The 72,089-nt window shown below is 39.4% G+C and overlaps 3 protein-coding genes across 5 annotated transcripts in view; all 3 read right to left on the minus strand.

Annotated features, from left to right (window-relative positions):
* Positions 1–467, minus strand: part of FBXO5 (F-box protein 5) — a gene marked incomplete at its 3' end in the record, with an annotated part of 8,965 nt that extends 8,498 nt beyond the window's left edge. Inside the window, exon 1 of the mRNA XM_082305967.1 lies at positions 399–467. The remainder of the gene's footprint in view (positions 1–398) is intronic.
* Positions 1–15,090, minus strand: part of MTRF1L (mitochondrial translation release factor 1 like) — a gene marked incomplete at its 5' end in the record, with an annotated part of 15,328 nt that extends 238 nt beyond the window's left edge. The window contains 7 exons of one of the 2 annotated variants that reach the window (XM_082305968.1): positions 1–907; positions 1,366–1,502; positions 3,287–3,404; positions 4,366–4,529; positions 10,599–10,782; positions 12,011–12,090; positions 14,787–15,090. The exon at positions 1–907 is cut by the window's left edge and continues 238 nt beyond it. In XM_082305968.1, the coding sequence (XP_082162094.1) occupies positions 692–907; positions 1,366–1,502; positions 3,287–3,404; positions 4,366–4,529; positions 10,599–10,782; positions 12,011–12,090; positions 14,787–15,090 (1,203 nt within the window). In that variant the 3' untranslated portion in view covers positions 1–691. Of the gene's footprint in view, positions 908–1,365; positions 1,503–3,286; positions 3,405–4,365; positions 4,530–10,598; positions 10,783–12,010; positions 12,091–14,786 lie in introns of those variants that run through there. The other variant, XM_082305969.1, reaches the window with a different exon arrangement.
* A 6,675-nt stretch (positions 15,091–21,765) lies between these two features.
* On the minus strand, positions 21,766–50,091 carry RGS17 (regulator of G protein signaling 17; the record flags this gene model as incomplete). 2 transcript variants are annotated; one of them, XM_082305443.1, is made up of 4 exons in its annotated part: positions 21,766–21,954; positions 25,471–25,705; positions 27,629–27,706; positions 49,973–50,091. In XM_082305443.1, the coding sequence occupies 4 exons, from the start codon at positions 50,089–50,091 to the stop codon at positions 21,766–21,768; spliced, it is 621 nt and encodes a 206-aa protein (XP_082161569.1). The 2 variants fall into 2 exon arrangements, with proteins under 2 accessions (XP_082161569.1, XP_082161568.1); XM_082305442.1 differs by having other exon boundaries at positions 27,629–27,718.
* Positions 50,092–72,089: the final 21,998 nt, after the last annotated feature.

The raw sequence follows: 72,089 nt of genomic DNA on the forward strand, positions 1-72,089 counted from the left end.
CAAATGGAGACTGAAATATCAGTCAAACAATATTGCAATGATTCATTTCGTTTTTGACTCAAGAACAGAAACATGCTTTTCAAAAACAATTCATACAACTTGTCACTTGGCTTCCACAGCTTTTTTTTTTTTGGAACAGGGGATATTGCTGAACAACTTTTTGTGTTTATTAATAAGGGCCAGAAGGCCATGAAAACATGAAGGAGATCCCATGCCACGTGTAAGTGACTAACAAATATGCAGATTAGTAGTGGGGTCATTTATCACTTTCTTCCAATCACTCAAACAAAATAGGATTTTTTTGTTCTCTCAAGTAAGCTGTTTGACACTGTACTGATGTTTAAACCATTGTTTAAATGAAAACTGGAACTAGAAATAGCTCATTTTTTAATGCGTACCTTTCGAGAGTGGTGTATCAGTATCTTCTCAGTGGAGAAAGTTAAAAACTGCAGTTACTTCTGGCCCAGTCAAATTTACTTTTTAAGTGGACTGCTGCAGCAATAATGTCTCATATGAAGGTAATAAGGTCTTTTACTCAGCAAGTCAGAAAACTGTTTATCAGTCATGAGGAAACAAGTTGTGGTGTCTTTCATGATCTGAAAAGCAGTTGCATTTTCTGTGTGGTGCTCCAAGAAGCTCCTTTGCAGACAAATGTCTACATCTGCTGTAATGGGCTGACAAAGAGCAACGTTCAGGATAGATTCTTTTTTTCATTTTCTGAAATAATTTCCATTAAAGATTCATAATCAGCATATTCTCTCAGAGTTTGTATCATTTCATCTAGCATTTCTTCCCCTAGCATGAAACACTCAATATGATGCACTGATCTGCTTATCCTGTGGTCAGTAATCCGGTCCTGTGGGAAGTTGTATGTTCTGATCTTCTCCGATCTTCCTTTAGTCCCAATCTATCAAACAAGAAGAATCAGTTTATCATCATCGTCTTTTTATAAAAAGGATGAAATATTGGTTAAGCATCTATAGCGAAAGCTTTCTCTTCCTCCCATCATTATCCAGAATTTGTTATAGTTACATAGTACTCAGACCAGTTCAGTAGTCGCAGTAATTGTCCTCAAACATGTAAAAGAACAATTTTACTGTATCTTTTTCTAATACTATTCTGGCTCTTCATGCTGTAATCCAGTTTGTTTCACTAGACCTCTAGAATTTACACACTACTGAAATTTTAAGTCTGGCTAATATACGACCTTTATTGCTGAAGTAGAATGTATTTTTTTTGCCTGGTATATGTCCTTCCTAGGCTCCTGTTCCTCTATATTTCCATTTACTATTTGCAGTTCAACACAGGAGTTACCCCAAGAACACATGCTTGTACAGAATTATATCTTTACTAAGTGAAACTTACTTGAATCTTTCGAGCACTGTTTCTCTTTTTGGTTTCTTCTTCCAGTTTGGCGTTGTATAGTTTAGCACATAGCATTTGCATAGCCTTCTCTTTGTTTCTAATTTGAGATCTTTCTTGCTGACATTCAGACACGATCCCTGCCAAAAATATCATGACATTTAATATTTAACAGTAACACATACTAAAAGGGTTTTGCAATTTCTAGAAGATTTTTATTATGTTACAACAAGCTGTTTCTTTCTTCAATACATAATTTGGACTGGGAACGTAAAGTCCAGGCTTATTAATGTTTAATGATACATTCTGGGAGAGAAGCGCAGGCTGAGTTGTACAGGTGCTTTAAGCCATAAGACAAGAAATTTAATTCGATATGTTGGACAACAGGTAGGTAATGAAATAAAAGATACATGATGTGTAATTTTTGGCCACAGTTCCAGGAAATTCAGGATTTAAGGAGCAGTAAAATACATGAGATAGTGTGTATGAAGAATATGATCAAAATAAACAACAGTGGGCAGTATTTTCTTAAAAAAAAGGTGTGGTTTCTCTCCCCAAAACATACAATTCAAGATGAGAAGTGAACAGCCTAAGAAAGGAGTAGGGAGAAGAAATACAGGAAGAAGACAGCACAAGCTAAGTTGTTATTTGGATTTATTTCAAGTAACTCTGGTAAGATTACAGTATGCTTTTATAAGATTACATAGCATTATTTTATGAAAGACTTGTTTACAAACAACTTTTTGGATCACAAGGAATGTTTATAAACAGAGTTAGGATACGAGAAACAGCAGAAGTAACAGGACAATTCTAAAGGAAGAGAGAACAAGAGGAATGAAGAAGGGAAAGGTGGAACAGAAAAAAGTCAGGAGATAAGGTGAGATATAAAACCCCTTATGAACCATCTCTAATGCATAACCACAAAAAAATTTGCAATACATTTTAAGGTTTCTATAACAAACACTAATAACTGCCTTCAGCAAACACTAAGATCATTTGCTCATTTTAGTTTGTGGGTTTTTTTCCAGACATGCAGGCAGGCCATCCAAAACTTTTTGAATCTGGAATACCTTTTTGTCACCGTGTCTTGAATAGAATTCTATCCTCTCCACTGTTTACCTTCTGCTTTACTGAGGTGATGCAACAAGCACAGAATGGATTAATGTCTTCAATAAATATGAAGAAATGGGTAGCAAAAATCTGGATACGTTAAGATAAAGAGCACTCGGGATTACCCTGTGGCTGTAAAGTGTGACTAATGTTTGTGGTAGAGAAGAGGAAAAGTTAAAAAGCAATGAAAGTCAAGGCAGCTGTTGTGGATTGCTCAAAGGGAAGTAAAAAGCTTAGGAATGGCAATAAAAAAAAGATATAACAGCTAAAATCAGGTAGCATTTGAGGGTGTGTCTTATCCCTCCTACATTTCCTAACCTGAGCCCTGGGGATGGGCCTCCTAATTAAGTGTGTGATCAATGGAAAAGCAGCCAGCAGACAAATGGAAGCTGGTATCCTGAGTAGACTCTGCAATTAAAAGCAGCATTTTAATACGGAAATAGAGCAATCTCTCTTTCGGAGACTAGTCAAGAAAAGACAAATCATCAGATTTTAACGTACTCTGTTTTTCAGTTTCTTTTCCCTTATTTGAAAGCTTAAATATAACTTTTTCATAGAAACTGATCTGGGCGCTTTTAGGGTGTTATGCTCAATGGCAAAATGGATAGCTTACCTACTGAAGGCAGTAGTCTTCACTATTACAAATTGGAGTGGGCACAAGATGGTGCATTTAGAGTACTACAAACGCACATGAAAACGCTATGAAAACTCTGCTCTACTGTTGTCAAGGTTTGAAAATAAAACCAGTGTTTCAAAAGAAATTCTGACAGCGGTTTTGCAATATAGATCTTGTACTAAGGAAAAAATGAAGCACCTGTTGGAATATGAACTATCCGTACAGCACTGTCTGTGGTATTGACATGCTGGCCTCCAGCTCCACTAGCTCGCTTTGTTTCTATCCGTAGATCTTTTGGATTAATTTGCAGCCTCATCTGTCATGAGAGACAGAAAAAAAAAAAAAACAAAAAAAGAACACATTTATGTTGTTTCTTTCTAGACAGATGTGAAATACGCATAGTTGGTTTATTTTATAAGGCACATTCAGGCAAGATCAAACTTTAAATTTAAAGTTTATGGGTGGTAGCTCAAATCAACTTATAAATATATTAACAAATCCTTGTAGCCAGATTGGAACGTGACATGAAGCCAGGAAATCAGACAAATGCGTAAGGCATAACTATCCCTTAGTACTAATCTTCCCCCTCTTCTGAAAGCTCTGCACCCTCTTCCAGACGAGTTAACCACTATTTGAACTTGATCAGATGTTTTTTAGATGAAATGGAACATATTCCCTTTGCTGGCTCTGGAATGGGGCGATGGTCTCTGGGAGGAAGGAGCGAGACAACTTCGGGAGAGAATAGGAAGAAGTAACACCTTTGACAATTTGCTAGGTCAACATGAAACAAAGACCAAAACAATGCTTTAATTCTTAGCCAGTTGTTTTTAACCAAGCAAATATGGCGAGAATGAATTATCAGCTGTACACTTTGGAAGGCGGAAGTGAGGACACTACAAAAATGGGGAAGAGAAGGTGCTAAAAGAAATCTCTATAAGCTCTGGAAACTAATTCAGTCTTTTGTTACTTTGTAAAAAATGTAAAGCTTTCCACAAAACGTGCAAGACAGTCACAGTGAATTTTCAAGTTTTAGTGAGGTAAACTGCCAGTGACTGTCTTGAGATTACAATTATGAGGAAATCCAGAAATTCTTTATTTCACCCCCCTAGACAAAAATAAAAATAAACAAACAAATATGACTTAGTTTAAAACTAATATTAAAAAAAAGTCATTAAGAGAGAATAACAAGAGAGACAGAAAACACTTGGGTATCAGCAATACGGCATGTAAAAACATTGCTCATGGTAAAGTCTGTTATACTAAAAGATATATATTACCTCGGTGGGTTGGGGTAATATTGCAACAGTCATTGTGCTGGTGTGAATGCGTCCTTGTTTTTCTGTCTTTGGCACCCGCTGAACACGATGCACTCCTCCTTCAAATTTCATGTACTTGTAAGCCTCAAGACCTGCTATACTGGCAACTGCATGTCTTAGGCCACCTTAAATACAGAAGAAAAACAGTTGTAAAGCTGTATGAAAAACTGTTGGTACTATGCTGTTATGTTTCAAACTGCATTTAGACATCATTGTCACTTGTTTCTTAAAATTATAAGTTTACCATTTAAATATTTAGGCAGAATTATACCAAAAATGCAAGAAAACTCTTCAAAACAAAGCCAGACGTACATACTCACACACTACCTCAAGTAAAGGACTTTCAAATTCTTTTTTATAGAGTCCAATTTAATTTTTTTATATACATAAACAGATTGTCTATGAACCGTGTACATACATGTACCCATACAATCATAAACCATAGCAGAACTCTTAACACCAGTACAGTAGTAAGTTTACATAAAGATCAAATTTTGAAAGCCACCTTCAGAAACTACCTCAATTTTTTCATTGTTAGTTCAGAACCTTACCATTCAATGGGGAAAAAAACAACTCTTAACTAAAGGATGAGTATTACTCATACTCCTCTTCTTATCCATTCTCTTCTATGCATCCTACCCATGTCTCATCTTTGCTCTTTCATTTCATTTTAATCTTTCACACCCTTGGAGTGAACAGAACTCCAGCTCCTGCCCCTCTTACCAATACACCCAGCAAAACGCTTGACAGCAATGTATTAAAAACTAGCATTGAACAGCTTGGAACTTGGAAGTAAAGCCCAATACAATCACGGTTTCGTGACAGAAAGAGTTTGTTGCAATACTAGTTTACGGCATTCTTGCTCTTCCTTGTCTGCTAGTGTGCAAACCCTTCAGTTGTGCCAGTAAAACTGAAGGATCAGAGAAGTAATGGCACTATAAATGAATGCAATTTTTCACCCATTTTGCTTTTCAATCCAGCTCAGTTCCCAGACCCCATTCTCAGCACAGTGGATGCTGTGCCAGGGGAATGATTAAAGAGGAGATAGGCAGCCTTGAAAGAGTATCGCTGTTGAAGTCTGGCAACATGAAACCACAGCCAAGGAAAAGAAGAGGCACATGGTTCTCAGAAATACTGTTTTAGGCTATCTCTAGACTAAGGAAATCAACCACAGGGACAAGATAGCAGCTTTTTAAAAAAGGAAAATGAAGACAACGTAGAATCTGAAAATGCCCCAGAGAGCAGGAAAAAATCGTCAGCCAGAATGTAGGCCAGGTTTTTCACCTCCATGGAGAAGGTTTGCAAATGTTTTTATTCTACAGAAATTTAACATTCCCTCATAACTTTCCTAAAACATATTTCCTTTTACAGTCATGTTTGTGGAAAATATCCTAAACTGCCTCTTCCTTTCATCTCATTTTTGTCCTTCTGACTTTTAAAATTTTTCTCCTACTTACACAAATCTGTACCACTTTGATTCAAATGCACTGTTCAACATACCCAGTGCTTCACTGATTTAATTTATAGCCATTATCTACTACCAATTCTGTAAGATAGATCTGTCATGTTTAGAATAAACCTGACCATAAAGCATGTCATTTAAGAAATAAGAATATCTGTCAAAATCTTCAGTTTAGATGAGTAAGTTTCATTCTAACAGGTAGTGTGAAATCTTTCTACTGTTATGCAAACGCTATTCAAATGAACAAAAGATTTCTTCTTTACTCTAAAAGAACCTTATATAACCTAAAATAATTAATTTAGTTGAGTAATAAAACTTACTTACTCCTTTACATACAGAAGCAAGTACTAAAAAAGTCATAAGCAACACCTGTGCATGAGGAAGAAGCCAGGCTATGTCAGGAGCAAAAATAATGTGAATGTCCACAAGGCTATGGCACTACTGACAAGTATTAATTACGTGATAAGCAGTTCATTGCAAAAGCTGATGTTCTGTCTTTTCTCCCTCACTTCTCCTGGCATTAATATATGTACCACGGGTACAGTCTGTCTATTTGAGCTGCAACCACATCTGTGACACGTTCAGGAGAGTTTAAGTTTGTAGAGATAACAGTGTGCCTGCAGCACCGGAGTGCTTAGCATGAGGTGACCAAGAAAGTGGTTCAAAAGACAGGTATTTAGGTCATACTGCTTCAAATCAACTACTACCAACACAGGTTTAATATGAAATGCAGGCAAATGCAATGAAATTTCCACAAACCCTTTATGCCGACAGACGTGTCGTAGGCCTGTCAAATATAGTTAGCTCTTACTATGTGCTTGCCCCTTTCAATTAAAATGTCCCTCTCTATCCTGAAAGCTGATGTGCACAGAAAAAGGGTGTGAGTTTGCACTCATTTTTTATGTGGCATCTTATACCCAGATCGAGAGAAAGTCCCATATCTGTGTCTCTGCCTGCCACTACAGGGTGAGAGGCAGTAGGTAAAAAATGACAGGTGGATTTGTCCTTTAATGTGCACGTTAAATCTTGAACATATTATTTTTGCACAGTGGCATCCCTTGGGGTAGGTCAATAAAGTCAGTTAAGAGTGGACTGAAACCAATTCTTAATTGCAGCTTTGTTAAACGTTCACCGTGTTCACACAGGCTCACATTCAGATTTCAGCCAAATTCTGGAGCTCTCTGAAATGAGGGAGTTTGATGTTTTAATGCAGCACCTTGCTTTTGCTCATGCAGTCCATAAAAATGGAGCGTGGATGTGATGCAACAGCCTCGTGCCACCAGCAAGCATCCTTAACTCCATTCTTACTCAGCACAGCACAGACACTTCGAACCTGAGAATTCAAATGTGCCTTTCAGTGGCAGTGCCATCTATAGTGCCCCTACCTCCCAATTTATTTCTAGCTCCTCAGTTTTGATAATATGTGCTCATGCAAATAAGATCAGAAAAATATACTGCAAGAGGCTGACAAAGGCCTTCCTAAACATTCATTTCAGTGCACCGGCAAGCCCTCAGCAAGGCAAGAGAGTTTAAAATAAATACACATCCATTAAAAACCTAGCAGTTTCAAAGAGAAAATAGGGCTAGATATATACTAGAATGTATTACTTCAATTTCCCATTTAAGGCATTAAAGAGAATGCCTCTGAGGCCTCCTTGTCTAAGGACTGAGCTTTCACCAAAAGGGTAATCAAGCACAACTCCCTTTCTCTTCCAATCACAGGTCTGCAAGTTGAGTCAGACCTGACTTAAAACTATCCAATAACAGAGAGTTTTTAAGCCAAATCAGTAGATTGATCCAATTAGCAGTGTGGCGTCAAAATTGCTAGAGCTGAGAGAGAGAAGGAACATATGGCTGGCAGCTGGCTGCTGGCTGGAACATGGGACAGCCCTTGTTTAAGCTGACTGTGAAACTGTGCTCTGAAGGTGAAGTTGTACGTGACTTGCTGGGGTTAACCCCATCTAAGTCTCGCCTCAATGGAAAGGGCAACTCTCCTCTTCCCTTAGCGTACGAAATAAAAGAGACGCAGACCCTTCCTCCATTCTGTTTACACCCATCTAACCTACACCATTTTTTTTTTAAAGCAAGTGGAATAAACAAGTTAATAGATTTCTGTCGGCTTTGAAGGCTGAACTGGCTCAGCTCCTGGCAAAGTGTTTGCCTGGTCATGAATGGGGATAAACATGACTTTCCTCTTCAGCAACAAGCTGTGCTGTAACATGAAGCTGCTTCTTGTCCCTACCTTCACTTGAATTGTGCAAACAGTTTGCTTGACAAATGACCTCTTGACCATAAAAAAAAAAGTTTATTAATAGTAACAAATCTAGATAATAGACAATACTGAATTCAAGTGTCATTAAATTAAAAAAATGTGTATTTATTGAATCGACAGCAGACACTCTAGAAGGAGATTCTGATACAGTGAAAACATGAGTTCAGTTCATCAACTTGAAATAAGTCATCTTCTAAGAACTCTAAAGAAAGTGATTAGAATATTTTACAGATATAACACTTTTTAAAATAAAATTCAAATAAAGATTTTAAGAACCCAGAAGTGTAAGGGAAACCTATAGTAAGTTAAATTGTATCTGCATATCTGAAAGGTGAAGACATGGGCCTCCCTTTTTTGAAGTATGAATACAGACAATAAATCAAGCCTGTACCCAGATTTTCAAGTTCCCAGTTTGTAATGTCTGACGGTAGTTCTTCCATGGAGTCCAATTTTTGAACCTTCTTTCAATCCCTCAATATGTAACAGTGAATCAAAGCCTGTACTTACACAAGAAAAGTCTTAGGGCACAGAAAGACCCTCATTAGCAGGGGAGAGTAGCTTATTGACATGAGAAGCTCAATTAGGAGAATTGTGGATATTTATTTTTTTGTGAATTTCTACACAGTTGAAACAGAAAGGGTTCAAGACACTTGAAAATAGAGTCCAAAATATGGTGTAAGTAAACAGAAGAAGTGTTAGAAGATGCTTCACATTTCTCAAAGTTTGCTAAAAATCTCTCCGCAATTACATTAAGTGTTGACTGAAAAAAGATTAGAGTTTTTCTGACAGATCCTAGCTTTTCTCATTTCTTCTTCAAAGTTTCACTAAAAAAGAAAAAAATGCTGATAAAAGTATAAATACAGGTAAAGTTTCACAACCAATCCAAGCTCGGAGCAATAAGCTGCACAAATGCTCGTCTACTGATCCATACCCACTACGATATATATATTACCTCCACAGCAACGTGTAAGCAAAATGTGCTAGCTTTACTCACAGCAGCATGGATAACAGTAAGCCTGCACATCTTAACACAGACAGACTTAGCAAACCTAGCCTGCTGAGAAATGTGGCTAGCAATCTGTCAATGAAAACCCGAAATCCCTGCCACTGGTTGGGCATGTTTTGGATTGCAGTTTCACAGTTGGCTTAAGCTGACTGAACCTCTTGCTGCTGGAAGGAGGTCCTGGTTTTCTCACTGCCACCACCAGTAGCCACACACTTTGGCTTCCACCACCCCCATGAGCATGTCTCCTCTTCTCTTGTAATGGATTACCTGAAAACTAATCGAAGGGAGGTTTTGTGCTATTTTTCAGCTGGATTGAGTTGGTGATGAGACTCCACAAAGACACATAATCACAAGTGCCAATGCAAAGAAGTCAGCAGCAACACAGAGACAGCAGCCTGATCTTTGTGAAACAGCTTTACACGCTAACTGGATTAAGCTAAAATTAACTAATATGCGCCACTGCCCCAATTTGTTGTATAAACCTACCAATCTCCACCTTTGCAAAGACACTGTTTTTCCCCCTCCTTGCATTTAGCCCCATGTTGCTGCTTATCTTATGCTAGCTCTAAGGCTCATGAGAACTGACTTAACATCCTAACTAGGCAAAAAACCATCCCAGTTGTAAAAAGCAAAGTCTTTGTCAGTTTAAGTGAAAGGACATCAAAACTGACCAAAAAAAAAAGTAGGACTGCTCAGACAGGCAGAGAAGCAGTAAGAAAGAGGGGAGAAAGGAGAAACATCTCCTTTTACTGGCATCAAGCCGTTAAACTGATTACCTGTGAAATTTTAGTTGAAGGCTTTCATAAACAATTAGATCTCTTATCTCTCCTCTCAAAAAGTCTCAACAATTCCCCCACTTTGCTCATCCATTAGCTGTTACAGATGAGCTATATCCAAACATCCTATTTCCTTATATAAATCCTCAGGTGACATTATTTCAGATAAGTTCAAAATGTTTTAGATTAAACCTCAAGAATAGTTTTAATTATACTGATCCCTCTCTGCTAAGGGATCCATAATAATAAACAGATTTTCAACCTGCCACCAAACTGATCTAGAAACACTACAAACATTAAGTAACTAAGTAAAACATCATATCCAAATACAAAGTATATGTAATCTGTATTTGTAAAAAAAAATAAAGCTAAACCAACATATCTGCATCACTTGCCAAATTTTCTTCTGCCAAGCACTGTTTCATTTCTACTTTTTGAAACTACTGAAAGGCAAGTTTAATGTTTTAGCACTTCAGTATTTTAATAGTACTTCTGAAATGGAATTTCATTCTCAAATACAGAAGCTGAGCAAAATTGTACTCAGACATTCAAACAATCTTCTGCTTCTAAAATTAAGTTAGCGCAAATTAGCTTCCTGTAGTCAGGAAATTCAAGTGTCATATGAACGTTTCAACTTAAATTAAAAAGTTACAAAGATTAAGTATTTTCATTACTGACCTATTTCACTGGGAAAGTATTCTAATATTTCAAATTTCCACTTTTTATAGGCAGCATATCGTTGATACATATCAAACATCTCCGAGGTGAACAGCATGGCTTCCTGCCCTCCAACTCCAGCGGTTACTTCCATGACAAGATCGCTCTTGTCTGTTTCTTCTGAAGGAATCAAAAGCAACACTATCTGTGAATACAAAAACACCCAGCTAAGACTTCCCTCTGACACTGCTGTCCACAACTGAGACAGTATAAAGGGCTAGACAAGTCTGTAATCGATCTAGGCTGCGTTCTCCTGCACTAACTCGTTGGTTGCCCAGAGGACAGGCTTCTCAGGCCTCTTGCAGTGAAGAAGCAGAGGTCAGGAAGAGGTGAGGGGGGATACTGCACTGCAGGAAGGCTCCCTGTGTCTGTTCACAGTCACAGGAGCTACATAGGTCTCTCTCAAGACCTACAAAACTTCACAGAAGTTTTCACCCATCAGGAGCACTGCGACGTTTGGACACCGCAGGACACACCCTGGTTCTTGCAAGACAACTAAGCATCTCCCTTCCCTTCGGATTCCCTTTTAACCTGGTCCCAACTGCAGAGCTCAGAAGGTATGGATGTTCAGGAGGACAGTCCTTCAACAACAACTCAGCTGTTTTATTAATTTATTCATTTAAAAAGGCAGAGCCAGCCTTATATTGATCTGTAGAAGAAAGATACCCTAAAACCAAAAACTGTATTCACAATTTTGCAGGCTGGATCAAAACTCTGGATGATTTGCAAATGCTTTTCAATCATCTTCCTTTACTAGCATTAGCTGATGTTTCTTTTCACAGACAACTTCTTCTTCTTTTGGCAAACTCATAAGTATTTACAAAAAAAATTATAAAGTGACTGTTGTATTGCCAAAGGAATAAAGAATGTGACAATACCAGCTTCTACTTCACCAGTAACATTAAGAATATGTAACAGTTTCTTTATGTGAAGATCATTTTTTTATGTTAAATAACATAGATACTACGTAGAATGTATGTAAGGTAGTAGTCTAAAGTAGTTACATAGTATTAAACTATTTTTTTCAAAACCTCTAGTGTGTGTGATACTATACAAGTTTAATGTTTCCAACAGACAAAAAGCTGGACATCCATAAAGGTACACCCAGACAAGACAAACCACAGCACCTACTTATAAAGACGTATTGATTCAAACAATTTCAGATACAAGTAGGTACTTACTTACAGGCTGTCTCTATACCATCCGCATTTTTCATTTTCCTTAGATAACAGACACTAGTTGAGGAGTATAATTGGCAGGGAGGGGAAAAGGAGAAGAGCTTATCATATACATCTTATTTTTGGTGAGAAGACAATATGGCCTTGTTAATTTAAGAATGGCAAGAAAATAGAGGCATTTAAAGGGGATCTAACCTGTTGTTTCAGTTCAGCTATCTCTTCTTCACAGGATGAGATTTCCCTTTCTGCAAGCTTCTGGAAATCTTCGCCCTCATCTGGAATATTTGAGTATGGTTAATCCTCAGACTTATATCAGTGCCACTCTCAGAAAACCTTCTGAAAAATAACCACACGAAGAACTTATTCTACAAAAAAAACCCCAAAACACCACACAAAACCTGCTCAACAGACTAAACCTGTCAGAAAATGAGATTAATAATACAATCTGTAACAAAGATACACAGTACATATTAAGACTGTTTTCTGATATTGTTGAAGTATGAGACATGGGAAAATCTGAAATACAAGAAATTCCACCTCAACGTAAAACAAACAAACAAAAACCCAACCCAAACAAAAAAAAAAACCAACAATTGGTGTGCTGGTGGTCAAACAGTGGCCCAGGTTACCCAGAGAGGTTGCGGAGTCTCCATCCTTGGAGATATTCAAACCCCAACTCAACACAACCCTGAGCAACCTGCTGTAGGTGACCCTGCTTGAGCAGCGCGTTGGACTAGATGATCTCCAGACGTCCCTTCCCACCTCAGCCATTCTGTGATTCCAAGAAATTACTTTCTGTATTTCAATGTGACAGGAACATCAAGGATTTGAAGAGCACAGCAGCCCCAAAACTGACACTTTTCATTAAAAGGACTATTACACCTATCATTGGATGCAAAAATCTGAAGATAGCAGTAGTAATTTCAAGTATTTTATCTCTCTCAATTTATTCCCGAATAGCTGCAGAACTTCTAACACATCACTAAAAACAAAAGTATGGAAGAACTCTTGCATTATAAGAGGAACTTGTAAGTTTAAAGTGTTGCTTGACTGATCAACACTAATGCCTTATAATTAAGACTTGTTTTTCTGTACTACAGTTTCGGTATTTTAAAATGTTCCTTTTTTTTTTTCTGGTCAATAACAAACTTCACACACACACACAAAAAATTAAAAAAACTCAACATCTTCAGCAGCCTCTGCTCCACACTGATTCAGCTCACTCACCCAGAAGAAAAAATATCACCCCAAAAAGCAGAAAATGGTACACACAATCAAAAAGGGGGAACTGGGGTGGGCACAGGGACACATAACTGCACAGTCAGCAGCAAGAGAAGAAAAAGAAAGATGCCAGACTTCTTTTTTTCTGTGTACAGCAAGCTTTTAAATGTGTTCAGCTGAGATGGGAGGTGCACTCTTACAATAAAGCCACACCTTTACAACACTGTAACTGCATTTAGTCACTAGCACAATTTTAAATTAAACTTTTTGACTTTACAATTTAGGTTTAATATTGGTGAAATACCCCCCCCATCACTTCTGTAAGAAGGAAATTAAAAAGATAATCATGCGTAAACTGGTTTAAACAACAAGCATGCTTTACCTACAGCTGGCTAAGAGCATGCATGGTTGACTCCCTGACTAACTGTAACTCTTTAAACACATAAACTTGATCATCTCCAGCTATCTAAATTTCTTTACAATAACTACTGACTGATCAAAGGCTAGTCATTAAGGCCAACAGAAGGAAGAATAAGAATTAAGGAATCACAAATCTATTAGTCAAATCAGCTATTGATAATGCAATTATTATGCAATTAAGAAATAATCTAATATAACAATTAATAGCAGTTGCATACTTTAAGATGCAAATGTAATATAGGCTCTAAAATCAGTTTAAAATAATATATACAAATATTTTCAAGGATGCACTACAGAAGTGCTCAAAGTTACTGAGTAAGCCCTTGTGATCACTTCACTTTGCTGAAGTTCTAAGCCTGGATTTGACGACAGTGGCTTCTTCAGCAGGTTCTGAAAGGTGGAAAAAAAAATCTTCCATTTCATTCAGTTAGTTTAGGTCAATGATTAGTTTGTTCAAAGGAACCATTTCTCCTTTTTCAGTCTGAGGTGGGAGAGAACCGATAGAAAAAAAAAAAACCACATTTGCTTTAGTGTTTGCCATCTCCGTTAGTCAGAATAACTGACTACAGCTAACACTTTTGATTAATCAGTATTTAGCAAAGTATTAAGTATTAAACGATCTAGGGAACATTTTATGATCAAGTGAATGTTTACTGATCTTAAAGTACTCCTTTTCTGCATTTTGGTTTCTAACTGCTATCAAAATTAAGTTCGATTCAGGGCAAAAAGTATTCACTATCTGACAACGCTAAAAGTGCGCAGCTACCAGCACAACACAAAGCTGAGTCACAGCGTGGAGGCAGCACAAGCAGATGCCGAGCTCTGTGACTGCTGAAATGGATGCAGGCAGGCTGGTCTGTCTTGACAGCAAGATAAAAATCCACAAAAAAGATTTAAAAAGTTTTCTATCCCTGATTTATTGGCTTTAACTTATATGAAATAGATGCTACCACGCTGCTCTTCCTTCAAATATCAGCGGCTGCCGCTTCCCAGCTCCCCCGGCCGGGGATGAGCCTTTCCCGCTCACCCCAGCGGACACCCCCTTGGAACCTGACCCCTGCGCAGGAGGTTTGTTTGCCTTCGGCAACGGGAGGCCGGAGGACACCCCCGGCCCCCCGCAGCCGAGAGGTATTTAACCCTCCCCGCCTTCCGCCGCTCTCCCGCCACCGCCCCGCGCGCGCCTCCCGCACGCGCAGCCGGCACCCGCACAGGTGCGCGGCGCCACGTGGCCGCCTCCGCCCGCCCCCTTGGGGCGCTCCCCCAATCGCGTCGGCATATGCAAATCGCCCCCGCCGCCGCCCCGCCCCCGGCGGCCCCGGCCGCCCCGCACCTTGCCGCGCCAGCTCCCGCGTCTCGCGCAGCTCCTGCTCCTTCTCGCGCAGCCGCTGGACCCGCGCCGCCAGCTCCAGCCCCGCCCCGCCCCCGCCCTGCGCCCGCGCCTCCAGCAGGCGGCGTAAGGGGGGGGCGGCGAACAGCTCCTCCAGGCCGGGCCGGGCGCTCAGCCCGCGGCGCGGCTGCGGCGGGCATCTCCCCGCCGCGCTGCCCCCGACCGGCGCCGCTGGGCGGCTCCGAGGGGGCAGCGCGGCGGCCCGGAAGCCTTGCGCCGCGCGGAGGGCTCGCGAGAGCAGCCGCATGCCTGGCCGGGGCGGGAGCTCGGGCGCCCTTCCTCCGCCAGCCCTGCCCCTGCCGGAGACACCCGAACGCGCTCGGCTGCCTCCCTTCCGGGTTTCCGGAGGCTGCCGAAGAGGCTCGGCGCTGATTTCGGGCTCAGTCGGAAATTACTGGGGCTGCGCTGGCGGAAAGGGACGAAGGGCTTCGGCGCCCTTCGGGTGGCGGGGCGGTGCCCTGGGGCGGGCGCGCTCTGATTGGTCGGCGCTGGCAGGGCGGGCCGGGGGGTGGGGCCGGCGGTGACAGGGCTCCAGCCCCGTGCCGCAGGCGCGTGGCGGCGGGCTGCGCCTGTTACCACGCGGCCGCGCGCTCTCGCGCGCCTCCCTGCAGGCCCAGGAGCTGACGTTTGGGTGGTTTTCTTATTCAGTCTGGCAAAAAAAAGCGCCCCAAACCCCCAAACTTCGCCAAATGCTCCGTACCACAAGTGTAAAGCAGGGCTCCTAGGGCAAGAGCCCGGGGGGGTGCAGAGGGTTTCACTGGGCCGGTTTGGTGTCCTCCTATGCTGCGGCCAACCTCCAAGGTGGCTTGTGTGGAAGGGGACAGGGGAAGTTTCACTTGGTGATCTGGATATCCAGGTTACTCTTACAGGTCTTTTCCTGTTGCTCCAGAAGAAGTTTTCAGAATTAAAATACCCTGATGAGGAGGGGGAAGCTGCAAATACTTGTGGGAGGATACCCCCACAGTAAAAGCAGGTGCAAAATTAAACATCTAGAGGAAAAGAAAGGCATTGTCAGAAAAAGGAAAAAGGGCAATTGAGAAAGCTTTTACATCAGAGATTAGTGGTGAGACTGAAAGACTACCCGTTTATAAAACACAGATCTGAGTACAATGTCTTACATCAAAGTTTCAAACTGGAAGGCAGTGAAGATGCAGTCATTTAGTACATGTGACGTGATGGATGTTGTGGGATGGTCTTGACAAATCCCCTCTGGTATGCAGACAGGGTGGCATAGTAACCTTGCTTTAGAAAACACCATTAATGAGATTCTTGGCTAAACTCAAAACAGTTTGAAGAATATACTTTATTATAAAAATGTGCAACTACCCATAAAACTGTATTAGGCAGTATTTTATATTACAGTCATTGGAGGAGTTAAAGTCGGGTCTTTGCTGCTCTTCTTTCCTTGTTCATGTCATAACAGAACTAGGTAATCATACTTTACAACGAAATTACACTGGTGGAATAACAGTAACTTCCATATAATACATTAGTAAATTGTTATTTTCATGAATGTAGTATCAAAAGCAAGAGTAATGCTTGCACACCTAAGTAGTTTTGGTAGTCAGAAATGAAAATTTGGAAGTTTTGTTCCATTGTGGAAATCCAAAGGCAATAGTCAACGTGAGAATTTGTTATTCGGAATATTAAACATTAAAATGAACAGTTGCATAAAAATGTTTTCCTGTGATTGTAAATGCACCACTTTCAATAAGGTTTATTGGCAAAATACACTGTAGCAATAATTTATAAGTAAAATCACACTTGAAGAGCTTTGTGGAGAATGCACAGTCCGTGCAGCTATTCTGGTGCTGATCAACAGCCCAGGCCATTGCTTATGAAATCTCACCCACCAAAAGCTTCCCTTGCACTCACTGCTGCCTGCCTATGAAGCTCCCTGAAGCCTTCTTTCAGAAGAGTAAAGGAAAAATGATCAAATTTATGCATTTAATCGACGAAATATTTTGGTGTTCTGTAACAATGAAAGGAATTATGAGATTCTTAATGGCTTGTGTGAACCGTGCTTGTGAGAGAAGTACGCAGAACTCAGGAAATTTAGAGTAAAGGGTGATTTGATGTAAAGCTTCTGAGAAGCAAAAAAGGTAATGTGAGTCAATGACTAATAGTCAGCCTTTGAATCACCTGAATTGTATCCCTGTTTTAAACTGGAAGGACGGATTTCCACAGAGTGAGTTTATGGATAAAGGAAGGGGCAAAATCTGGCTTTTGGTACAGTGTTAAAGTAATATGCAGACAATGTTTATGTCAGGTTTTTTCCAGCTGGTTTTGGCACCATTATTGCTTTGTTCTTTCATCCCACAAACGTCACTTCTACTGCTGGCAGAAGTATTCAGGACCTATGTGAATGGGGCTGATGTTTTGTCACTGCAAACATACTCAGGGTATTGGTGAACAGGACTGGACCTTTGTCGCTGCAGCCATGTCCCAGGATGTGCTACAGTGCTACTCCTCGGTCTCTCCAAAAATAACAGCATTATGGGCTGAGAAAAGGCCTGTTTTGAAGTTGGTAATTAGACATGGTTCAAATAAACCTGGAGCAGACATTGCAACCTTAATTTTTTGCTTTGTTGGATTTGATAAGGACTCAGACTGTTATTGGCTGGGTTAATGCTTCTGGGAGCAGGCTCACAGGCATTGTAGAGGTGTGAGCTTTACTCCTGGTGGTGCTGGGAGTCACTGAAGTTAAGAGACTTTGATTGCTTTTGAACTGGCATTGTGGAATACCTATGCTAAATGGCTTTTGCAAGCACTTACTGCATACAGAAGCTGCTGGTTCCTGAGCAGGCTCATGGCGTGGTCAGTCCAGCAAGCTGCTCTCACCGAAAGAGCCCCCCACCTTTGTTAGATACCGGTTCCACAGGCAGATGCTCCTTGTGATCGAATTTGCTGCCTAGGGGAGTGAGTTTGGCACCAGGTGACAGCTTAAACCCTGCCTGTTTAAGGTAGAATGTAGGTCTCCTCTATTTGCTTGGTTTAGACCACAGCCTAGCAGGCACTTTAGCATGCTTTTAATTTAAAATAGAGCTATTACTAGCTTAAGTCTGGTTTGTGTCCACTCTCTCTTGTTCTGCAAATGGATCATGTGGACTCCAGAGGTGCTCAAGTGAGTTGTGGACGGGCTGTGGACCTGGAAGTGCTATGGCCACATTTCCACGGTACCGTGCTGCCTGGACTCAGCTGGTTAACGTGCAGCCCAGCCACCTGTGTCACTGACCTGTCTTTTCTCCATCATACCTCTAGTCTCCTTCATACCATATGTGCCCTCAGTCTCATTTAAATACTCTTGATACTGTCTGCGGGTTTTGTTTTATCCTGGGTATCCCAAACTACTTTCAGCTCAGCTGTGTGAAAGTTAACTGTAAACAGCTAAGTTGAACACATGCATAATACAATATATATTCAGCTTCTTTGAAACCTAAAGGTCAGGAGTGTACACAAGTACTCTGCTTATTTGTGGCTATTTGGCATTAGGCTCTATTTGACAGAAAAGATTAAACACTGGGCAAAAGTGACAAAAACGAAACTCACTTTCTGTAGTGCACTTGCTATATACATTCTCATGAAAAACTGAAATACAAGTTAAATACATACTTATTTTATTCCAGGCTATAGAATAAGTGTATCTAGGCAATTCTTCAAAGTGTATTGTACGCTGCATGCACAATAAATCAGTTTAATAGCTTGACTGTTTTACAATTTGTGTTCAAAGAATTGTATGATAGGCAATGAGATCATGTTTCGGCATGACTTGTTGTCCATTTGGACCATATCCATTTTTTCATAAAAAAAATTTGGGAAACCCAAACTGATAGATGAAACGTATATTAAACATCTTAATATGAGCATTTGCTCCAAGAAAGAAACTTCACGTTATGTTCAATTTTTAAATCCCTCCAAATAGAGGATTTAAGACAAGAAATTTTGAACGTGATTTCATTGCAGTATTACACTGAAGACTGGTGTAATATTTTTCAAAATGATGTAACAGTTTCCAAATACAGATTTTGGAATCTTATGCTAGAAACCAAGATAATATTTTAGGGCCCGCACGTTTAGCTTTAAAACTGTCCTTGAAAGGATGACTTGTCTATGTTGACAAGAATGTCTACCTGTGTGAAATATCTTATAAAGATGGCTTATGACTAGCACGTCACCATCAAATAGTAACATTAAGAATATTCAAGTCGACATTTGTAAAGACTTATGCATGCAGTTTTGTCTCTTACACATTGTTTAGATGTGTGGACTAAATGTATTGTGCCTCAAACACCAACAAACTTGAAATTACACTATGTAAATATATACATATATGATGCTGTATATGTTTAGTACCACAGTAAATATAACTGTAATCAAATGATACTAGACATATGTAGGACCATAGTTAAATTCCAATTAAGAAAAAAAGCCAGAAAAAAAACATTTTTTCTAACAGTATTTCACAGTAGAAGGAGGCAGTCCTTTCTCACTGAATTTTCCCCCCTCAGGATTTGTAAACATCATAGCTATTGTTCTATCAGCATAATAATTGAATATTTTATTCATAATGGTAAGTAGCTAACCAACATGAATAAAGTTGTCATAACACAATAACACTTTCAGACAAAACAGGTATTTATTAAAAGAAACATTTATAAATATTTTGTCTTGCATTTTAAACTACATTTTCATAAATAACAATATTTAAAAGTGCTGAATATGGTAGGATAGTCAGCAACGCCACTGTAAACAGATTTGTTTTCCACTTTGCAGATTTTTTTTTTAGATCCCATTTTGTCAAACACTACAACAGTTAAAATATTTGCATAGGGAATAGAGAATAGCCCTTTTAATCATCTCCTGAATTCTATATAAATTACAAAACCAAATGAGTTTAAGAAACAGTTCGTTAAATTGTTCGTATATATATCCAGAAAAAGCACACAGGTTTCAAGTAAAAAGAATGATTAAAAAATTCCCCAGACTTGCTATTTGAAGCATGTTCAATAAATTAAAAAAATGAGAGGTAGTAAAACAAAGGAAAAAAATAAGCCCCAGAAGATAAACTAAGACCTGCATCCTACCAGTTACTGTATAGCAGCAGACCCGCCTCGGCAGCAGCAGCTCCAGCAAGCGGCGGCACCGGAGGCTGCCTGCAAGGAGTAACTGGGTGGTTGGAGCCACGTATGTCGGGGCTAGATTCCACTCAAGGACACGACTGCCAGACCTTTCAGTCCCATCGAAAGCAACGGGCTTATGCCATGTTTCGTCCTCTGTAAGTGAGTGAGAAGAACCTTGCCTCTTAAGTCTTAGTATAAGACCAGAGTTGTCAGTGTTAAATATATATACGCATACATACATATATATATTTAACAAGTATTCAGAGCCATTTCTTGGTATATCTTTAGCAGTTTGTGAGGGATGCTAATGCTCATTTTGCTTGTATATGGTAGGTATGAAGATGGGTTTTTTTAAGTTCTGAGTCACTGTCTCTTTAAACATCAAAATGCATTCTAAAATTGGACATTTTTTGATAAAAAGGCCAAGCAAACACCTATTAAAAACACCATGGCAGCCAAGTGATGGGAGTACCGTGGTGCCTTAGCTCTGATTAAGGGCTCAGTACAGGATTCTTTACCCAGGAAAGACACCTGTTGTGTTTCCGTAGGCATTTTGCTTGGGTAAGGACTGTAGGTCTAGGAGCCCTTGAAGTTTGGTTTAAACCAAACCCCTTGTTTTCAAGGAGTTACTCAAAATCAATGAGGCTAGAAGCTAAGAGAAGTCGTCTTTAACCCACCACCTCATAAAACATTACTTTGTTTAAAAACATTTTTTACTGGATTTAGCTTTCAAAAAAAATAATCTTACAGGACAGATGCAATTCATCAAAATGTTCTAAAATGCTCTAAAATGCTACATGTAGGCAATCTTTTATTAAATTTCTTTATTCAAAAAACTAAATTATCAAGCTTTTTTTTGTTTTTTTGTTTGTTTGTTTTTTTGTTTTTGTTGTTTTTTTTTTTTTGCTGAAGTACATAACATTATACAACAGTGTTAGAACTGGATAGCCAGTCTTTAATAAATCAATTACAGTATCTGACATCTGAAATGTACATTGAAAATCTTTGTTCTTTTAACAATTAAACAATATCAGCGCATAGATTGTGTCACCCAGATACGGATCCCTTTAAGTGGTTTGTGCTTTTTTTTTTCTTTTTTTTTTTTTTCTTTTTTTGACATTGCAAACTCTGTAATGAAAATGCCACAGTTTTGGCAGTGAACAACCAGAGGAATCCTCCGCTTGATTTATTTTAAATAAACAGTGATAAATAGCTCTTTTTTTTTCTGTACAGAAATATTGGCTTCAAAAAGTCAGTGTATTGTACTCAGTAGAGCATGTTGAGTAATGCTACACCTTAAAAATTGGCTTTTTTCAGTTAGTGATGTTAAAAAATGCAAGCCTCTTTCTGGTTTGCTGCAATTGTTTCTATGTACCATAAGACTGTATTGCACAAAAAAAGTTCTTAAATACAGATATAATTTATGTTATTGGATTAAATATTGCAACAACTAAGTGGTAAGTGAAGCAGTTTTACCTTGCACATGCAGTGTGAGGATACACAAGGAGACTGTTCATAAAACTACAAATACATCATTGCAATCTTGACTGCAGTAGGGTGAAAGGAGTGTGAAACAAATGTATTTTGGCAAATCCATTGTTCCCCTCCCATGCCATCTCGAGCAAGGAGGACCTTGGTAAAAATGTAGACAGAGACCATAATATATATTTGTTTTCTTCACAGTAGCCTGAGTAGTGCTAAACTGTAGTTCTCCAGGAACCCAGCTCCAGATGTTATTAAACTACTTTTCTTCCATCCCACCCACCCCAAAAAAATCAAGTTATTTTGTTTGAAAATTAAAACTAAGTTTCAGAAGTAGAGCCTGTAATACTTTCAACAAGAGACTTATAAATCTGAGAGTTCAAAAACCTTGGAAAAGAGTCTCTGTGCATTAGGGTGTATATCTGGAGTTGGGCATCTTCATACATGTGAGGGCTGGGATCCAACAAGTTTCTGTTGATCACTTCTCTCACCCGGGAATCAAGACTAACCTGAAGAGGATGAGAACAGACTAATATTAAAACAGTAACATCAGAAAGGCTGTTACACGTATCTTTATTTCTCAGGGCTCCATTGAACATGCCCAGTTTATGCTTCTTTCAGAGCCACCACACAATCACAGACTGAGACCATCGACTCTGTTTCAGTTTTGACTTGGTCTTTGCATCCATCTTAAGATCTGTGAGATGAAATGCAGCTGTATAACAGAATAAATACAGTGCAACTAAATAAAGCTCTGCAGTAACCTGGATTTCTCAAAATATGTTATTTTACCTTAAAAAAAATAACTTTTACAGGTTTAAAATTATTTCTCTGAAATGAATGTTGAATGACTCTCATTCTGAGAGCTGAAATGTTTTTTTCCTGACCATTTGCGGTTAAATCTTTAGAAGCTTTCTATTCAGCATTCTCATCTGGCTGCCCTACAGATTTTTTTTCCCATTTTTTTCAGGCACTACACTGGTTACTCACAAATTACCCAGAGTTTTTTTCGTTTTTATTGTGCTAATCTCCCCATTAATATTAACTATTTCAGATTTGTTCTTCTTTTCAAGACTCTTTAACATCTGGTAATTTATACTTTCAGGATATCATACATCCATATTGAACTTGTTAGCAAGTTTCAATTTTAGCTTCTCATTTACTTTCCATTTGTAATGAACTCCTGTGCCTAGGCAGAAAAGGGCATATTATGCTTGGGATGAATGCACAGATGATTTTAGAATATCATTTAGAAATTTGAGTGAATGTACAGCTTATCCACAAAATGCTCTAAAAACAGTAAAATTAAAGCCTTCTGGATTAAATGAAATGGCAGTAGCAGGAAAGCCCACTGGGGCCAGCAGAGGTTTACTCAGCTAAGAAGAAAAAGGCTAAAACACTGAGTAGAGAAATACCAAGCATAGATCAGTTAAGCCACTGTGATTTACACCAGGTTGCAGTCTGACCCTACTACTCTGCAACCATATAAATAGATATTCATATTGTCTAAAGGACTGAATTCAACCCTGGAAAGCTCCACGTATGAAGATACCTTGATATGTGAAGGATGCTAACTGAGATGGAAACTCAGAACATGTGTGGATGTGTAAGATTGTCTATTTTTATATGTGGGGAAGCAAAGCCTGAAACACAGTGGCATGGTATGGTACTGAGGAGTAAATATACATTTTCTTTATATCTTCAGTACCAACTGTAGAATCTGGTGTTGTTGGTTTGTGGCATATTGGAGTATGTTACTGCCACAGCAGGCAAGCTTTTTCTCCTCCAATATTTGCTGTTACCCGGTTATTGGCCACGAGGCACACCTATGATGCAGCCTAACTGTGAGTAAACTGTTGCCTATTCATGCTAGCAAACCGTACCTATTACTGAAGTATGCTATCTCTGCAGAACATCCATTACACCTGCTTAATGCACGCTCTCCATCTAAGCGCTCGTTGCTACACCTGCACGCAGCACCCCGGGGCGCAGCAGCCGTCCCTGCTGTACGCCTCCCGTACGGATGGGTGGCGGGGCTGCGTCAGCTGCATGAACAGCCGCCCCTCTTTCCCACCCTGGCACTTCCCCTCCCTTGTGCTGGCACGGCTGTCTGGGCAGCCCCACAGCTAGCTGAGTTAAGGAATCGATCCATCTGAAAGTGGCATTTCTTTTCTGGGCTGTTTTTCAACGCAGGCATTTTTCTGGTTGAATTCATTGTCTAACTAATGTAGCTGCAGCAGGAATGAACAGACCAATGGGGCTGCTAAGCCAGTGACTACCTGCTTTTAGACACAACAGCACGCAGGGGTGTAGCGTTATGGTAGTTTTGAGAAGCAGCGTTGCAGTCATCTGTCTTCGGAATTGCTTTGAATAGATTTCAGTCCTAGACCGTTGCATTTCTGTAGCACAGAAATGACACACTAAGGTGTAAGCAGTTCTCCCCCTAACAGACATGCACACGCACATATCTTACCAAAAACAGTTTGTGCAGCTAGTTAATTGGTTCTTTGTTATCACATATAATAGCTGGGATAAAAAGCTCAAATTTCTCACGATGGTGGGGTTTTGTGCCATTGAATATATTAAAAGTTAATGGCACTTATAGAATGAAAAAAAATTAAGTATGGAGCTATTAATTTACATTGTAGTTTTTCAGTGACCCACTAAAGCCAGATGGCAAAACTAGTTGGAATTACTAAAAGTATTTCCTTGCTGAACAGATGAATACAAGGTGTCTGTTTAGAACACAAAGACCTTCTGCCTCAATAACTTTATCCCTGAACAAGTGATGCTAAATATTTCAGCTCTTACGCCAAAAGATAACAAACATCTGGAATGGGATGTCTGGATGAACAAGAACTTTTCAGCTCCCGTGCTGATCTAAAGCGTTGCAAACCGTTCTCGTTTGCCTCATAAGATTTCCAGTAGGGGCAGAAGCAACTGGAGTGATGACATCCGCCCATGTCCAGTGCATCAACTTTGTGAGTAGTTTTGTTAAATCCTAAGTCAAACAACACTTACTTAGTGTTTGAATTTTAACTGCTGGCTGATCTTAGCTTAAAAAGACAACTGAGCATTCAGCACATGTATATGTACTAGAGATACTATGTTATAAGAAAAACTCATTATTAGCTTGCTGTACTAGCAGTTATCTCACTCCAAAGCAAAAGTATACGCTATGGCACAAGAAAAGATAATGGAGCTATAAATTGCTGTTGGCTTCATTCATATGAATGAAGTTGCAAATTATTACTGAATGCAGTGCAGAAGTAAAACGTAGGAAGCAGGGTCCAGAGTGAGCATAAATTAGCATAATGCCATTAAGTAGAAAGTCAGATGCAATGCACAGAGACAAGGCAAAGGAGCCAAACGTACATGACGTGGCCTAAGCAAGACTCTTCTATAGTGCTTATATATTTATATATCTCTGTATATCAAAACACGGTTTGATAGGGAATGCTTTTTCTTTACTCCAGGTGCAGACCATTTCAGAATTTGTCTATTTCAGTTTAATGGTTGAAGAAAATCTTATGTAATTTCCTAGATATTATCATACTCTTCATTAGAGAAAATATGTGGTCTCCATTCCTGGACTCTCACGTAGGAATAACCAGTGCAAATTTGGATTTTCTCCCAGACAGCTGTTGCACCAGATAAATATATAATGATTCTGATTTAAATTCCTTAATTTTGGTGCCTTTTCTCCAGAAATCCATTTACATTATTTACTTCCTCTCTCTGGCAGGCATGTGGCATTACTAAAGAAGCATACCTGTTTCTCAGCCTTCTCTTATTGGGGTGTCTTGTGTCTTATAGAGACTTTGAGGTGTTGTGGCCAGTGATACTAAATGGCCTGGCACCTGTGTCTCTACTTTTTCTGTCCCTTCCTTTCCTGATTTAATGTCCATACTAAGATTGTTGTCTGACAGATCAGGTAGACTTTCAGACACCCATTTGGCAATCCAGGGTATAACATTTCTGCTCTGGAAGAACAGAAAATGCAAATGTAACATTTACAGCTTTACCTCTTTTGGTGATAGTATAGAAATGTAATCTTCATATATAAGTCTTGCTTTTTCTTCAATAACTTTCTTGTTCTGTTCCTTCTTTAGATCTTCACATGCAAGCCAGAAAAGCAGGTTCTCCTCACTATATTCTGTTCGAAGAAACTCTCTGAAAAGGTTCCTTCCAGCTGGTGTTTTCATCATCTTGTCAAAATTCTGAGCCCAAGACAAAATTTCATCTGCAGTAGGGTTTTGGCTGCAAAAGCAAAGTATCATTACAAATATGCTTCTATTTTCGTAACAGTGTTTTCATACATTCGTCCAAAAATTCTCCTTTCAACTGCACTTCAGTCCAGAGTGAAAACTGGAAGCAACAAGGCTTCAGCAGTGACAGGGGAATTTTGTTCACTCTTCACTTGTGCATTCATTATCTCAATAGCCCACTAAATGTGTTTAATGTTACGAGACATGCACTTGGCTTTCTACAAGTTTTCTACTAGTGTTGTTAGCCATCAGGCTCAAAGACAAAATCCCACAACAGCATTGAATTCCTGCCTCTGCAGTTAAAGGAGATGTGATTTCAGGGACCTAGCAATAGACTCTCTTTCATGAGGGGTTTAGATGACACCTGATGTCCCTGCCTGCTTCTGATGGTGTTTGGCCAGTCACTGTCTGCCACAAGATTTGGTTCAGGAAGGACAAGAAACACAAAAGGCTCTTGGCAGCCAAGAGCATACTAATGAGGCCCAACAAAATAGTAATTCAGAGAGCTTTTAAATTAGCATATTTCTCTGTGCTGGTACCTAAGGGTTGCTAAGCTTCCCTCTGTTTGGTGCTATTGACCTGAATGATGATCTATTGGCACAAGATGTGATGGATGCTGCTGGCAAAACTGGAGAGAGAAGAAATGGGAAAAAGTCCTTATTCGCATTTTCTGAAGGAAACTATTCATGGCTTGTAACGGTGGACACGCTGGATAAGTGATCAGAAGACTAACTTGCAGCACTAATCCATTAATGTACCAATGAATAGCTTAAGAAGGTAATACTCCAAGTTACTTAGCAACAATTAAATATGGTTTCAAACTTAATTCTGAGCGTTCACCCGCCCCTTCCTGATAGGATCCAACACAAGAGGTTTACTAGCTGTTGTTTATAGCTTCTGTGTAATCATGTTGCACAATAAGTGACATTTGTGTATATTATTTGTCTTCAAGTCCATTTTTTGACTCCTACTCTGCATGCAAGGCAGACTGGATGATGGGAAGCTATTTGTGATAGCTTTTCAGCAGTCCAAAAGATTAATAAATGAGTAAGTGTTTAACATTTAAACCATCCAGCAAAATAATTGTAATCTGAACCAAAAAGTATAAATATACAGATTTGAAGGTGAAAAGTCCTCTCTCTGAGGAGAGTGAAAAGAACCTGCTGAGGTGGATGGAGCTGACAAGCAACCTGTGCTCCCTCATCTGTTGGGAAGCCCTCTTCACTACAGTATTTTGTGGAAATTTCTGACATTGTCACCTCATAAATGACCATGAGTAGCAATGAAGACGATGAGTTGTTTGGGTTGCTTTTACCATCAATCATATCCTCCAGAGTTAAGTTTTAATTTACTTTTTATGGGATTAGAGAACTCAAGGCCACTGATAGGTTAGCATTTTTCCCAACACAATAAACATGGGCCCAAGCTTTAGACAGAAATAGAAGCGCAGACTTTCAGTGCATATTAGCCTGTTTTTCAAGGTATGTGTTTCCTTGGTTAATTCCAGTGAAACCATAGTCCAACCTGTTTTATGAAAGGTAGCCCTGTTAAAAATCTGACTGTGAAGTATACTTGTGCCTGTTAGTTTTTCTTCTCGTCTGGACAAAGAGAAGAAAATGATCCCACAGGTAGCAGAGGCTTCCTATAGAGACCCACAGGTCTATGGAACCATCCATGCACCTCCCATTCCTCCCCACAGTTCTTCCCCACAAATAAGAAACTGTAAGTAAGCCTGACTTATGAATGTCTCTGCTGGCATTTCATTGTCAGGACAGAGTTTGCTTCCTTTTGTATAGAAGTTTTTGGAGGAAAAGTAATTAAAAGGACATTCCCAAAGCATAAAAACCAAGGCAATTCTGATATTAATTACAGGCAAATTAAAAACATTTACTAGACAACAGTTTGACCAACTTACCATTCTTCTATGACTTGGATACTCTCCATTTTCGTCGTATGTGTTGGCCTTCCTGCATTGTCTCCTCTATCTTCATTCCTAACAGTGAGGCTGCAATGTAGTACAACACTTTATTTTGTCTAGAGAAAGTTAATTTAAAACAACTATAGTAATGCAAACTTTTAAAAGACATAAACCTATGTAAAGTGTCATTTTTCACTCTTGCCTCTAAAATTTTGGAGAGAAATTTTTGATAACGACTTTTCCCTTAATTCTGATGAATATTAATTAACAGGTGCTATTAGCATGTGTAATTTTTTATAAGCTCACAGTTTATCCACTGAAAGATGGACACAAACTTAGAGGTCACTTTTGGAGTGATTTCACGTAGTAAATTGAGAATATTAGTAAGAGTAAGGGTAGGGGGGATAAGAATATCTGAATTGGACACTGATGAGGCTTTGGTGCCCCACCAGTTCTGGATGGTTGTTCATTTTTTATGAACGTTCCCTTTTTTCTCTCCAGGATACGGTGGCAGTAGATGGCTCAGGTACAGAACGTAGCATGTGGCAGCTCCTTGTGATTTCCTCCTCTGACCTAAATTTGTTTTTCATTCCAAAAAGTAAAATTTACTGGCCTCTCGACAGAAAGGCATCCATTACCCTCATATTACCACAAGCAAGGAAAAGAAAGACTTCCTTTATATAAGGATGTTTGAATTTTTTTTTTCTTCTTTTTTAAGCTGGTAACTAGCATCACTTTTCTGTAAATATCTTTTTAATTGGATTTGCTTTAGTGGTAGCGACTTCCTCTGTGTGTGCTCTCTATGAATGTTCTGGAACAGAACATTGCCAGCAAAACCACAATTCCTGATAACTACTGAAATAAAGCATGTTTTGAATGGCATTAGTATTCATGTAGGAAACCTGGTTCCAATAATTAAGCTTAAGAAGTGGAATGTAGTAAGGAGATGGAGATTTCCCTTTATCAGGTGTTCCCTACGTGTCCAACTGAGAGAAAACAAGCAACCAAGAAAAAAATCTCCCCTCTCAATCCCAAGAGAGCTCATATTTTGAATATTGAGTATTCACCATACAATGATGCTCTCAGTCATCCTAAGTGGCGATATACAAAAATATGTTGGTAGCATAAAGCTTCTCCCTCCCCCACTAATTTGAATAATTTCTGCTCAAGCTCTAAGAAGAAATCCCATCTTTGAGACATTTTTAGCACAAATAACCTCTCTTTCTAGCCCCTCTGCATTTATGAGTTTCTTCAACATTTTTTCAAGCATTTGGCAGACTTAATAGGTGATCTCAAATATTCTTCTGAAAATTGGAAGTTTAAGCTCCCAGGTAAAGCAGAGCACATATTAAGACTTAAACATTACAAAGACGTACACTTTCAAACGAAGCTGTTTGATACTGGTTGCTCCTTCACTTACCTGCCAAGACCTTAGTTCAGGCCCTTGGTCCTGCTTCCCCTGTTACAGCGTAGGAATGCAGCTCCAGTGCTGCTAAGGTGTTAGGGTGTCATCAACTGCTGCAGGAGAAACAACACATCCTGAACTCTGGGGTTGGCAGGTAAAAAGCCTTTCTGTCTCCTCTGACCTGTTGCTCATCAGTCTATAGAGGGAGCACTCAGGAAAGCCAATGGGAGTTCCGTATACAGGAGGAGAAAAAAAAGGGACCATCCACTTTCTGTCTTGTAATTTTTAAGTCCACACATGTAACTGCTTAGGGTCACCTTGCATCTGGCCGGAGCACAAAGTTGGGGTGAGGGAGAAGCAGGGAAGGCACAAAGCTTCTCTCTTTCCCTCCTTCTCTCCCTCCTTTGCAGTCCGTAGGTAGAGCAGCATTTGTCTTCTCTGCTGGGTGCAGAGAACTGAGTGTGCTTTGGTTCCATGGAAGAGTAACACCATGGAAGGAGGAAACAGCTTGTGTAGGTTGGGAATGTAACAGGGTGTTCGCCCGAATCCATCCAAAAGAGAATGAAGCTGCCTTTTCTTTCCTCCATCACGTAAGCAGCAGCTAAGCTGTACTCAGATAATTTACTTGTCGGGCAGTAGACATCCAAGATTTGGATGCAGAGGCTTACTGGAAGTAGAAGGTGACTCATCTGAAAGCAGTTAATCTACACTGCTAATTTAATTTGATGTCTGGGATCAAATACTGTTTGTTTTGCTCTTGTAAAATCTCTGCTAAACTTAGGAAAACCAACATGGGCTCATGAAGGTGGAGTACAAGAGGTGAGTGGTGAGTAAGAAAGAGAAACAGGGAAACGGACAAGAAAGCCATGTTGACTTCATTGCACTTTTTTTAATTAAAGGAGTAATGGATAGGCCCTATGCATTTTGATTTTCTACAAGACTACCCCTCAGTAAAAAGTTCAGATGGTGGGCCTATAATGTAGCATGCAGTTTTCTGGTATCTATACCAGAGAGACAATGCGAGGTACACACTTGGCCCTAATTCCTTCATCTCACCATTCATAGCTGGATTTCAATGGCTGAAGTTAGTCAGAGTTGCAAAACAGGGCAGACTTTAAAGAAAGAAGTGTTATACTTGGTTGGAATAATTTCTCAAGTTTGGGTATTGTATTTTAAACTGTGCTAAATTTATAATACCTCTTGGCCTAAATTCTGCATTATGTTTCCAGTGACAAACACTAGCACTACATTTCAACTTTTATTTATCTACATCTGTCAAGGCTGGAGGTCCATCGGATACATTACTTTTGGTATGTTTTTCCTGTGAAAGAAACCATAATTTTTATACAGAAGTACATTCAATTCAGACATGTTCTGTTTTCACTCAAGGAACTGGTTCACGTTCGCTTAGAAAAAAATTAAATATTTACACATTTGTGACTGCAAAGCTAATTTGAAAGCAGCCTTTAAATAACTCTGATCACAATAACAGATTGCTACCTTTTACCTCAAAATGACAACACTGCATTGCTATTTGCTATGTTGCCATCTTCAGTTGAAAATACCCTATCTGTTCACATTTCTCTGTGGAATTCAAGCAGTCCTCAGCAGCAAAGGCACCCTGCATACCTGAAGCTGGTGTCCTTGATACATTATTCCATCATGGAAGCTCGTTGATTATGTCAGAACAATTATTCTGCATAGTGTAAAACTAAGCAGAGTAAAAGTAACAGGATAAAGAGTAACAAAATGATCTTACTTAGTTAAGGTTTCAAGAAGAGGAAATTGCTGATAAGCCGTATCAAAAAGTAGTTAAATGAAAGGGAGGTGTTCTAGAGAGACATCTGATGTAAATTAACATATATGGTGCCATTATTTTTTATTAGTTGGAGTCATCCAGCAGATATCTTTAAAATTTAGAGACATAAATTACCCATGATAAAGGCACAACAAAATTTTGGGGTGTCTAAAGGCAGAGTTTAAGTGGAAAGCACAAGCACTGGTTTGTTTTCTGTTCCTATGGAAGGTTGGTTCTGCCCACATTTATGCTGATTTTATTGCTCTGGAGAGTATGGTAAAAAGTACTTCAGTAAACGCAAGTGGCCTGAGCTCAATGCACCTTTCAAATATTTCTTGGGTTCCTGACTTCTACAAAAACTATAGTTTCTTTAACTACTGCAACAATATTATTATGAGTAATATCTGTTTGGAGTGAGTGCATTTCCATTTTACAACTTCACAGACTTTATAAGTAAAAATGTTAATGACCAGGGACTACTTGAAGAAGTATTCAAACTGAACAAATTACCACATATAAGGTTAAACTGGTCCAGGTTCCTAGCTGATGTGTTTTTGGAGGAACTACTGGGATTCAGAAAACCAATCTTTATTTATTTAGCTACTATTATTCAGCTGTTAATATTCATGTTCAGCACTTAAATAATTGTGTTGAGTAATTACTTAGCAGGCCACTGGTGCATGGTAAGGTAAAAAAGCCAAGCTAATTGGATAAAATCAACAAGAGAGTTGGACTAATTTAAGAGCAAAAATCTAACTGACTCTTCCTCTAGGTGTTTTGAGCCGGTGATTTTACCCTTTTTTTTAAAGTTGCTTAGCATCCCTACTGCTGCACTTCTACTGCCATTAAGAAACTGAAAATCATTTAGAGCTTGGACCTGATCTTTCATTCTCTGTATATCCAGTAAACAAAGAGTCTTTAGTTGCTTCCCAAGGGTCAGATTCTCATGTACCAGTAGTCTAAATCTGGTGAATCAGTGAAATTACTGTTATCACAATGGCAAGAAAACTATGCCGTTGTGACAGGTGCTAAGATTAATATTCTGCCCATGCATGGCTAACACCAGTTACTATTCACTCAGGTATGTGCATCGTATGCAGTATATCATCACAGTATTTTGCAATTATGTCTGGTATGGAAGACCATGTGACAATTAAAGCCTCTTGCCTTAGTGCTGTTTTTTGTGCTGCCATGAAGATAAGGAGTAGAAATCAAACTGGGACACTGTGAACTAGTTGGTAGGCTATTGGGTTGCCATTCAGGAGATCTGTGCTCAATTCCTGCTTCTTGGCTGAAGTTTGTAGATGCTAGGCCCTGCAGGGCAACGATTACATTGTAGGCTGAACCATGTATGTCACACAGTAGGGCCACGAGCCTTCTAGCCGCCACTGCAACACAAAACTCTTCCTTATTCCAGCCCAAAGGCCACATAAAGTCAGTTGCACATATATAATCTAAAGGCAGAATTTGGTTTTCAGATGAAAATCAATATTCAGTTAAGATCCTCTGGATAACAGATGTTCTGACATGTTTCTTTCACTGATCTACCCTTTGAAAGAGTATATCTCACTGGCACCACTCTTCACTCTATCCTACTGCTAGGAATTTTTATTATTATCAGATCAAGGGACAAAATATTTTTAGGTCATAGCTCCAAAAGCCAAGAATGATTTTTTTGATGCTTGAGTCCAGCTTCCAGTGCAAGCGAGCTACAGGCAGGACTGCCATAACTTAAACAATGGTGATTTAGTAGATGTAGATTAAGTGGAGGCTTTCTTAAAAAAACACAAGTCCCTCCCCCAAAAAAGCCACAAGAGATCAATATTGAATTGTGATTTTAAAATTCCACTGGTAGATGATGTAAAATGTCCATTCACCTAAAATTTTGACAAACACAGGTTGAATTTACCAAATAGATTCTGACAGGAAATATTTTTTCAGGGCCATTTGGAGGAGGAAAAGCCCTCCTTTATACATGCAGGTTAGTGCACTCATTCAGGATCTGAAACACCCTTCCTGCGGGACTGCAGTGGGGTAGCTGTCTTTCAGGCTGTTCTGCTGAAGCTGTTCTACTTTGGTGAAAGTAACAGAATACTCATCACGCAAGACAGAAGCAGGAGACTCTTAACTTAATGGCAAATCATCATGTAATGAATACTTTTAAGCATTTTATATAAAGTACGATATTTTATACATCATTGAGTGGAGAGCCTGAAAACAAGAACATATGATTAATGCGTTTTCCTGAAGTGAGGGGAGGGTGGTTTTGAAAACTCTGAGACAAAGATGGTCACCAACACTATATCTTTCACCAGCTGGGTAAATACCTTCACTCTTCAATACAAAGTGGTTGTGCCCCTGCCTGTCTCCAAGCTCTTTGATTCCTTTACTTTTATTATAAGTGTCTGGCTTAAAACATGCTATATGAACAGAAACATATTTTTCCTAGTTCTAATTCGGATGCAGAAAAAGTGCACATGGTTCAATCTGATCAGACTGTCTTCAATATTCTGGTTCAACAGTCAGTCATTGAAAAATCAATTTTTTGCACAGCTCTGTTTGCAAGTTCCCTCCTACATGCTGAGGCAGGCTCTGGTAGAAGTCAGAGATGGATGTGGTCCCCGTATGCTGTATGATAATGCAACAGAAAACTACGCCAGCATTCTTTAATTTTGTTTATGAAAGATGAAATTCTTTTCTGACACCTTGTTTTTCTGACAACTGGAATATTTAAGCCTGATGGCAGTGAAAACTAGTCAAGGCTGTGTTTGTTTATGAACAGAGTAGCATGATGATTTTGCTATACTGTACAAAGCAATAATAATGAAAAAACCTGCAATATTATCATGATCCATTCATAAAGAACAATACAGCTATGTTAATCTCAAAATTACTTAGCGTCTAGTCAGTAATGCTATCTTCTGTATCCCTTTTAATGGCACAAAAATAGGCATCCACGGGAATGAAATGTTACATGAACAATATTATCCAAGGATAACATTTTTTTTTTTTTAAGCTGAGTAAAGGGTAAAAAACCTTCTTCTATCAGAGGCTTGCGTGGACCCCTGGAGGTCTGCAAGGCCAGCATAAGTGGTGTGCAGTTCATCCACAGAAAGACACGAAACAGTAAAAATTGCAAACTTGGTATTTCCATATGTCTGCATTGGTTGTCTGCAAGAAACTTTGGAGGGGAATGGGGGTTAAGAGCCTTTGGACTTAAATCATTCTGATCATTTACTTAAATTGATCAGAATCTGCTCTTAACTCAGTCAGCAGAACATAATAATTTTTGTTCCAAAGAAGAAACAGATCAAAAAAATGTGAAGGATTTTTTTAATTAGTGTCCATCCTAGTTCTTTAATGAGATAAGATTTACAGATCTTCACTGAATTCAGTAAAGAAATGTAGGATGCAAAATTTTATACTGAAAACAAGTTAGAATTTTAGTGAAAAATAGCTACATCCTTCTCTGAGTAAAAAATTAATTGTCTTGTGCTTAAAACTAAATGATGGAGATTGTGTTTAGTAGACTGACACAGGAAAGCAGTCTGTTGGGGAAAAGCCAACAGTTACCATAAGGCTATAATCAGCCTACTTGGCAGTGTCCACTGAAACTATAAACTCCTTTCAAAAAGTCCAGGTACCTGTGGTGCTAAGTTTCCTGTATGCCAGAGTTACATTTGCCTTAGGTGAAAAGATGGTGCAAGAGACATGTATAATCCAAATTGTTTTTAAAAGAAAAAAACAAACAAGCATAGACTCCAGGACTCAGCTGTTTTAGAGTGAAAAAAATATGTGTTTGCAAGGAGAATTTATAAACTTGAGATCTGATTCTGCAAGCCTTACCTCATGTAAGAAAAAAAAAACAACAAAAAAATTGTTTGGTTGTTTTTTTTTTTTTTTTTTTTTTAAATAGTGCGAGTATTTGCAAGGTTAGCATCCTGGAGATTTTGTATTACAGCTAAAAACCCTCCAATATTTCAAAGCTTCAGATGGGGGAAGGAATGTGGAGTCACAGACCTCCCAGCTCTTTGTTCAGCTTACACTGTGGTCTCATCATTTTGACCTGTAACCATAAAAGCCACAGTGGTAACTGGCCTTTTTTTTTTTTCCTCATAGGTCACAAAAAGTAAAATAAAAATGAAATGATAAAAACAGATGCTTTGTCTCTTCCAGTAGCTAGAAAACATTCAATTTCTTCCTTTCCAGTTTTCCTTGGTAGTATTTTTTCCCCTTGATGCAGTTTTCTATGTTGTAGTGTGGTGTACTTCAGATTTTTTCCCTTTTCTCCATCTCTTTGTTTGAAGAGCATACAGCTGAGAAACAGTCTGTAACAGACGGTTGGGCACTTGTGTGTGCCGTGAATGTGCTTTCAACTGAAAAGCTTAATGTCTGCTCAGGATCCAGTAATAGTAAATGCAGGCAGACTTCTGGCTCCCATATGCACCTTTCTGCATACCATAAATCCTGTGGGCCAGGGGGGAGCTCAAGGTGGAAATTTTCTGGTCTGAGTTTTGCTACCCAGGATGGGTGCAGAAGCAGTTTCACAGGCCCTTCCACTGTGGTTTAATAGAGAATGCAGCTGACTGGAACCGAGTTTGTGTTCTGCACAGATTTGACAGTTAAAGATAATTTACTTCTGAATTGGATTTTCCACAAAATAGTGTTTGTGGAAAAATTCAAGATCAATGGAATTTCATAATTTGTTTTGATGGTTTTAAAAATAATTATCATTACATTTTAAAATGAAATAATCAGTTGTCTTGGTTTCATTCATTCTTAGTAACCTGTATTCTAACTAGTCTTTTGTAAGTAATTCTAGTTAATGTAATGTAATCAAATAATAGATTTAAATGAAATATTGTGCTTAACTTTAAAAAGCTCTTTAGAAGAATTACATTCTGTCATAGTAGATGTTTTCCCCAGTAAGCTTTTTGATTACAAGCAAAGAGATTTTCTAATAAGAAAACAGTTCATCAAGAAATTCGGCAGCTATAACTCTTAACTTCATGATACCTGGAGTTCATTAGAACCTCATCTCTCAGAGTCCTGCAAACAGTTAGCAGCCCCACCTTTCACACAGAATCATGTTTATACTAAGAACTGTGGAGAGAAGCTTGAAGAGCAGTGCCTTACAGCATCAAAATCCTAAAGCACGGCAAAACCTGCATTTGTTTTCTGAGTTATTTTGAAGTATCCTTGCTTCCCTAAACCAGTTTTGAGATTTCTAGAAGAGTGGCATTGGCAGTATGGCTGTGGAGTGTGTGGGCACAGGAATAAACTGATGTGGTCAAAACCCCATGTGCCTACACACAGGTATCTTGGCCTGTTCACTGCCGTATTTCTGACACCTATGCTGTAGCAGCAATCCAGGGGTGACTGAGAATCGCTGACAATTCTCCTGTCTTTGTTCCATAGTGCTGCTCTTGCACTGCTATTTAGTCTTTTCTGTGTGAAGGAATAACTTTTTGCCCTGTGAGATATTTGAGAGTTTAGAAGGAAATACACGTAAAAACACTACGGATGAACAGGGTCCTACCTTTCTTCCTTGTGAAAACCTGGACCAAGGTCTGTGAATTCTTTTGTTCAAAGGCTTATGATAAGGCCAGCTCATCATTGTTCAGAGTTGTGAACTTCCCCATGAAAAATAAGAAACGTCTCAGTTCATCCGAGATTGTATGTTTCTGCCATACTTTGAAGGTAGGGGAGAGCAGACTGAATTTCTTATTGCTTTTCAGTTGCAGTGCTTTCTTAATACTGTGCTGGATTCAGCGTAATTGGTCAAAAGTCATTACAGATTCAACTATAAACCATAAAAGAAAAAGGAGATTGGTAGAAAATAAGGTTTAAGATATCTGGAGCATCTCAGGCTATTAAGGTCTAGTCACTTAAGACATTTAGCTCTGTCCTGATAGTCTTACTTATGTTGTGCTACTGCTCAGCTTGAGTAAAAGCAGAATTGAACCCAAGTGATCTAGTGCTTAAGAGTATAATCATCTCTTTGTTAATGGGAACTCTTGGCCAAGATTTTGGAGTTTATGTAAGATCATTATATAAGGTTATTAAATTGCATCCCACATGCCACTGTGAAGGTAGATCATCCTTACTGAAATATGAATGCTAAGCTAAAGTAAGTCATAGAGGGATGTGCTCAGTAAAGCAAGTACCTAAAAAGGTTTTACCAAATCTGCAGTGTTCCACTCTATTCCCTTTCCTGTATATGTAATGATTTAAAATGGAATAGATCTAAAATCTGGTAACCTTTTCTGTTCATAAGGGACAGTCACACTAACAGTCTCATTTTAAAGCCATGAGTTATATTCTCCTGCTGTATTTTCCATAAAAGTTGAATTCAGTATACATTTGGCAGACAAGCTTTCAAATTTGTCCAAAATCTACATTTTCCTGTTGGACCCCATGAAGAATTTGAAAGCAAAGCCTTGTAGAATCAAAAATCCACGTGTCAATACATCTTCTATCATAGACTGGTATTTGCAATGTGACCTTTGATGTAATTTTTATACTGATTCTTTCTTCTTTTAGAAAATGTTCAGAAGCAGATTGGTAGTGGAAAAACTAACCTGCTGGAAACCCCCTGACAAAAGGGACGTTCTCCTAACATACCCACAAATATTTCCAGATGTGTTTTGCAAACATTTAAGACCTAAGTTTAGTCTTTGCCAAGTTGAACACAGAATCATAGAAACACAGAATGACAGAATCACAGAATGGTAGGTTGGAAAGGACAGAGCTCTGGAGGTCATCTTGTCCACCCTCCCTGATCAAGCAGAGCCACCTAGAGCAGGCTGCCTAGGATCATGTCCAGATGGGTTTTGAAAATCTCCAAGGAGGGAGACTCCACAGCCTCTCTGGGCAACCTGTGCCAGTGCTCAGTCACCCTCACAGTAAAAAAGCGTTTCCTGATGTTCAGAGGGAACCTCCTGTGTTTCAGTTTGTGCCCATTGCCTCTGGTCCTGTCACTGGGCACCACTGAAAAGAGCCTGGCTCCATCTTCTTCACATGCTCCTTTCAGGTATTTATACACATTTATACGATCCCCCTGAGCCTTCTCTTCTCCAGGTGGAACACTCCCAGATCTCTCAGCCTTTCCTCATAGGAGAGAAGCTCCAGTCCCCTAATTATTTTAGTGGGCCTTTGCTGGACTCTCTCCACTGTGTCCAGGTCTCTTGCAACAAAGAGCCCAAAACTGGACAGAGTACTCCAGGTGTGGCCACCAGTGCCACAACCAACACATTTACTACAATCATATTTAAATAAAGACTGTGATTGAAGAATATTTTTGGGGGCTACTTAAAAAAATGTAATGATATTTACATTTCGGGATGACTTCAGGGTGAAGGAGAGAAATGCTTACAAGGCTAAAAAGTACATGAAAGGAGACTGGTCCTTTTAATGGACAGCCTTGCTGAACTTGCTTTCCTCCTCTGTTCTCATGTGACTGATTTAAACTACCTAGCTACAGATATTGCAGCTCAGCAGGCATCCAAAGGCAGATGGAAACTACCAGTGTGCACTGTACTTGAACTTCTGAAATAAAAGATGGTATCTCCCTCAGACTAGCACTGAGCAAAAGTTGTAAGTGTGCAAGAGAGGAAAGAACTAGTGATTTAAAGCAATCTGACATTCCTAAACTCTCCTTTTTCTCAGATGTATTTTGTTCTGAAAATCTGTAAGAAAATACTCTTTCTGCTGGATTCTACTTTAAGGAGATTCTATTACTTTTACATAACGATAGCCACACCAGAAGGTATTACAACTTTTGGAAACTTTTAGTCCGTCCTAGGATAAATTTTTGAGATTTTTGTTCTCAGATGTGGAATGAAATTTCTGTATAGGTAAGAAATCCATGGCTTGCCAAAGTTTGCTTGCCAATGATTCCTAATAGAGTTACTCTAGCTTTGTTTCATTACCGTAGAGCTGGTTTCTGCTTTAGGCAAGATTCAACTCAAGGGTGTATTTCTCTTGTCAGGTCACCCAACAGATCACTAGTCTGGCTGTCAGCTTCATTCCTTCCTTCAAAATAATATTACTATTCATATTCCATCTTGTACAATGGATACATCTAATTACTAGACAATCTGCAGTGTCCTTACTCCTGGCTACAGCTATTTTGCAAGCAATTCCTTCATGTATTTGAGACAATTAAAAGTGGCAGTTGTCTAGTGTTCAAAGAAATAGAAATTGTATTCTTTGAAAGGGTAACTGGATGAATAAAAGCCCCCCAATCCACTAGCAAGCAAGTCTAATGGTCTCAATGAATTCTGATAAACAGGCCTAGTCTCAGTTTCCGTAGTGGCTTTTTTTATTATTCTTGGTTTGCAGAGATGAAAATAGCAGCAACAGTACAGAATTGAGCTTGATTAGGGTCACTCCTTTGATTCCATAGATTAGGTGCAGTTTCCAAATGGGAAGAGATCCCTGGGAACATTCATACTAAATTCACATTTTTTCTTTTCATAAGATGTTGTAAAGTTCTTCAGTTAAAGAGGGCTTTATGTATTTGTAAAGTGTAATTCCTGCTATGATGTTTATGAACACCATATTTTATGAAATTAGCCTGGACCAAACTACTTTACGCTTATCCACATTACAGTCAAATAAGATGGGGGATCTTCCACTTAACATCTGTCCAACTAACAAACAGGATTGAGAACCGCCATGCCAGTGTGTGTATTTTACAGCCATCTGTTTTCATGGACGTTGCCTGATGGGTTTCCAGCTTTTCTTTTAGACAAGGCCCTGAGCTGGGAAGCACTTTCAACATGGATGTCAACAGGAACTGAAGATATCCATTGTTCCATAATGGATGCTCAGCATCTGCTGGTATCAGGCCCTCAATCAGCTACTTCAGAAGAGCCAGAGTTGCCATTGAGACAAATATATGTGCTATGGAATTATTAAGGGCAACTAGACAAGATTCGCATCTCCTTTGCCTTTCTGCCTCACATAATGAATGTCTGACCCACTTTTCTAGTGAGAGGATCTCCATCTTATAAGTGTTATCTGCTAGGGGTCCAGACTCATTTCCATGATACATTCTCTCATTTTTTCTCTTAAAAGCGCTAGACATTTATTCCTGTTTTAACTGACATTTTAAACCGATTTGGAATGATACATGGTTAAAAAATAAACCTTTGTAAGATGGAAATTTTTCTCCTAACAGATTTAAGTAGCCTAATTTTTTTCCCTTTTGGATTGGAACTACAGACTGCATTTATTCTTGCAGATAAAACGGGCTGGGAGAGTTCTCTGGCCCTGAGGCTGACTGGCACCATGTAGCCCCAGTCCATAAAGCCCATACTCAAAACAGGGTTTCTGCACCCGTGACAGGTCATTGCCTGAGGCTGTGCACTTTGGCACTGGCCAGAACTCTGCCAGGGAGTTAACACTCGCTAACAATTTAACTGTACAGCTGATTGCTTGAGCCCATATTAGACCCTGGCCCTGCTTAGTTTACTAGTATAGATACAGCCAGTGTGTTTAATTGGGATAAGATTTTTTGTTGTTGTTTTTGCATGTTAAATATTTAAGTTTTTATTATACTCCATGATGAATAAAGTTGGCAGGATTTGCAAGGCTGCCTTGGTGCCTTTAAAATGACACCGTCTATCAACATGCCTTACTTCAGCTTATATTTTGATCTCAGACCCATTTTGACCTTTCACACATGTCTCCATTTCTGTGGTTTTCCACAGACTCCTGAGTTAATGCATCTTTGTGTAAATACATAATTGCCAAATTTGCAATAAGGAAACAAAAAAAACAGCCCAAACCCTATCGGAGGAGATTTCAAAGGCTGCAAACTCCTAATAGCTGAAAATCACAGAGTAAACTGGACTCAGGCATCCTCAGCACTCTTGGGTTTTTTGTTTTTTCTTTTTTCTGCAGCAACAGTCAAGCTGTGCACTGGTGACAGAAAATCTGTCATGACATTACGAATCTTCCTTCAGCCACTGTTCTGCACACACCAAGCTGAATAGCATTTTGGCACAGGCAGGTGGGAAACGGGCATGAGTGGCAAGGGAGAGCCAAGATGCTGATGCTCTGAAGCAATCCATCTCTTAAACAGCCTCTGAGGAGACATCAAGCTGCTTTACCCCAGTGGAGGTGACTCTGCCATTACTTTCTCTCCCTCTAGTCTCCTCAAGAGCAGCTGTCCCTGAATACACTCCGTGTGCTGCGCCAGGGCAGAATCAAGATCATTTTCTAAAGTTAACTAGATTTAGTCTGCTATCTCCTTCTAAGGAGTGACTGTCAGCATCTTATGCGCGGCTGAATTAGAATGAGCCTTGTGTAATCCCAAATCCCCTCTGAGCATGTATTTATTCTTCAATTTAGGAGGACTGCAGTTCTGATTTTTTTTTTTTGCATTCCAATTTTTTTTACAGAATTGTTTGCTTGAAATAGGACTATTTTCTGCAGTTAGACTTATGAGGGTTTCTTATCTTAGCAGTATTATACAAATGGGAATCTATGCATTCAGTTTGTGAAGCATCAGAAACATTTATTAAAAATTTGCTAATATATTACGTTTATGTTCTACCCATTCTCCAACCTGCTTGTGTTATCACAGATGGGTAAAAATGTCAGTAAATACATGAGCCTCCATCTGTTCCTCAAAATGAAATGAACTTTCAAAGTTTAAAATATTAAGGATAAAATCCTGGTACAAGGAAAGCTTGGACCAGAGAGCCCAGGGCTGGTTTTGATGTTAATGAGGATTCTACCACCGGCTTGTGATCAAAGTTAACAGACCGGCTGCATAAGAAGCTATTGCTCCACTCTTCGCATTAGACTTCTATTTTATTATGGGGAGGAACAAGTTTAACTCATACCTTTGAAAATAGAAACATTTATCAGTTTACATGGAGCTAGACTCAGTTTACAGTGTTAAAGGTTTTTTCAAACCAGAGTTCTTAATTGAAAATTAATTTAAAATGACTTATGTATGCTGAACGCCTGTGTAGTGTCTTATGTATCTTTGTGCTCCCACCATGATTTCATGGTAGGCCAGCAGCACCTTAGTGACTACCCCTTTGCAGACACTTGCCAAAATAAATGCAGTGTGTAGCTTACAGCTTTCTCCCAGAGAACTGCATGATTTTGATTTACTTTGCATGTCCCACAAAGCAATGACCTGCACCAAAGCTGCTTCTGCATGGCGAATGGCCTGTGGAAACCCATTGCTGCTGTGGGAGGTGGTGGCTCACAGTTCCCTCCCCTGCTCCAAGGCTGCACAAGACCTTGTGCTTCCACAGGGCTTTGGAGGTAGGTGGAAGGGGGCTAAGAAGAAGAAAGGAGGAAGATAAAACGTGGAAGATGAGCTTAGAAATAGGGATTTCTGGGCTGCTTTTTGATGAGGGGAGGTGAGATGTATTTGATTAATTTAGAACAGGGCTCCACGGTGGCTAAGGCCAATCTCATGAGATTTAACAGGTTAACATTAAGCTTCTTTTAGTTGTTTTTACATTAAATTTTGCTTTTTGTAAATTTTATTTCTATAGTCCTTTTGGTTTGCTGGTAACATTTTGATTTCCTGCATTCGCATCTTACTCTTTAGAAGTAATGCAGGAAAAATTATGGAGTAGTTTGCTGGAGTTAGTATACCTGAGACCTCATCTAGCATACCTTTGCACCTTGTGGCACCATTTATGTAGAAGAAATGTGCTCCCCTCTTTTGAATGGTAACGTTTCACATCTGCTTCACAGGGAGGTTCAGGAAGTGGGCAAAAGTGCCTTTACTCACCACCTCTGGAGCTCTGGGATAAGCCATGTATTGAATCACATCTGAGGTATATTTGTGTTCTGGCTCAAGGAGAGAGCAGACTTCCATGAATTATTAGGCTAACACTGACAATCTGGCCCAGTGTCACAGACGGGCACAAGCCCAGAGGTTGGCAAGTCACGCTGTGATGCCCTGGGAGAGTTGTGTAAACAAGCATGCACAGAGCCACCTGTCCCCCGCCTGCCCTGAGGACCTAAACATCCATAAAACTCCAGCAAAATCACTTGCCCTGTCTGAATTATAAAGCAGAGTGAGCCTATTAAATATGATACGCATTAGGAAGACATGCTTCTCCCCTCTGATTTTTTAACTTTAGAGATCATCCCTTTCTTTTGGTTTAAAGGGACAAGAAATGCTTTACTTTGGTATTATTTAATTAGTACTGCTAACATAACTTACAAAAGTATGAAAAAAAATACTTGACAAGCTATTTATTTTTAGAGAGTGTCTTCTGCTTGTTTTTCCAAATGCTGAGAATTTAAATTTCTTATTTTAAGTAGCTCAGGGAACCTTGAGAGGCCCATTTCTGATGACTAAGTATTTAAATCCTTACCCCACACTCACCCCATGGTGCATTCCAGTGACAACAGGAATGTCTGCCAGGCAGCTTTCTCTCATGCCTTCAGCACTGAGGATATGTGGACTTAAAGACAAGGTGATTTAAGACTGATTTTCTAGAATATCACATTTGGTAGCTTGTGTGACAGGACATGTAATGGATTTTATCCAGCTTTAAATTCTACCTGTTAGAAGAACTGGTGCTTCTTTCTTAAGAAAGCACCAGTGCTGCCCATTGCACTGTGACGATACAGATGATACTGTCCCATAGATGCATAAAGCACGAGTTCCTGTGCTACTTAAGCCTATTGTCCCTCAGAATAAATTATTCTCCAGGAATGTTTTCATCTTTGACCTCTGCAACAGCAAATGATAAAAATGTAAGGAAGTCCTGTGATGTTTTAAAGTATAAAAAGGCTCAGAATGGAACACCTTTTCCCATTAAATACTTTTAAAAATATCACCTTCTGTTTCAGTAAAATAGAGTATAGTAGCCTGCACTTCTATATTCTGCACTAGAGTACAATAATTCCCGATGCACTTTTCCATATTTGCTTTTCGCAGGTGTGATGTTTTGAAAAGGTAAAATGCAGATAGTTGAGTACATCTGTTTCAGATGTGTTGTCCTATGTGTTCAGGGAGGAAAAGAAGAATTAAAAAATTAGATTTGTAAAAAAAATAAAATTGAAAGCCAAAAATATTTTTCAAAATGAGTGCTTTTGTTTCAAAGATAAAGATTTTCGTTTCTTGCTGAAAGCTTTAATAAAATCCTGAGCCTGGGTGACTGTTTTTGTACCAGCCCACCTCTAGTCTACTCCTAGTATAAAAGTTCTGCTGCAGACAGGCATGGGAAGCAGAATATGGATTTTGTTTTCCACATATTTCAGAACATGTGGCTATAATTTATTGCATTCAATTGTTTTTTGTTTCCATCATTTCTTTGCTTCCCTCTTCTCCAAACCTTCTACTATAGTTAAATAAGGTAAAGCAGCCATTACTGTGACCCCCGGGGATTATCTTGTCATGCAAAGCTTAGACACAATTTTTCGATGGCAAACTAATACTGAATATGCCAGAAAAAAATTACTCATCTCAAAGTACTAGAGAGGTGGGAAGTTGAAAAAAAATTGGTTTGGTTTGGTTTGGTTTTTTCATTTAGAGTACCATGTACACTATCTATTTGTTAGGAGGAGGAAAACATTGAACCCCATAGAGAAAAAATATTAATATAATTTAAACTTTTCCTTAGAACTGTATCTGTCATCTCATATTTATGGCCCAAGTGACAGAAATGTCTTTTTGTAGGCCCAAGTCAACTGCTAAACCCATGCAAGGAAAATGTTCCCTTTAATAAAGAAAAATATTTATGTAACAAGGTCATCAGGAAGAAGTTTCAGACGTAACTCACAGCAGTCATAGGCAAGTTATAAGAACTGGAGGAGAGAGGTTTCTTGCCAAGAGCAACTCTTGTTTACTGCCAAGCTGGCAAATACCCTATCTTCCTTGGCATCTCTTGGGTGTGGGAAACTAGTCATGGAAGGGTCACAAGAAATCGAATGGCAGGCATAGCTTTTGTGCAGGGTACAGCTCAGAGCTGCTGGACATGTGAGTCCCTTTCCCTCTTCCACAAGAGTCTTCAGCAGTTGTTTTAATGGTTCCCTTTAAGGTAAAGGCCTTCCAGCTCGCATGTTTGAATCAAGCTACAGAACCAAGTAAAGTTGTGTGATCATTTTCACTTATCCCCTGGAAGCCTTTTCATGTCCCCCAGGCTCCTGTACTGCTAAGGTCTCTTGCAGGGCAGATGTTCAATGCCTTCTGAGCCTTCTGCGTGTGGTAAAAGGACAGGGATTATCAGGCATCAGAGTGTTCCACAGCTTTAAAATTCACTGAGCACCTTATGAAAGGAAGAGAGGATAAAAAGATATGACTCCTGCTCTGGGTGGGAGACAAAAGAGGAAGCAAAATAAAATCGGCAGAATAGCTAACCTCCCTGCGCTAGCATCCTGAGAGTTTTTTTGAAGAATGTGATTTACAAGTGTTTGCAAGAGAATGACTGGCTTCACGTCTGCTCAGGAAGCTGGAGTAATGGATTGCTAAATAAGGTTGGGGAGGTGAAATAGCAGGCTTCTACCCTTACCTCACCAAGCTGAGCTCAAAACTGTAAAGCCATAGCACTAAATACTAAGTGCGCAGCTCTCTGGAGAAAGTGTAATTGAGGAAATTACAGACTGTCATGTTAGGAGTCGTACTGCAAATTTTGCAACTCTCAGGCTACCCAAGTCATTGAAATTACACCTAGTAAGGAAGCCTTTTCTTCTGTCCTTGATAAGAATGGTGTTTTGTGGAAGCTTAAGACACAGGGTGAGATTCAGTCCAGCACCTTAGGTACCTGCCTGGTACTTATCTGTTAGATGCTTTAGTGAGGCAGTCTTCCTGAAGTAAGCACTTAAGGTCTGTATCTGGTCAGTGGAGAGAGGAAGGTCCTACAGAAGATCTCCAGAGGGATATATCATCTGGCTCTGTGGTAACTGGACAAGCTTTTCCTGTTGGGAACTTCAGAAGCACTTTATTTTCTCCACTGAGGAGGACTGCTTCCTTTACTACTAATGCTTAGGCACCAGTTCAGGGCTTAAGCTAGTTGGGCAACATCCGGGCCCTACCTATTATGATAAAATGGCCAACTTAAGGAGCCTGTTTATCTTCATCTTTTCCAGTCTGAGCAAACCTTGGTAATCAGCCCTGCTTTGTCCTTGTAAACTGTGCAATTTACTGTCCTGACAATTATTAGTGCCAATAGATGTACCAGGTCTGGCTGGGATGGAGTTAATTTTCTTCATAGCAGCCCATATGGTGCTGTGTTTTGGATTTGTGACCAAAACCATGTTGATAATACAATGTTTTAGCTGTTGTTGAACTGAGTTTGTGTAGCATCAAGGACTTCTCTGTTTCTCACGCTGCCCTGTCAGCAAGCAGCCTGGGGATGCACAAGAAGTTGGGAGGGGACACAGCTGGGACCGCTGACCCCAACTGACCAAGGGGATAGTCCACGCCATATGACGTTGTGCTCAGCAATAAAAGCTGGGGAAGAAGGAGGAAGGAGGGAGGTTCAGAGTTGTAGCTTCTGTCTTCTGTTACGCGTGATGGAGCCCTGCTTTCCTGGAAATGGCTGAACACCTGCCTGCCGATGGGAAGCAGTGAATGAATTCCTTGTTTTGCTTTACTTGTGCACACAGCTTCGCTTTATCTATTAAACTGTCCTTATCTCAACCCACGAGTTTTGTCACTTTTACCCTTCCAATTCTCTTCCCGGTCCCGCTGGGCAGGAGTGAGTGAGGGGCTGCATGGGGCTGAGATGCCTAGCAGGGTAATCCCACAACAATGGAGAAGGACTCCAAATATTTGTTACCTTTAAGAAGGAATTACTAGAGGAAGAAAAGACGTTTGTAATAAGATGTACTGAATAATTTTTTGATCTAACTTTTTGCTGTTAACAAGTCTCTATTAAGCAAGGTACTATTTCCCCAAACAAAGGCGTGAATATTTGCTTATGCTGTTATGCAAACAGAAGACTTAATGCCTATGCTGATTTTAACACAGGGTGGAACAGAAGAAAACAAACATCACATCATTCACAAAAGATATTTTTAGTATTCTAATGATTTGTTTGGATATACAAACTATTGAACTAACTCTTCGAACAGATACAAGTGAAAGCTTCTTAGTAAAAGCTGCACGTACCCCTCCCCCTCGCCATTTCTATGAATGGTGAGGAAGCTGAGGCACTAAGAGGTTAGTGATATAAGAGCTGTCCTCAGTCACACAGGGTGGTAGAAAAACAGAAAAACAGAAGAAAAGTCTCCTAATCTTGATATTGACAGTTAAAGCATTGTCATCACCGCTAATGAATCCAGCAACATTTCCAGACAGGTATCTCTTGAGAAATTCATGTTATGCAACCACAAAAGACCTGTGGAACTAGGGAAAGCATGTAATTACATTAGGTTCAGAGAACCTGTTACAATTATTGATTAAGCTTGCCTATACAGAGAACTACCCTAGAGAATTACCTGCCTAGAATCCCCTATATAATGAATGACTAGTAAAGTTTGTTACATATTTTTTTAATTGTTTTTGTAGTTTTTTAGGGTATATAACTGAGGCAAGAACAGTAATCAGTGCTCTACTTGGACAGTTCAAATTTACCAAACAAATTTGGCACCAGAACCAATTACTTAATTTTAACCGAGATTTTGAAACATTTCACATTGCCTTTTTCTAAGTTTTGTCCCATCTCTCCTCTAATGGAGTTTCCACTGTGGAATTACAGAAGATAGAGCTGGAAAAGACTTATTACATCATCTGTTCTACCTTTTTGATTTTAGAAGACGCGAGTGATGTTACTATCCCCTTTGACCCATTCTTTTACTTAATCCTGAAAACTAGCTTAAATTGACAGGATTTCTCCATGCTCAGTCTAATCTACTTTATAAAAAAAAAAAACCTCAAACCCCAAAAGACAGGATATTAACAGCAAAAACAATTACTAAAGCAGCTGAAAGTACATCCTATATTTTAAAGCAATATTTGCTCTAATTTAGATTTAATATGCATAAGCTGTTCAAATATATAATGGTATTGCATTCTAAGGACTGGAGGCACTCCAAGGGTCACAAAGCTCATGAAAGCTTCAGAATAAAGTATAGTTGTCAAATAAGACTTCTTGAGCTATAGTATGCTTAAAAAATAAAATCAATTGTCTTTAAGTTTTAGAAATTAGACTGATACTTTTATGGCCATTTGTGTTCCAGTGTGCAAGGCAAAAGCCAACGCTAGCTGTACATGCACAATGCTGGGCTTTATTTCCATTCAGTAAAGAGATGTTGTAGTTATGGTGGATAATTCTATGAAAACATCATCTCAGGGGTTGTTGAAAAGCAAGCAGAGTGCTAGGAATTAATAATAAAAAATCAAGAGCAAACACAAAACATGGTGCACCCATGTCTTGACTACTGCAACAGATCTAGTCACACATCTCAGACAGGAGATAGTAGAGTAGGAAAGGTACATAGAGAGACACAAGGTGGGTGGACAGATAGAAGAGCGATAAGGTCATTAAAATAGAGAAGACTATGGAAGAAAAGACAGCTGAAGGGGGATATGCGAGAGCTCTGTAAAATCTTGATCATCCTGGGAACAATTATTCACTGGTCTTCACAATCATAAGAACAAGGAGGCATCAAATGACATTAACATCTAGTAGGTTAAAACAAATAAAAGGGAGTAATAGTTCACAGAGTGCACAGGTCTGTTGTAGAATTTATTGCTACGGGAAACTCTGGATGCCAAAAGTTTAGATGAGTTCAGGAAGTCGCTTCAGAAAACAGCTTGACAAATTAATGAAAGAAAATTCCATCAAGGGCTATAAAACTGACAGAAGTAACCTCTGGGCCAGGAAGTCCCTAAGTTGCAGATTGCCAGAAGCTGTGAAGAGTTTTGCTGTGGGTAGGTTGAGAAAGTGCATGTCCACTTGTTTTATCCTTTCCATGTGGCATCCGCTACAGGTCACTTCCTGAAATAGGATACTGAGCTAAATGAATCTCTGCTCTGTAACAGTATAGCTAATCTTACATCGTGCCCTTGTCACAAAGCAGAGATAATGGTGGCAAAACATCCTCCCTTTTCTTCTTCCCATTTAATACACTTCCACCTCTTTGCTGTACGGATTGAACACACTGCAAAGTAACTTCGTAAAAGCACGAGCTCTCGCTCATCCTTGCTCCAAATATCCTCTGCCTCCAGGTGAAATTGGAAGTGACAGCCAAGGCAGGTCCACCCTGGTACTGCCTCCAGGATGTGGCATCTTGGAAAAAGCTGTCGCATTTGATGCCTGGTGCATACATGCTGGTATGTATTTTTAAATATTTTGGGGGCAGATAGCCTCGGATTTTAGATTGGGGCCAGATGGCTGATTCAGGTGAAAACACAGATACACAGAGGAATGGTCACTCCAGAAAGACTGAACTATATATGTAACAGGATGCACAGGCTCCGAACAGTACTGCATGTCAATTGCTTTATATTTTAACACTAACTGTGTTCATGAAAATAAGAAATAAAGACCTGATGCATCTCAAGACACTGAGAATTTAAAGCTCTTTCTGAAGCTGGCTTTAATTCTTTGACTTTCCAGGTGAACTCTTTGTTTAGGAAGAGACAAGCAGCCACAATTTTTGAGCCTTTTTTCCAGTAAAATTACACCACACCAGTTAAAAGATAAAGTGGAATTTAAGGCTTGTGTTTTCAGATTATTGTGTTTTCAGATTATTACAGAATATACATTATTCAACAACTAAGTAGTAAAACAGGTCACCATATATTAATATTTATGACCATCTCCCTTTTACCCTCCTAAATGCAGAGAATTGCAGTATCAAAAGTACAAGCAGAAAAAAAAAAGTTTTGAATGCAAATTATAAAGTGTTCATTATCAAGTCTCTCATTCACACATACTAGCTTTACAACTGAAATTTCCTCATTTAGTTATGGTTTAAGTAGGGTAAATATAGCTTGGATTTACTATTCTCTCCTCTTCCCCCTCACAAGATGTCCAACCAAATCAGGGAATCGCTTAATCAAATTTTTAAGTGAAATGTTAAATCGTGCCTCTTGGCAGCAATCCTCTCCCAGAAGTTTGCATGTTCCCAGTGCTTGGCACTTTCCATTCTCATCGTTTACCTGTGGTGGATATGGAACCAAATATACTACAGGACATACCATGAACAGCTGCAGCAACAGCACCAACAAAAGCAACATGTGTTGTTGGGCCTTTGGTTTCCAGGTGCTTGAGACACAGCTGATGTTCCTTCATTTTGTGACTGCTGCCTCTTTCTCATTTCAGCTACTTCAGTGCCCAAGTGGCTATAAGAACACAGACATAAGAGATGCACAGAATTACTACAGACTGTCATAAAGTACATTCACATTTCTACAGCAATCTCTGATTCTACTGATTCTCACAGCTCGTGGCAACAAAAGCACGTGGCCGTCAACTGTGCTGGCCAAGTAATAGTTCTATTGTGTTAAAAGCAGTTTCCAGAAGACCATATTTTAGTGACACGCTTATGCTACTGTGCTGTTGAATCATGTCTATTCTTATCGCTGTGGCCGGACTAAAAGGACTGTTTATCACCCTTTTGAACAGCAAGCTACACAGCTTGTGTGGCACTTGGTAGAGACTGAGTTGTTCCTTACCATATGACTATCACAGCTCTTTCCATTGTACTAAAAATACAGCGGGATGGTTATTCACTTTAAACGTGAGCTGGAAACTGATCTTTTTTACTTTTTGACTTCTCTGGTCAATGCTGGACCAATGACATTGATATAAGTGATATTATATCACGGGCACTAATAGCTGTCTGTTAAGAGCCAAGATTATTCTAAGTGTCATAACTGGGAGGTTTGCTACTTAAGAGTTATTCTCTGCAAATAAAATGAATAATAAATATGTATTTCCAAAATACTTTTCCAATTTTGGGACCATTTTCTGGTCACAGAAGATTTTCTCTTGCTCATTGCCAGTCTTTCCTAGGTTTTATTAGGCCAAGAGATTTTTCTTTCCAGTGACTTGCAATATGCAGCTGGAAGTAATATTCCATGCATTACTTAGTTTTCAAAAGAAGTTAAAACATCTATTGCTAAGTTATGTTATTTAGGCATGTTTACATGTCAGAATCCTTCCAGTGGTTCACATCTTCTTTGTACAACAACTATAAGTTTCCCAGAGTAATGGCTATTATTACAAGCATATGTAAATTAGAATAAATTTAGTACTTTTGCCTTTGAAAAAGTACAAACAGATTACTGTGGGGAGGAGCCCAGTTTTAAACAGAAGTGGGTAGAAGATGGCCTGGTGTGAGCAGCATGCAGTGTTCTCCACACCCCCAGGGCATCCTGCTGCAGCCAGGAGCGCTGGGGAAAGGCAGGCTCTGGTCAATTTTCCACCTGCATACATCATGCACAGACAACTGAGAGATGTGCTACTCCATCTACACGCATTCAAGCAGCAGCTGTGAGAGTTTGCATTTCTGTGGTTGCTAAAACCCCTGAAGTTCTTCTGCAATGGTGTCCTTATAGACAGTTTACACACAAAACGTAGCAAGGATACTAAGCTTCAGGACTCGAACTCATGCTGCAAAACTAAAGGTTGGCTGTTATTTCAGCTTCTTGCATAGCTAACTTTTCCATGTACACTGTCTCTGAACAGAATCAAGTAATTTCTGAAGTGTTTGGTCAAGTTAAACAATGAAGAACCATTTAACTACCTGTGGTGAGGGCACTTGCTTATGCTATTGATATTATTTCTTATGGTTTATAGTTGCTCAACTCTTGAAGATTAAAATGACATAAAAAACCCCACATCTTTTTTTTAATCAAATGTAAACATGTGTTGTTAACAAGAGATACTTTGACATAATTGAAAAAATGCCCATATTTTTACGCTAGATAGGAAGGAAAGGAAAAGCGTTGCAGCATAATATGTAGCTTGGACAGTGAGTGACGGTATGGAGTCACTTTCTCCAAATAATAGTGCTGAACTTCTGCTGACTGCGCATGATGCAGTTAAATTATTTCATAGATAGCTGTGTCATGCTGTGAATGGTACTTGCTTCAGCAAGTGCAGTGACTATGGTTAAAGAAATTAAAGCCAGATACTTTCACAGGGAATGTTTGTTTCTGGTAAGTAAGATAGAGATTTTAGAAACATTTGTACAAAATCACAAAATTTTTTCATTTCAGAAACCAGTGAAATTACCCATACTTAGGTATTTGTAGGGCTGTAATCTTGGAATGAAAAACATCTCATGCAATCCACCTGTGTACCTCAAATTATGCATTTCTTACACAAGTTTAGCTATATATAGAAAATGTACTATGGCTAGATTCTGTTGCACTATAAACACAGGGGGGCGGGATGAAGGTTATCCATGCAGACATGATGATGACGGTGACTTTGCTGTACTTTCACAGTATCTTTAACACAGCACAAGCTGCTGTGCTGCTGAAATAAATGTCTCTCTCCCTTTTCTCCTGCTCACAGTCACTGATTCCCTCACCTGAGCTGTCCCCTTCTCTGTGCTGGCAGCAGCATTTGTGCAGGTACTTGGTGAATCGGATAAAAGAGTAGGCACGATTTAAAATTAATCCAGAGGGAAAAGAAAAAAATAAAATTAGTTTTAACTTGTTTCAAGTCCCAGTCTCGTTCACCTTGGGAAGATGAGAGCACTTGGGCCAGAGCAAGGGAGGAAACAGAACAGTAGAACACGAACATCAGGCAGGCGAGGGGAGCATGGGGACCACTTCCTTCAGTCCCTGCTCACGCTGGCGGGAACTGATGGTGGAACAGATGGGAGTTGCTTAGCTGCAGAAAGGTAAAATCTGCGACTGTATTCCAACACACAGCACATGGCATGTCCAAGGGGCAGAGTCAGAAGTGTGGTTTCACAGGAACGGTCCACGTCCTCAGCCCTGCCCAGCAGCTTCTACCACTGAAAATTCTCCAGCATTCACCTTTTGGTATGGAATGCCATGGCCAACTGTCTCAGGGTTTGCAAGTCTGGCAGTACATGGCAGCAACAGGAGTTGTGAGGAAACATGGGTCTTCACTGTAGAGCATTTCAGGAGGCATGGTTTCCTCCAAGGCTGCTCAGAGCCCACAAGCTAGCCAGTCTTTAGGGTGGGACTGCTTGCTTTGCTATGCTCTGACTCTGCCCTGGAGTATGGGGAGGGACATGACCCATCCCTTTCCTGACTGTGCATTATTTGGAGGAGGAAAAGTGCAGTCCTTGATTGCAGGTACAGTTACATTTATCTATTTAGGCTGTATTTGAAAGAAAAACAAAAACAAAAACAAAAACAAAACCCCAACCCCCCAAAACCCTGTGTACTTACATCCAGGGATACTTTGCGTTCTAGTCCTAATACAGTATGTTTGGCTACTTGAGGCTAAAGCATTAATTATGATGTTAGGAGAGTGCTGCAAGGGGTTATATTTTGAAATGGGTTGATAACATGGATACTGCATAGTGGGACTGTCCTTAGCTTCCTGTTATAATGGGCAAAGATCTCATTGGCACAGTGGGACAGAGTCATATTTAATCCGTTTCAGATTCTGTCCTTTCCACAGCTGATGTTGGTGTTCACTCTGAACCTTGCTGTATCTGACAACGCAAACTGTTATTTAGCTTGGTGTGACTGGCATGCTGATCAATAAAAGCGCAAGGCTAAAAATCCAAGCATTGAGACAGTGTTCTCAGTGAATACATCAACGATGTTTGCTCATCTGGCTTAACCACTGGCTGAAGTCAAAGTAATCAGCCCTTTTATTTTGCAAGTGTTACATTCTCTTGGAGAGCTTCTAAGCTGAAGTCTTTAAGAAATATGAAAAACGCACCCCATGATGCAAAACAATAATATGTTTACTGAGAATGAAGTAGGATGGGTGGAGACTTTAGTTTCATGCTTACTTTGGTTGGATTTCATGTTTGATGTTGTATTTGCAAATACCAGATGTCATCTACGCAAAACCGTAATTGATTCCATTAGATTATTTAGGATGCAGAAGCAGGAATATCTTAATTCTTGGCTCTTTTTAGAGACTGACTGTAGACAGAGGGTTTATATTTGGTGCCTTGGTCCAAGGCATGAAAAAGAAATTTAGAATCTTTACTTCAGCAAGTCAGTCTGACAAGATAAATTATTTTTCTGTAATTAAGTGTGAAAGTTAGTACATAACTATGAAGGAGCAGAATATTGTGAACTGATATTGAGCAGACCTTCTAGGATAGTGGTACAAATTGCACATACTGTCTCCAAGATCTCAGTTTGCCTTTTAGCTTTTTCAACATTTTCATTCTTCTTGAGACCCTCTAGCTTGGCAAAAATACTGGGTGGTGAAGGTGGGCCTCTGTCCAATAGAAATAATATTTCTCCTTGGTACTCTATATGATCTCTCAGACCATCACAACACTGCTGCTTTTGCCAGTTTTGTGTCTGGTTCTTTGCCTCCATTTGGTGGCATAGTTTACCAACAGTGTTATGATTTCCATTTGTGCTGATAGGAAATAGGAATAGTATTCTATTTTGCTTGACTGACTCATTCTCTTGGGGGTGGGTAGGTATTATGGCCCTCTGAGCAATCCCATAATCATGAAGGATTTCATTTTGCAGAACATCTGCTGTCCCTACTCTGCAGCTGAAGAAAGGAACCCAAGGGTACAGCAACTGTTTATTATACAAGTTACGAGACAGGTAGTTCATATAACTTGCAGAGCAAGAAAGTCTGTACAACCCTGTGTGTATCTTCAATCTTGCAGTGCTAGAGGAATATGAAAACTAAAAAAACCTTAGAAATTTGGAGTAAGGCTTCCCGTCAGTTGTGGAACTGATGGCACAAGGATGTATTTCTATGTTTAGACAGTGTAATTACCACTTACTCCACTGGGTACTCAGGGGTAATTATTACAGAAATCCCCCTGTGCACAGAGCACTATCTTGGGAAGACAGCTCAAAAAGGAATAACTGATGGGAGAATCGTTTGGTTTATTATGTTTATACCAGGGCAGCCCTACTGAATACTGACTACAGTCATTTCAAACTCCACGAAGTGCCTCTAGAAGATGAAAAGAAGGTAATTTCTGAACAGTTGCACCTCCCTGACTTTCCACCTCCTGCAGTACTTGTGTTAAGGTTTTAGAGTGTTTTCCGCAGAAATTCCCAAGGTGTTGGATATGGCACAAAACACAGGCTGCATCATTTCACTCATTTCAGTGGCTCTATTGATGTCTATCCTCTGATGAAGCAAGAGCAACCTTTTTTTTTTTTTTCTTTATTTTTTTCCTGGCCTCAAAAGCCTGTTGTTACCACCCAGCAAATTATCTGAACTTTCGGCACTGTCCCATCCAGCCCCCTCTGCTCATTTTGGAGCTTCCCCCTGCACATGACCTTACTGTAAGCATTTCTGTTCCCCTCTCAGGATCGAAAGGGCATTCCCTGGAGAAGCTCATGCACTAGGAAGTCATAGAAACATCGTGAAACTCCATTAGGGATTGAGAAATTTTTATCGTATCTTCTGGAGCCATTCCCTAATGGCTGTTTTGAAAGAGAGATATCATATAAGGGTGCAGATAAACACACACCATCATTTTATACAGCAGGCAAGTGGCATTATGTCTTTTGTTGCAGGTAGGACACATAATGGCTTAGCTTTCAGGACAGAATTGGAGCAGAATCAGCTACAGCAACCTGTCTTTTTTCAAGCTTCTGTAATAGGCAAGAAAGATCACCTTGCATCAGAAAGGAGCAGTCAATGACTTAAGGATATCGAGGGTGATTTACTCTGCAGGCAAGAAACTTAGCCCTTAAAATACTTTTTTGGGGGGTGATCTATCACATCAGCTCTTCTGCATTGCTTTGCTTCCTTTAACTTTGCCTGTAAAGGACCCAAACCTCAACTGCGTAGCTTACATAAATTCCGACCTTATACCAGTTTATACCAGCCCCAGATGTGAGTCTATTGATATCTTAACCATAATTCATGTTTTCACTGTCTTAACTGGTCTTCACGTGGTACATGGGTTCCTAACAAGAATTGTTTTTAAGTTTAGGGATGTTGAAAGCCTTCAAGCCCTAAGCGGTAAGGTAAACACTTCCCATTTAAGACCTCATTTAGGATTCATTGTAAGAAATAAATGTACACTGAGGAAGGCTTTATATACTGTGGATTCAAGACTTCCAACTATCATTTTAGATTTTCCACATATTTGGAACATTTCTCAACATTTATAAGAACAGAGTTACATTAACACTTTCTTGATTTTTTTAACTGGTTGTTTGGGGACAATTAGAGTGATCTTTACAAGATTTTGATTGGCTGCTTGGGTTTTAGTTTCCTAAAACAGTCAGTGGGAGAAGTGACAGAGATATCGCTGAAATACTATTTATTTAAAGGAGTTAGGTGCCTTATTGAATGTTCAATATATGAGACATCTTTTTAACTCCAAACACTAACCAAAACCCTCAGAGAATGCCACGATATGTTACTTCTAATGATCTGTGATATGCTATCTGTTTTAAAGCCATAGTTTTTTAAAGGACAGACTTACTAGCATACCAGAACAATGCAACACAGCTTGGATGCACCTGCCAGTTAAATAATCTCACAGATGCATGTGCTGCTCTTGCAATGCAAAACATCAATCTTTTATTTGTGCTGTCTTCATTCATCTAGAGGAGTGTCTTAAGGGTACCACAAGCTAAATGAAGAGAGACCAAGAGATTTTATCAGATATCTGCAATCTATAAAGATTTCCTTACACCCCTCACAATGCTGAGTGAGTAGTGAAATCAAGACAGCAGAGCCATGGGCACCCATTTAAGCGCTGCTGACCACTTATACAGTCTTTGTAGAGTAATGGCATTCATACTAGTCACTCTGCCCAAGAGTAATCTTGACACGGGTACGTTCTCTCTTTTCCCACTGAGTCCTCAAAGCCATTCAGTATTTCACAAATAAATTCACGTAAAGTAATAGAGAATAAGTCTACCAGAAGAAGAAGTGAAGGAGTTACCTTGGGCTCCATTTACTTATTTCAATGTATCTGTAGTCTATTACAGAACAATTAGAAGCTACTGGCAACAATGGAATCTTAATTGCACTTTAATTGATTTAAATATAGCCTACATGGAAAATTTCAATTAATTGCAGCCGTATGGAAAGTCTGAAATGTTTGCATTTTTAAGAATTTTTGTTTTGGAAGGAAAGATCAATGCAAAAGGCAATTTCTAAAAACTATTCTGGTTAACAGTAGTTATGTCAGAATTTTAATTAGAACTCCAAATTTTAACAGATTTACTTTTCTGGGTTCTTCAAAAACTGTATTTTGTACCACATCCAAGTTCTAAAAACTTGTGAAGAGTAAGAAGGTCCAAATCAAAACAGAAGTTGACTCGTGTTTGTAACTAGACCTTCATATTGCATATATAGCCCATGTTGATGTGCCATACAGGCCAGTGCACAGATTCTGTGTTCTACGTGCCGAGTTCAGCTAATGAAGGGCATGCATATATTATAGCTTTTAATTTTAAAAGCCTGGCTGCCTACATCAAGCTGTATGAAGCATTGCTTTTAACTTTGACGGTCCCATATTGATTACCAAGGTGGCAGAACCATGGAGGGAATTTATTGCTCTTAAGTAGCTTGAAATGCCCAAGACACGCCATGGCCTCCATTCTGTCATTCTTTTTGTATAAATTGCAGACCACCTTTTGGTAGTAACTTTTGAAATTGTAGGGTTTGAATACTTTCTGGCTTAGAGAACAGGTTATTGCACCTACTGAATTTTTCTTTTGGGGAACTGAAGACTTGAGTGTCTACAGCAAAACATCTTGCTCTTCTATTAGTTACTGCAACTCGGCAAAGAGTTTCAAGACATGTACGCCTCTACCATACAGACATCTTTCTCCTGTCAGGTCTTCTGCTCTGGAGATATTTGACTCCGTCTAAAGTCTTTCAGAGCAAGCCCTGGGAAGGTCACAAAGTGGACATTCTGTCCATTGATGGAATAGGAAAAAAAAGAAATTGTGTGGATACTTGGCAGAAAGTGTTCAGACATTAAGTGTTTTATTAGGATAGAACACTGCTACGTGAATATTCATTTAAATGGAAACTGTGCAATTCAGCTGAACATTATAAAATACTTGTCTTGTGTACAGTAATATTCTTTTTATGACTTTGTCAGACAGCTTCTGTGCTCATAAAGGATGTCTGAGATTTCTTTTTATTATTTTATGGTGAACTTAGTATCCTGAGGAAGCCCTGCTTAAATCTCTGCATCATCAAGTAGATATGCATTTGTACTTCTGAATCAGACTACTGCTCAGTAACAAAACATTAAGCCTGACAGTAATGCATTATTGAAAAGTTTGAGATGCCTGCATGTGGTTTTTAAGGAGCTGTACTAAAATTATGATTAAGAGCACTCTACAGTCTTCAGGAACATTTTATAAAAAGCTAAATGTAAAACTCATCAGGAAACCTTTTATCTTTTTTAAGTGTATTGTTTTTATTTGTATGTGTTTGAGAAACATCTGAGAATCCCATTTTACACTACATCTATTTACCTATTTGTTGTGGCTAGCATGGCTGCAGCTGACTTAGACACATGAAGCCACCACACTTTAGAAAGCTGAAAAGATACTTTCCTCACAGGGGGGAAATACAGATCTTGACATATTGCTGGAAAATTAAAGAAATGTTTGTTAAAGTCCATGACATTCCCCATAAAGAAGGCACTAAGAAGACTCTTGAGAACACAGAGTGCTTTACTGTATGCATTAGCACTAATTTCTAAATAAGTTTCCCTGTGCTCAAAGCCATTTCTCTGTGTAAAAAGCCAGATGTCATTTGGGGGTTGGTTATGTGAACTGCACAGATTCTGTACAAATTTCAGCAGAAATTTAAGAAAAAATCATAGGTCCAGCACAAGAATTTGTAGCTAACATAGGGTAAAAAGATTTGCAAGTCCAATTCTAGTATCAAACAAGGTTTAATGTTGGTGAACTACTTTTTCTGCACATAAGACCATTCTGGCAAATCTTCATCTGCAGAAATGGCAGCATTTAATCAAAAAAATGCACACAACTTTCGTTTACGGTGCACATGCTACTACAGGCTGAAAAACAAAGGAAGGCATTAGGAAAATTGTTTTAGTGTGAGAACAGCTTTTCTGAAACCACTCTGGACATGGTTCTAGTCTTTGAAGTGACAGAATCTGCATTCTTCACTGTAAAATGAAGACTTGCATCCTCTACTTCCAAGGCACTTTATTTTTTCAAATTCCTTCTGGAAACAGAAGTTGCAAATTTGGACAGGAGTAGCCTCAAAAAGGCTTCCTTAATATAGGCTTTTTGAAATAACTGGATATTTGGTCATCATGCTGATTTTAGGTTCACTGACTGACTTCTGAGGTATTCTCTGATAGGATGTCTGAGGTATTTGGTTAACATGGTAAAACTGAGAGGGAGAGGAGAGGAAGGTTTTCAAGAGTTTCCCCAGGATATTTATGTCAGTGTATGACACTTTCTACTACTACTACTCCACGGTTGCCTTTGGTTTCCTCTCCTCCACTGTCACCCCAAGTCTGTAGCTGCTTTAAGTGACCTGCAATCCATGGCAGCTTGGGGTTTTGGTTTCTTGCCTATGCTGTGGGTGGCCATCTGCTCACCTGCATAACAGGTTCAGATTTGTGGTGCTTTTATTCCTTAGGGTTCCTGTAATGATGTCTGTGTCATGTCTGGCATTTCTCTATGTGTTTGACTCTAATAGGCAGGTCTTTACCTGTCAGTTTGTGCAGGGTTATAATCAGCACCTGATAAGGTAGAAGGGATGATTCAGCATGACACAGGAGGGATCCCTTTCTATCCATTCTTTATCCTCTGTCAATCTCTTGGTTATCGTTACTGCTGACAAGATCTTTCCATTGTTTCGTGACTATCAGTAAAGATAATTTGTGCTCACTGGTACCAGGGATGGGTGCTATGCCATGGATGCAGTAATATTGTTGCATACGGTAAGAGCATAAAGCATCGAGTACTTTGAAAAGAACAACTTGTAATCATAGTTTTGCCTTAGTACCTTCCAGATTGCCAACTCAGTTTTGGGATGTGGTCTGCCATTCATACAATTAAAAGCAAACAAACAGGCTTGTTCTTGACTTCTTCCAGGTTTGTCTGCAATTTCCTTAGTATGATGTCTTTCCATTTAATTGCTATGTTTTTATCAGGGCTATACAGATCAATAATTTTTTCTTTAGGCAGATATATTAGTTATTCCCTGGATGGTTCTGCTGCAGTGAACATTTTAGACTGCAGCTTTAGGATGAAATCTACTATCCCCACCCAAATCTTTGCTACAAATTGTAACCAAATGTTCCCCAAGTTGTGTGCTTTTAAATTACAGAATCTTGAGCAATTTCCAAAATTACCACGGTTCCCATTAGTTCTCATGCCAGTCTTGTCATGTAAGTCTGTTCCCTCTGTGCTCCTAGACGTTAGGTAAAAGAAAAAAATGTAAGACAAAATAAACCTCTCCCTTTTTTTTCCTGTTACTCAGTATCTGCTGTTTCTGTGTTTCAGGCACTATTCTTGACATTGATGTCTTAGTCTCTTTCCATCTCCCCTTTCTCCTCCCCACACCATAACAAAGCTTTACCTTCATTTCCTCATCTCTTTTTACAGAAGCAGCTATTGTTCCCATGCTTGGAGAAGGTTTGTTGCCTGAAATCCCGCATTTCCACTGGCCTGACTCTTTCACCGTACTTGCTTGTTCTGCGTTACATGCTGCTTTGTCTACCTGTTAGTCACACATCCAGTGCAGCAACTCTCACTTTTCCATCTGCTGCTACTAAGCTTCGTGTCCTTCATGCTGTGTCACATGAGAGGGTTCCCCAGTTATAAAATGAATGTGGCCCTTCTCTTTAGTAGCAGAACGGTTTGTGGAGGTGCTGTAGTGAGCACTGTAGCCACATGCTTCCTCAAGGCTCCATCACATCCCTGTAATTGGTGCTCTCCCTTCCCCTGGCTCCATGTCCCTCACTGCTGGTTTTGAGACCTGGCTGGGGCTTCACCAGCACAGAGAGAGGTGGAAGGTGCTGATCACAGCCACAAGCACAGGACAGTCATTGGGAGGAGCTATCAAGGGCTCTTCTATCCCTTTCCGCTATTCAGCAAGTTACCAGGAAAAAAAGGCATGAAATAACAGCTGACAGCAGTAAGAAAATGGGAAGAAAACAAACAAATGTGGAAGACAGAAGACGTGGATATACCTGACCAAATCTTGGGTTAAAATCATTTTGGAGGAAGAAATTAGAGTGGGTGTCAGAGAGGTGACAAGCTATATGGCTTGAAAAGCTTCAAAATTTTAATGGGAGGCTTTTTTGAGATATAGAATAGACACAAAGCTTTCAGTTTCTGGGTGCCTTGAACTATATATATACACACACACACATATATGTTAACAAAGTAAACATTTCAGCCACAACATTTATTTTGGTCAAAAATATAAAAATTCTACCTAGACCTCATGGAAAAGTCGAGACACGCCCCATGCCTAACACATCTCTGGGCAGTAGAAGCCACTGGTCTAGACCCTGAAGCTGTTTTCTTCTAAGATTCCCTGGCAGCAGAAAAAACCATCACAGAATTTTTTAAAATGATGGCATTGCACTCTTCGAGCTTTGATTTGCATTTACCTGCAACAACCCAGTGCAGTGGTACGGGATGCACTCAGCCGATAGCAGAGTGACAGACTTTCATGGGACCATCTGCCTCCTCCTGACTTGCACCAGTCTTAGCTCAGCTCCCTTTCCATGGCCTCCTTTCCTTCCCACTCCCGAGGTCACTGGCTGTCCCTGGCCGAGATGTCTGTCAGCTCTGCTGTGAAACCGATAACCTGCAAAGCAATATGGCAAGGCAGATGTGTGTCTAATGCTGCTGCAGCAAGACTCGCTACGACTCATCTGTCAAAGCCATTAGGCAGCACAGGAAATAAAAAGAGATTTGTGGAGAAAAAGAAAAATCAGACTTCCAGGTTAAATCCCCTTGCCATTACAAGAGCTTTCTAGAAGTTACTCACTGTCTTTTCAGTGAGAGAAAGCAGGTTTTCTTTCCTTTCACTTGTCCTTGTCTTATCCCTTTCCTTGCTGGAATGATTCCCATGTAGAAAGTTGCAGCCTCCTTTGTGTACCTCATCACTTGAGCATCTACCTCAGCTGCCTGAATCCTCAGTGGCGTCTCGTTTGTTAGCTTGCCTGGAAGAATGGGTTTCTCCAGAGCTACTCACAGGTCACTTTCAGACTACCACAAATTTATGTGGCTGTTGGTACTTTATAACATCAAGTAGTGGACACTTGTAGCACAGTCCCTCTCCCCTAAACATAGAGGGGACATGCAAGTGTGCAGCAAAAGAAAGCCATAAATGTCTAAATTATTATACAGAAAACACCTAACAGTCAAAGTGGTATCTCTAAGTTCACAGAGATTCCCAAAGTACAACACTGAGGCAGAGGGCTTGAGATGTTTTGAAACTAGTGTGAGGAGTCCCTGAAGCTAGTTAGCATGTTGTGTGTTGGAAGGGATGTATGGAGGTTCAGAGAAAGAGAACAAAACCAATTATGATTTCTTCTCCTTTCTTTTCTTCTCCCATGGTCATTTTTTAATGTGTCAGTTTTAAAAATACAGATTTCCAACCATTGCAGTAAACAAATTTTTATAGCAAGCTGTGCATGTATTCTTTCATATTCACCAACAGAAAAGAATAAATTATGTCTTCCTGCAGAATCTGACAGCTACCGCAATATGGAAAACTTACATATTAAAAGACAATATAGCAGTTTTTCTTTCTTGTTTTCTTTTTAACCTTATCAAGCATATGAGTTAACTCTTTTAGCATTTCTACAAATGTTAAATACAAATTTGCATAGAAAGAATGCACCATTTTTCCTCATGGGAAAGGATATTTTACTTTGGAGGACAGGCACCAACAGTAAGTAATATTCCAGAAGTCAATTTGTTCCCCCTTTTCTTTGTATGATCATATAGTTGAAGCAGTATGTGCCTAGGGAAGGCTGTGGTGCTGTTGCATTTTTTTCAAAGCTGAAGAACAGAAAAAGAATTGCAAATCATTTGCTGCCCAGAAAAGAGCAAAATACATCCAAACACAGAAAAACCTTTTGAAGACCACTTAGAAGTGAATTACAAAAAAAGTCTTACATAAAAGGTCTATTTTTAACACCTCATTTTTATAAAGTTTAAAGGATGGCACTGGAAACTACTCTCCCATAATATATATTTCATGATTTTTTTCATAATCCAAGTCTATTTATTGTACCAATATTAAAAAAATCTGCCGCTAAGACACAAGGGACTGAAAACATGCTGTGAAAGCTTGAAACCTTTGAAATCTCCGGAAACATGCAAAGTTTGCTATAAAAGTGTCGCATCTAGTCATATCTGTACATTTACGAGCTCTCTACTTTTATGCTGAGCATTAGCACAGATTTAAAATCACCAGCTATGTTACTGTATAGCAAGGCATTCAAGTAGCTCTTCCACTTGAGTATGCAATGGGATAGAGTGAACTGATTTAATTTAGATAAATAGATCCCTGAAGATCAGCAGACGAGACCTCTTGGAACACTGTCTTCGCAGGTTACTGAGTGAAGCTTAATGTGAATGTCTGGTCTATCACCCCCTTCCTATAAAAGCTCTGCTCACTAGCAGTGCAGCCTGTCTTATGTCCGTGTTTACTGCCACACAGACTGTAGGCTCCATGAGGGAAGTTCATCAGCATCCTTTTATCAGTATTTCATAATGTTAAAAAAATTAGAGGGCTTTGCATAAAGAGCTATCTTTCCTCTAGCCAATGAAATATGGTTAGGTAGTTTTCTTGCTGAATTTTAGAAAAATTATGTCTATAACGATAAGAAGACAAGGTACTGTTTCAATTCAAAAGAACTGTAGAAGCGCTCTGGGCAGCCTGTCAACTCTATGTTAAAGGACAGCATTAAGTGGATTAAAAAGAACTATAGGTATAGCACAGCTGGCCCAGCCAGCTATCCACAGCTCTACCTTCCCCACAATTTGCCCTCTCCCAGCCATTCAGCTGTATCATGACTTGGGCATTGACTTCTGTCCCAAGCTCTCTTTGAAAGTAGGACCTTGCTGTGAGATCTGTAAGAGGATGGGGAATGAGGGAAATGGGAACAAACTTGGGTACAAGGCCAAATTGTACTGAGACCTCACACACATTCTCTCTGAGGACCTTCTCAATGAGCTGTCACAGCAACTCTTGCAGCAGCAGGGGTTTATATGAACTCTGTGTTGGCCAGTAAAGGTTAAGCTTGCAGACCAAATCTTCTCTCCACAAAAGGTTTAGTAGGACCTCTCTCCTCCACTTGGCTGCTGGGTTTTTTTCCATGCACTTGGGTTAATTTTCTGTCTTTGAGATTGTCTTTGAAAGTTTGACACGTTCTTTGGTTGAAATTGGGTGACATACGTGAAGTTAGTGGAGAGGGACAGACAGGCAGATACAGCAAGGTCTCACAAGCATCATGAACTTAGGAAACCGTAACAAAAAGTCGGAAACCAGATGAACGTGAAGAGCTTTGAGCAGTGCGGCCTGGAATAGCCCACCACTGAATAATAAATTCCCATTCATCCAGCCACAGCTGTGATCCAGGAGCTATCTTCAATCATTGAGGCAAAGGGTGTAGGGTATTGTTGGGAAAGGGTGTGGAAGGAGAAGAATAGCGCTTGCTGCCTAGCCCAGCTATATTGACTAAAGCAGAGCCAGATCCCACCATGGTTTTATTTTGTGTATCAGGAGTATTTAGGCTAGATCCAGTCCTGCCAATTGTGCAGCTTCATCACATGCTTTGGGGAGGGGAAAAAAGTTATGCAATAAAACTAGAAAATATGATTGAAGGTACCAAGCTTTGCAGCAGGCTAAGAACGATGTTTAATATTAGAAACCACTTCAATCTCTTTTTTAAAAAGGCAACAATTAGAAAGAAGGTATCTTTAGACTTTTTTCTTTTAGAAGACATAAAATAAGACATAAAAATTCAAAATATTCCATCTGAAGGGCCTTATCTAGCTCCCATTTCAGGTCAAAATTTTTATGTCCTGTTCTTATTTGCCTCAGTTGATTCTATTGAGGCACCAGGTAGAGTATGTCATTCTATAATGCTTATATGTTATTAGAAATAAATATTGAATCAGTTGCCTTAAAATCTCTACACTAGTTATTTATAGTATCGTTTCTTCCAAAACACTTTACAATAAAAGAATAATGAAGCCTTTTTGAGTGAGTAAGGTGGAAATTAGGGCATAATGCTAGTAGCAAGCAGAGCTTGTTATGGACCAAGACATATCTTTCCTCTTATGAAAAATACAACATGTTCTGTATGACAGGATCTTCAAAAATATCCAGTGGTTGTAATATGCTTCATCGACTGAACCAACTCTTAAAAACTCTAATTTGAAGCAAAGTGAAAATGAAGCTCTCACCCTGAAGAAGGTGAACATCTCTGAAACACTTTTACTCTTAAAACCTTCTTAGGTAGAAAAGATTTTGGGGACAGAATCTTTTAAAAAATGCATAAATCACAGAAAAATGCATGGAATTATTTTTATTTACTGCAAACCTATCTGTGTTTTAAGTATTAAACATAAGGTTGCTTCATATGGGTGGTTTCTAAGGTAGCATGATGTGGATCAGAGATTCCTCTGACATTCTAGCTCTTTCATGAAGCAAAAAACATTACAGTTGCTACAGCTAAATAAATCCTTATCCTTTGAGGCAAAAGATGAATATTTAACACAACTGTGCAGCCTCAGAGATCTACTATATGTCTTTCCTTGTTGACACCTGAATGGTGTGCAACTAAGTGCAATGATAAATAAGAACAGAGGCTTCACAGACAGACATTAAACAAAATATTTCTCAATAAAGGAGACCACTGCTTTGTTTCAAGAGCTCTTAAACTTTCATGTTATGTTTTATATTTGACTCATGCCTCTTGCAAAGTTCTGGCACATTCAGTGAATGCACAACTGAAAAAGCAAAACTCAGCATTTCTTCCCAGCACACTTGACAGAAGTCAGCATGCCTAATGCCAGTCTGCCAGTCCTTGCTGGTTCTAATAAACATCCCTTGAAGTGGTTTCATTCCACATTATAGACAAGAAGAATAAAAAATTCCCAGCAGAGTTATGCTTGGAGACAACTGATGGAGAAGAATTGCCCTGTGCTGCACAGAGGAGCTTACAGATGTGGAACAAATGAGGCTGATGCAGCAGGCACCCATGGTACCCGCAGAGCACATGGGGGCAGAGGTCTCCAGACTACCATTCCACTGGAGGCCATGTGAAGCCTCTTCTGAAGGAAGGACAGCTTACAGAGAAGAAGAAAAGATATAACAGATATTAGCCCTAACAGGAATACTTTTTCCCACAAGCACTGCAGGTGTTATCTTTTCCATTTGTTATTTAGCTGTCCTCTCATGGGGGAAAAGTCACCTTGAAAACCCTATTCCTGGTTACCTGTTACTATCTGTTGCTTTTCTTTCTGAGATGCTGTCAGCACTTCTAGCACTTACTAACTTGTGCATCAGCATTCAACATTGGATAACTGAGCACTCCATTTATTTGCAGTTAATAATCCAGTCATCTTTTATTCCAGGGCTGTCTCGGACTGTTAAGAAGCATTCTTCTGTTCATTGACTTTCCTGAAGTTTGCAGAGTCTTTCTAAGGGCATATTCCAACACAGTTCCTTCAGTTTTTCCACACTGGGCAGCCATAGATGTGTTGTTTTCAGGGTGGACTTTGACTTCTGAATGCCGTTCTACTTCAGGTCTAATCTGAAATACTTTTTATGTTTGTTCTCATCTTCCACAGTATCAAAGTCCTGTTTATCATTCTAAACTTCAGGCAGCGGCACTTCCTTTGCCCATCAATAAACATATTGCTAAGACTTAATTCCGGATCTTTCAGTAGGCTAAGGGCTTTGCCTTAAATTGCAGTCCTGGTCTGGTTTTGTATCTGAACTCACCTTCCCAATTATACCTTTAAAAGCTAGACCAGTCATTAACTCCATTTTTACTTGCATGTAATATCTTGTTAAAAACCATGTTGTTTCTGGGGCTCATTTTTGTGCATTGCTCATATTTTGAACATAGCTTGGTGGTTAACCATCTCTACTCGAGTTAGCAAAAATGATGAAAATGAACAGATTCTTCAGTACCATCTCATTTCAGAACCATGAATACTTCTACCCGTCTTCTTTTTTGGATAGCACCGACTCCTGCCAAAATGAAGGAATGTCTGAAACTTCTCCATTAGCCTTCCCCATTTCCAGAGTTTCAACTCTCAGTGGAGGATGATCTGCTCCTTTCTTCCCCTAAAGCTGGGGTAACAGTTTCCATTACTACTTTGGCTGCTCTGAACCAGTGCCTGACTGGGATCAGAATCTCTCATGAGCCTGTTGCATGACCTCCCTCCCCCAAGCCAAACACACGGCTTCATCCCCGGCCTCAGCCCTCCTAAAGATGCCATTTCGCAGAGGGAACTGCAGGAATAAGGTCCCCCAGTACGGGCTGAGATAACTCCATAAGCAATTCTTACTGCAGGAGGAACATGGCAACATGAGGGAGATTTGTTTTTTCTATTTGTATGTAAATACATCTGCCACCCTTCCCTCCCATGTAAAGGCAGTGCTTTTAATGACACACAAGCAGGGAGTGGTTAAAGGCATGTTGCCAAGCTATTTTTTTCAAGTTGATTAATCATTACAGATAATCTGAATGTAGTCAATGAAAGTGATGAGAACGTAGAAGTTGTGTGCTCCATTGATGCCATGTGCTCCAACACAAAAGCTAATTTAGCTGAACCAAAAAACGGCTCATGACAAAGGTGATATAGCTGGGCACTCCTGTTCAGGCCCTCATGAAGTCACCAGGTATCCTACTTGTGATTTATTTATCCATAAAGAAAACTTACAAATAACTTGCTCTATCCTGAAACACCTGTGAATTACTCAATAATATTTACAACTATGATTGCACTCTTTTCCCAGAAAAATAGACTCAAATTAAATGCTGCTGATGATAGCAGATAGTAGACAAACCTCTTCAGAGATATTTTCAAGTTATATAGTTTAAAAAATGCAGAAGATTCTGCAGAAACAAACAGTTGTGTCTTGCTGCAAATTACTGAACAACATTTAATGTGGTTCTGCCAACGACTAATCACAGTTTCCCTGTGACTGCTGGAAAATGGCATTTTTGCAACATTACAGGTTTCCAGGGGTGTGGTAGTGCTGGAAAGATTTTGCTGGTTATGTTCTAAGTTTCTGGTTGGGGGAATCCCCCCCTCTTTCAGATTTGTTCAGTTCAACATTAGACTTTCTGCCACTGATGCCATGATTCATCAATTTCCCAAATGCTGGGGAGCATTTGCTAGATTTGTCTCCTATGATGCACTGTTTTCCCCTCGCTGCCTAAATCCCATAATGTATCACTGAAGTCCCATTACTGGAAGTGCATCATGGGAAACAGTGGGTAGAGAAGATCTTTATGCAATGGAAAGATGCTGTTCTGCAAATAATGCCTGAAATACCTTGATTGGAGTTGTTCAGGTGATGCTTTGGTATTTCTAAATCAAAGTCCAGAAGTTTTGCAGAGTTATTTCAATCATTTGAGATGAACACAAATATTTAAATATGACAGATTTCCATTGGATTGATATTCTCATTTTTGCCCAAGTTCATTTCTGTTTTAGAGCCAGAAGAGGGGCTGAAAAACTCCATTGGCACTTCTATCAGCTTTGTGGTCTTTTCAAATTCAAATTAATCCAGAAGAACAATTTTGCTGGAGTGGGTCCGTTCCTGCTCACATCACTTATTATTTTAATTGCCTATATTGAACCTATTATTTGTATCCATGAATTGCCACTTTAGTGACAAAAGGCCAAATTCTGATCTCCCTGTTTAGTGGTAAATGCACATTGACTCTGTTGCAGGTGTTCTTCCTTTGCAGAGGTGTTGGTAAGCCTGGGTTTTCTTGCACAAATCAGGAATGCCAACTGCTCTGGCACTTCTAAAGACTCCTTCTCTGTGCCTACCTACTTCTCATTCAGCAGTTCAAGACCGCAGTCTCTGTTTCAGTCAGCCTTTTGGTAGGCTGAAGTAAATCAAGCTGGAGCTGGGTCAAGTAATTTATAGCCACTACACTCCCCGTGTTCTTCCTTCCCTTCCCCTCCCCATTCCTACTGGCACATGTACACACAAGATGAAGTAAAAAATTTTAATCAATTTATGGGCGTTAGAAGGGATTCCTGTAACAGTGACATTCATGTCCTCTTTCTGTCTTCAAGTCGTCAGGAAAGGAGGGTAGTAACACCCAGTGTGCTCATTTACCTGTTGAGGCTGAGACAGTGATCTGTTGTCCTCTTGGTACATCTAGGGCTTTAATGTCAGTGAGGCCTATGCAAAGGAGACTATTTTTATTGTTACAGTTGAAAGAAGAACTTCTGCCACTACACTAAAAACCTGAGTATCTTCTATCTTTTTGTTTTATCGTTCCCTAAAATTCCCACTGAAGACTGGCTGCTTTAGTGAATTAGGTATCTAGGGGGTCTCTGTCCATTTTGTCAGTTCTGCTCCAGAATTATACATGGTGCATTCTCTCTCAAGGAGAGTTTGTCTTCTTCTAAATGAAGAATTATTCACCACAGCTTCCAAACATAATTTATTCAAACTCTCTTGAAACATATCGATTAGGATGTTCAAATTCAGTGATTTGTAGCAGTGAATAAATTGCCCCTGGGGAACAAAGGTGTCTGCTGAAGATGAGACTTGGAGAGTATCCCACTGCATTCTCAAGTGCACGAGGAAACGATTAATTATATCTGCCCCCAAAATGGCTGTGGCTAGAAAGCTGGAATTGCGCAGGGAAGCTGTAATCACTATTGTCCTGCTGTGCTCTAGCCGAAAAAAAAGAGGATTTGATTTGGAGGAATAAAAAGCTTTTGAAATCTCTCCAGGGTCTCATTTCCTCTCCCTAGGAGTGCAGAAATTCCCAGTCATCCTACATGTACCCGACTCCTTTGATACTGCTCTTATCATTGCACTTTTTCCACCTCCACGGGTACAGCTCCTGCTGCAAGTACCACTGCTGTCTCAGTGCACTTTACCACCTCTTCTGCTAGTGAGGCAGTTGTGGTAGTAGCAGCACTAACAACGGTGGTGGGAGGTGCAGCAGCAGCAAAGAACACCCCCATTTTTTTTTCTTGAAAATTTAACTGAAAAATGTGGAGATACTTTATAAGCAGGGCTAATTTGTAATTGGCAAAGTAATTATTCTGTTAAGGTATTTCAACAGGAACATGAAGCTCTGCAACTGTGTGCCTGTACATAGTTTTCTGTAGCCCTGCAATTGGCAGAACATAAGCTGTTCAGTGGGCATTGCCGTCACAAAGGCCGTTCCATGGAGTAAAGGGAAATCTAGATTTTAAGCTTTTTTTTCATCAAAATGAGATATCGATGACTCCCATTTCCTGTGAAATTTCAACTTTTTAACCGCTGGCACTGTGCACGTTGACGTACTACTGCTATGTCCTGCAGAGGACATATTAATAAGTGCAGGTGCTTTCCACAGCCAGGGCATGAAGCAATCCCAATTTGGCCACGCTGGTTCCCCTTGCTGTCACAGCAAACAAAATCAGTAACGCTTTCTGCGCACTATGAGATTTTTCTGGGAAAGAAGCTGCCTTATATAACATCACCTTAATTTTATGCCCTCACTCCACAGCTTGCTTTTCTTCGTTGGGCTGTGCAAATATCATATTTCTTTTGCACAGTGTCCAACTGCTAGCCAGTTCCCATGTCAATCTAGAATAGGCCTGGTCAGGAATTTTTCAATTAAACTTTAATTAGAAAAGTCTATGTTTGTCAAAACCAAAACTGACTGCTGAAGCAATTGTTTTTGACAGATGTCCTCTTAAAAAAAAAATTCTTTTAAAGAAAGTTTGGAAGTTGCCAAAGTATCTCACTGAAGTGGTTTTGTTTTGTTTTATGTTGTTTTGGTTTGTTTTGTATTAATGGAGGCCAGTTTTTCATTTAAAGAAACCTTTGGTTTGAAATTAATCACTTTATATTGGGAATTGAAATAAAGGAATTCCAAAACCCCAATGTTTTAATTAATCCATCCAAATCTCCACATTTTCTATTTAGGAAAGGTTATTATGTTTGAGAGACTTCTTTTTTTTCACTATTCAGGGCAGGAACATTTTTGAAAATGTTAGAGATGCTCATGGGACAGCACAAATCTTTCTGTCTCTGTCTCTAGACTGGAACTGTTCAGGACTCTGTGTCAACTCATTCCTAGAGACCTCAGCAAGTTAAAAGTAGAATAAAATCCTTTTATGATAATATCAATTTCCCACTTGCCTATAAACCACTAATTTTCTAGATTTAAAAGTTGTGTTCTCCTCTGGAATCCAATTTATCTTGTTTTCAAGCAGTTGTGCTGAAAAAACCCTGACTGCTTCCACATGAATAGGGAAAACTGCTGTGGTATGACTAAAAATGGGAAAACAATTCAGAGAAGAAATCAGAGCTCAAGTTATAGAATTTGTAAATAGTTGGTTGGGAAAAAACAAACCAATATTTAGAGAATACATTGAGAGTTCTTCTTGTACCGAAACCATGTTTGCTTGCTTTTTGTGATGTGAACAAATACCTTAAATTTGGTTCTAATTAACTGATTGCTACTGATTCAGTAGGGTATACCTGGTTATTTTACAGCAGAAAACAGTGTCGCCTCATAGCAAGTTATGTATTTAACTTAAAGTAAATACTAACAAAAGCTTTTTAGGTTGCCAAAGCTTTTCCACTTAATAAAACAATTATACTCGGATGGCAAATAGTACATACAAAGGCACTGGGTTGTACTCCTTTCTCTAAAGCAAATACATAGTAGCTAGAAGCAACTTGGTTATTCTAAGTATCTGACAATGAGAAGAAAAAAAGAATATTTAGAAAATTTGACAATTTAATCTCTTCTGTTACAGCCATCTAGGCTACCTCTCCTAATCAGCAAATCCCCTTTTGAGTATACCAGTAGACAAGTAAATGATTAAACTGAAGAAATGGGATCCTCTGGGCATAATGGGGAAGAAAAGCTAGAGCTTCACTCAGTCAAGTAGTGTCAAATAGTCAAAGAGTATGCAGAGAATTATAATATTATAATATTGGATATTATAATAATTATAATAT

The sequence above is a fragment of the Platalea leucorodia genome (genome assembly GCF_965183815.1).
Source record: "Platalea leucorodia genome assembly, chromosome: 3".
Lineage (NCBI taxonomy): Eukaryota > Metazoa > Chordata > Aves > Pelecaniformes > Threskiornithidae > Platalea > Platalea leucorodia.